Genomic DNA, 72089 nt, shown 5'->3' on the forward strand with positions numbered 1-72089 from the left:
GGAAAAGCTGTGACTCGAATGCAGGTCCTCTGTCAGTTAGGACTGCTTCAGGACTCCCGTAGTGTCTCACATATTCACGGTAGATGTGTAGATGTGTAGATATGTGGTGGCTGTGGTACGTGTGAGGTCTTTAACTGGCACAACGACAACCTACTTGGAGTAGTGGTCCACCATGGTAAGGGTATATGAGTAGCCTGAACGAGTCGGGGCTAACTTCACATGTTCAAGAGCAACTAGTTCGTTTGGTCTCTGAGTATGGATGGGATGTAGTGGTGCTCTAGCATCCTTCTTACCAGTCTTTGTAAGGTTGCAGGCTGGGCATTCACTACACCAACTCTCAATGTCAGCACGCATTCCAATCCAATAGAAGCGTTGGCGTATGGTGGCTTCAGTTTTCTGCACTCCAAAGTGTCCAGATTGAACGTGGTAGGCATCAAGAATGATCTTGGCATCCCGCCTAGGAATGAGAATTTGGTGCAACCTCTCACCTGAAACAGGATCTAAGGTGTTGCGCAGAATCAAGCCTTTCTGGATGAAAAGTCTTTTGCGCTGCCTCCATAGGCGTTTGAGCTCAGTATCTGTATACTGTCTTCTGAGTCTGACAGGTATTCTTCCAGTGATTAGGTAATCATAGATTTCACCTATGATACGAGATTCTTTCTGGAGAGTTTGCCATCTAGATAGTTCTTGAAGTGAGTCAGATTTCTCTTGAGGACCTTCTTCAGGCTGTGTAGCAGCAATGACGTTCTGCGTAGCAAACTTCTGATAGAAGGGAGGCATCTCAACATCTTCCCACATGTCTTCTTCAGGAGGTTCTTCTCCTATAGGCAAACGGGATAACGCATCAGCGTTTACGTTGGTCTTACCACTGCGGTATTTGAGGTTGAAACAATAGTTCGCCAATCTGGAAGCCCATCTCTGTTCGAGGGCACCTAGCCGTGCTGTGTTTAGGTGAGCTAGAGGATTGTTGTCTGTGTAAACGGTAAATGGTGTAGCTGCAAGGTAGTCTTTGAATTTCTCTGTGACGGCCCACACAACAGCAAGCAGCTCTAACTTGAACGAGCTGTAATTGTGATCGTTCTTCTCAGCACCTCTCAAGCTTCGGCTGGCATAAGCGATGACTCTCTCTTTGTTGTCCTGGACTTGTGACAGTACAGCTCCTAGGCCTTGATAGCTGGCATCTGTATAGAGACGGAAAGGATGGCTGTAGTCAGGATAAGCCAGAATTGGAGGAGAAGTCAATAAGGCTTTCAAAGTCTGGAATGCAGTTTCTTGTCTTTCAGACCAATCAATTAGGAGTCTTCTGTTTGAGTTTTCTTTAGGACAACCACATAACAATTCTGTCAGCGGTTCCGCTACCTGTGCAAAGTGAGGTATAAAGCGGCGGTAGTAGCCCGCGAATCCTAGAAAACTTCTGACTTCTTTTACTGTCTTTGGAGTTTCCTAGTCTTTGACAGCAGAGATTTTGTCAGGATCAGGCTGGATACCTTCAGCACTGACTACATGGCCTAAGTAATTGACCTTTGGTTTTAGCAGGTGGCATTTTGAAGGTTTTATCTTCAGGCCGTGTTCAATAAGAACCTGGAACACTTCTGCTAGGTTGTTCAGATGGTCTTCATAAGTGCGAGAATACACAACAACATCATCAAGATACAGCAAAACACTCTGGAAGTTGAGGTGACCAAGACATCTCTCCATGAGTCGCTGGAATGTTGCTGGGGCGTTGCACAACCCAAAAGGCATGCTATTAAACTCATAAAGTCCCATCGGGGTGGTAAAAGCTGTCTTTTCTCTATCCTCAGGAGCCACGGGGACCTGCCAGTAGCCACTGGTTAGGTCGAGAGTTGAGAAGTATGCAGCTGAACCAAGAGCAGTGATGGATTCTTCAATCCGTGGAAGAGGATAGGCATCTTTATGTGTGATGTCGTTCAATCTTCTGTAGTCAACACAGAATCTGATGTTACCATCCTTCTTTCTTACCAAAACGATAGGTGCTGCCCAAGGGCTTTGACTTTCTTGGATGACTCTGGTGTCTTTCATCTCCTTTATCAGCTTCTTTACTTGCTGGTAGTTAGCAGGAGGGATTGGACGGTATCTTTCCTTGATAGGAGGATGATCACCGGTGTTGATTTTATGCTGGATCAAAGAGGTTTTCCCAAAATCAAGTGGATGCTTGCTGAAAGCTTGGCTGTGCCGTTTCGCAACTTTGATGACACCATTGATGTGTTCCCTAGGGGTATTCGCATCCCCAATGTTGAGTTCATTCCACCAGAAGGTAGTAGGTTTGTGAGTACCTCCGGCAGGGACATGAATTGACTTTTGATAAGCAAGTGCTTCATCATCTAGGATGTCTTCTGAATCGAGTTGATACAGTTGAGCAACGGACTTAAACTTGTGCAATTCAATAGGTGCATCACTTAGGTTGACTAGTCGTACTGGTACTTTACCGTCGGAGACGGTGACAATGCTTCTGGCGGCTTTCACCAGCAGCTGTCCTTCAATCTGAATAGGATCAAGAAGAGCTTCGCAATCTTCGTTGTTAATGCCTGAACGAACTCGGCACCAGATGAGAGTCTCACTTTTAGGAGTCAGAGTGACGGGTCTGGCATCCTGGATACGGACACGACAGATTTCACCATTATGGTTAGCAAACTTCTGCTGGGCACAGAGCACTTTGATGGTACGTTGTGCAGCTTGCCGGTAAGAAAGAGTAGCAGTAGGGAGAGAAGCATGCACAGCATCTAGCAATTCAGTGAATACATGACGCATAACATTCATGCCTAATACCACTGGTGTAGCCATTCCCTGAGACTCTGTAACAATTACACCTTGTCGTGGTAATTTACGATCACCAATACGAATGGTGGGTTCCCAGTAACCTAGTTGGGATATAGGCTGACCATTACTTGCAATCAAACGTTCTTAGCTTTGCCCACAGAATTTAGTATGTCAGAGTCCCAATATTTCTCAAAGGTTTGTTGCCCAATAGTTGTTACTTGTGACCCAGTGTCCACTAAAGCTTCTAATGGTACCCCCTCAATCCAAATAGTTATGTACGGGCACTTGGAGACGAATCTGGATGTCCATGGCGATTGTCTCCCGGGGCCTTTGGATTCACCTCCCGAGGGGCGGCCCTTGGCCTCGGTGGTGTCCCGTTTAACTTAAAGCACTGGTATTTGTAATGCCCAACACGCTCACAGTAAGTACAATAAGGACGTTCACGTTGTGAAGACCTGTCAGGAGGAAGCCTATCAGGACTTGGGCGGCTAGAGTGAGGCTCTGCAGGCAATGTTCGAGATAAAGAGGGCTCACATGATGCAGATTGGCCTTTTAATTCCTTGAGGGCTTGGCAAAGAGATTCCACTACCTGGGTAAGAACATCGGTGGTAGAGGGCATAGTGGCAGGAGTAGGAGCCTGTACAGTCTGAGTGGCCTGCATGGGCACAATAGGAGGTAATGGAGATGCAGCGGAGATTCCACCAGCCAGGTCTGGGGAATATGTGGCAGAGTAATAATTAGCACAAGGTGAATCAGTTCCCACTATTCGTAAGGCCAAAGTCTTAAAGTCTAGAAAAGACATGTCTGGATTTTGGGCTGCTAGCATGCGGAGTTGACTCTGTATTAGCCGTGAGTCCACACCTTCTATGAACCTGTCTGTAATGATGCTTTCTGCAGCAGTAGGATCAATTTTGTCAACTTGGCACAGAGCCCTATATGCTGACTGGAGTGCAAGTGCATAGTCTCTGAGGGTCTCACCTAGTCTCTGACGTCTGTCATAGAATTTAAGACGAACCTCAGTTGGTGATTGGACTTCAAATTCTTTTCTCAGACGCGTGAGGACCTGGTCAACGGTGGTCTTTTCTGCCGGTGGCCAGGAACGAACTTCCTCAGCAGCCGGACCTTCAAGTTGTCCTAAGAGAAGCTGTACCTGCTGTGTGGGAGAAAGTGATACAAGTTCAAGAGTACGCAATATCTTTTCTTGAAACCCAGCAAGGGTATGAGGATCCCCTCTGTAACTTGGAAGACTGGAGGGTCCTATAAAGAAAGGCAAGCCTGTCGCTATAACAGGAGTTGAAGCAGAGATGGTAGCTGTCTCCTGAGGTGCAGGAGAACTGTTGGATGATGTTGTATGGTTATCTGCTTCAAGCAGGTCACCCTGAGGCGATGTAGACATTTTTGCAAAAATTAGGATACTGTCTCTTTAAGTAAAATAATAAGGCTTCTGTCCATTTTATGAAATGCAAATCTCAGCAAATACAAAGTCACTTTATAAAATGCACTTATCTGTATCCCAGGAATGGCAGGTAGCAGCAGACAATGGCAGTTGAGGTTCTGGCAGGAGCTGCAGGCTGGATGAAGATCACTTTGATCCTTGAAGAGATAAGGAGTCTTTGCAAAAAGAATTGGGGGCAGGGAAGCTGGAGTCTTGTTACAGTTGGGATGGATTTGGATTCAGTTCTTTAGTAAAGATGGTGACACCCAGTTTTGGCACCTGGGGGAAGTTTGGTGGGTGGAGTTTACTCCTGCTGAATTGCTCAAGTAGCTAGTCAATCCAAAATGGTGGAATATACAGTCACACAGCATGGGATACAACAACACAGTTTCAATAAGGCTTTCACCCCCACTTTGTAGAAAGCACTGGTGATCTAGGTTATGCTGGGAGCAGTAGTTCTACAGAGATAACATACAGTCTTTGAGGCAGGCACAGAGATACAATGCTTTCACCCCCACTTTGCAGAGAGTACTGGTGATTTCGGTTATGCTGGGAGCAGTAGTTCTACAGAGATAACATACAGTCTTTGAGGCAGGCACAGAGATACAATGCTTTCACCCCCACTTTGCAGAGAGTACTGGTGATTGCGGTTAGTCTGGGAGCAGTAGTTCTCCAGAAGCAACATACAGTTTTTTTAGGCAGGCACAGAGGCACAATCCTGTTCGTGACGCCACAAAAAGGAAAGGGTTGCAACACTCAGGAGGGCCAGGGCTGGTATCACAAGTAATATCCGAGGTGGTCGGCTTTCAAGGGGGGTCCCTGGGTCCCGAAAGTGCACAAAATCTCCTTTTTGATGTCCCCGATTACCCGCCCCCACGTGATATCTGACAATGACAACAGACAACCAGGCTTCGGGGGTAATCATTGCTTTTCTTTTTACTAGCAGGACAAAGTAATACAAATGTACATATGGGGGACTTCTTCACATACAATACAGCGATCTTTGTAGGTAGTGTCCAATTAGCAGAGGATGGTGCAGAATGCTTTGGATAGTAGTTGCTTGGCAGTTAACTTGTATATACTTGTAAAGATGGCCTGTATCCAGGGGGTTAGTCCTCAACAAAACTCGGTACATGTATATAGAAGAGGAGATACAATTCGGCAGCGGGAGACCCTCAATTTCTGCCAGACTAGCTATGGGTTTCTTATATATAGATTTGTCCCAAAGACTTACTTGGATAGAGATATACGTGTGAGGTCCCAGATGTACGGATAAAACAAGTCCATCAACTTGAGCGCTTGTAAGATTAGAGCTTCAGAGGAAAACACTCTCTGAGAAGGGCCTTGAGGACAGAGGAGAAGGCATCTCTGCTTGGTGTACCCTGATAGTGGGAAGCCATTATCCGTGCTCCATGTGCTCTGTCTGCTAGCTGTCTCATGTCTTAGACTTGTAGCCCCACACAAAAGAAGTCAGCCAAAAATGTCCCCAACCCCCTCTAGAGAGGGTGGTCACTCAACTCTCCCTCCAGGCCAGTCAAGGGAGCCTGATTGGTCCTGGAGGTCAGCTAATCATAATGGACACTCCCTTTACAGTAACAACTCAAATTACAATGGCAAAGTATAGGCAGGTGTAGTTCACAAAAACATCCACAAGATGGCGCATTAATAGACCCCCTGTGTGCTGGCTCTGGAAGAATAGAAATATATAGAAGGAATGAAGGGGGAGGAAAATATTTACCTTATATGCAAATGTCCATATCATCTCGGTCTGCAAGGACTATAAAAGGGAATTGGACTAGCAGTACCGGGACATTACAATGACATTAATTTAACATAAAGGAACAAAAAGAGAATAAAATAAAAGCGTTGAATAAACCAACGCAAGGGAGAGGGGAAGATATTTCTCTTACCACTAAGGGCTCGTTCACATCTGCTTCCAGTCTCCGTTCTGCAGGTTTCCGTTTCCTGCACAAAACAGAGGCAGGAGACGGAAACCTGCAGGACTCTTTCTCACCCATTCATTTGAATGGGTGAGAAAGCTGTCCGGCCGTGAGCGACGATGAGCGTTTTATGCTCTCCGCCGCAAAACCAGATTTTTTAATCCGGACACAGAGTTGGAGCTGCAGTATTCTGTGTCTGGTTTAAAAAAAACGGTTTTGCGGCAGAGAGCATAAAACGCTCACCACCGCTCACGGCCAGACCCGGTCTGTGGTTTCCGTCTTCTTGCATGCAGAAGACGGAAACCACAGAACGGAGTGCCGAACGTAGGTGTGAACCTAGCGTAAGGCAGAAGGTAACCAGTATCCCAGCAGCTACCACCAATGTACCACTGTGAGTCTGGGTTCACATCTGTGTCTGGTATCCATCCACTTGCAAACCGTTTTAAGATAAAAACGGTTTGGTACAAAAAGGATTCTCAACGGTTACACAGCAGATACCCAAATCATTTTTTAGATGAATTAGTCAATAGGTGTCCTTTCAAAAAAACTGACCGTTTGTGTCAGGGCGAGTTCACACCTGTGCTCGGTCTCCGCTTTTGGGTTTCCATCTTCTGCCTCTCTGCAGCAAAACCGTTTTTTTTAACCGGACATAAAGTTGGACATGCAGGACTTTGTGTCTGGTTAAAAAAAAACGGTTTGGCCGCGGAGAGTCAGAAGGGCGGTCACTTTGCAAACCCTTTCAAGTGAATGGGTTTGAAAACTGACCGCAGAGTTTCCGTCAAGCAGAAGACATGACAATTTGCCTTTCCCGGATTATATCTAATCGTGATCAAATACATGGACAAGTGTTCCAGGTGTAATAGTGTAAAGTATATGCATTGTGAGAGAGTGAAGGGTGTGGTCTGGGAAGACAGGTATGTCCAAGCCAGGCAGCTAAAGGGTGTTTGGTAAAGGCCCACACCAGGGAGGTCAGCTGACTAATCAAGGCCTGATAATAGTCTGAGTGTGAAGACTAGCAGTGTTGGCATCACACTGACAGAGCTGACCTGTCCAGATCAAATCTACAGAGCAGGTACTGTGCCACCCGTTGTTGGTGCCAAGGTGGGAGCCTGGTAGCCAGACTTCTGTTTAGTCAGGGAACAGTTTTCCTATGTTTAGTGAGTTCTCAGCCTAGAAGGCTTTTTTTTGGTTTGTTTTGTGCCTTTGAAAAGGCAGTGTATGAACTGCAAGTGAATAAAGCCTAAACATGTGTGCAACCCAGTGTCTGTGTCCCTGTTTCCTACACTGCTACACGCATCTACCTGAGCGATTCCCCACAGCATCTATATAACAAACAAAATGCAGTATATATATATTCCCTGCTTCTGAATGTTGCACACCGGAGATGCTAGGACCTACAAGGGAAACTGCAAGAAGTGTTTTTTTACAGTACAGTTTAGCAATTTTATGCAATAGCTGGAACACTAAGTTTACATATTTCTTGTTTTCAAGGATTTTTCTGCTTCATTTTAATGAAAATGTTACATATATAAGTCTGAGGTCTTAGATATTCATATAGTACCTTTCATATTGTAAGTATTCATAATTTATGTATTCTGATAGAATTCTTCATATTCACAATATCACAAATAAATACACAGCTTGACTAATCAGTTTAATCTGTTAAGTCCTTGGAGAAATGCTTGTGATGTGCCATAAAACATTTCAGTATGAGATTCAGTAAGCATATATTTGCACAGATGGTGAAATCTAAACATTTATATTTAACATTTTCAGTGAGGGGTGGGCATCAAGCACACAGACCTGTCAGATATTCTTCCATTCCTCAGTCTGTTGATTGTATACAGTAAATACATGGACTGTTTTATAACATATTAAGGCACTTCTGGGCTTGTATTTTAGCATTCCCATTGCAGTGTATATTTTGCACTTTTCTTGGTCGGCTTCAACAGTTTTGTATACGTTGTTGCTGCCTTGTCCTTCAATAACTTAGATATTGCTACTTAAACCTTTCCCGCTCAGGCATTTCTTCATTTTCGTGTTTCACTTCCCACCTTCCAAATGCCATAACTTAGATAAATTATTTTTCCTTTCACTGGGAAATTTTAGGGCTTAATGTTTGCATGACAAATTGTTGTCAGGAGTGGCTCTTCAGCTGCTGCTTCTTTAGGAAGCTTTTTGGTTGTATACTTCCAAGTCGTGAACAGCTGAAAGGTTTTATAAGACCACTCCTTTTTTATACATGTGCCAACTAATTTCATTTGCTCACTAGTTTGGCTTTCACTGTCTAGTATACCTGCTTTACTGCTGACCACTGTCTTGCTCCTTGGATTCCCCTTTTGCCTTTTCATGCTGTTCTGATGTTCTTGACTGGATTTATGACTAGAGATGAGCGAACAGTGTTCTATCGAACTCATGTTCGATCGGATATTAGGCTGTTCGGCATGTTCGAATCGAATCGAACACCGCGTGGTAAAGTGCGCCATTACTCGATTCCCCTCCCACCTTCCCTGGTGCCTTTTTTGCTCCAATAACAGCGCAGGGTAGGTGGGACAGGAACTACGACACCGGTGACGTTGAGAAAAGTAGGCAAAACCCATTGGCTGCCGAAAACATGTGACCTCTAATTTAAAAGAACAGCGCCGCCCAGGTTCGCGTCATTCTGAGCTTGCAATTCACCGAGGACGGAGGTTTCTGTCCAGCTAGCTAGGGCTTAGATTCTGGGTAGGCAGGGACAGGCTAGGATAGGAAGGAGAAGACAACCACAACAGCTCTTGTAAGAGCTAAATTCCAGGGAGAAGCTTGTCAGTGTAACGTGGCACTGACGGGCTCAATCGCCGCAACCCAGCTTTCCCAGGATCCTGAATGGAATACACTGTCAGTGTATTCCCGTATACCCGATATATACCCCCGATACCCGTTCCAACGGTGTGCCCCCCACCTTCACCCCAGAAATACCCTGCAAGTCCCCTAGCAATAGAATTGGGGCTATATACACCCACTATTTTTGCTACTGCCATATAGTGCCATTGTCTGACTGGGAATTCAAAGAATATATTGGGGTTACGTGCACCCACAATTTTTACTACTGGTATACAGTGCCAGTTTCTGACTGGGAATTCAAAGAATATATTGGGGTTATAAATACCCTCATTTCTTGCTACTGCCATATAGTGCCAGTTTCTGACTGGTAATTCAAAGAATATATTGGGGTTATAAATACCCTCATTTCTTGCTACTGGTATATAGTGCCATTGTCTGACTGGGAATTCAAAGAATATATTGGGGTTACGTGCACCCACAATTTTTACTACTGGTATACAGTGCCAGTTTCTGACTGGGAATTCAAAGAATATATTGGGGTTACAAATACCCTCATTTCTTGCTACTGCCATATAGTGCCAGTTTCTGACTGGTAATTCAAAGAATATATTGGGGTTACGTGCACCCACAATTTTTACTACTGGTATACAGTGCCATTGTCTGACTGGGAATTAAAAGAATATATTGGGGTTATAAATACCCTCATTTCTTGCTACTGCCATATAGTGCCAGTTTCTGACTGGGAATTCAAAGAATATATTGGGGTTACGTGCACCCACAATTTTTACTACTGGTATACAGTGCCATTGTCTGACTGGGAATTCAAAGAATATATTGGGGTTATAAATACCCTCATTTCTTGCTACTGGTATATAGTGCCATTGTCTGACTGGGAATTCAAAGAATATATTGGGGTTACGTGCACCCACAATTTTTACTACTGGTATACAGTGCCAGTTTCTGACTGGGAATTCAAAGAATATATTGGGGTTACAAATACCCTCATTTCTTGCTACTGCCATATAGTGCCAGTTTCTGACTGGTAATTCAAAGAATATATTGGGGTTACGTGCACCCACAATTTTTACTACTGGTATACAGTGCCATTGTCTGACTGGGAATTCAAAGAATATATTGGGGTTATAAATACCCTCATTTCTTGCTACTGCCATATAGTGCCAGTTTCTGACTGGGAATTCAAAGAATATATTGGGGTTACGTGCACCCACAATTTTTACTACTGGTATACAGTGCCATTGTCTGACTGGGAATTCAAAGAATATATTGGGGTTATAAATACCCTCATTTCTTGCTACTGGTATATAGTGCCATTGTCTGACTGGGAATTCAAAGAATATATTGGGGTTACGTGCACCCACAATTTTTACTACTGGTATACAGTGCCAGTTTCTGACTGGGAATTCAAAGAATATATTGGGGTTACAAATACCCTCATTTCTTGCTACTGCCATATAGTGCCAGTTTCTGACTGGTAATTCAAAGAATATATTGGGGTTACGTGCACCCACAATTTTTACTACTGGTATACAGTGCCAGTTTCTGACTGGGAATTCAAAGAATATATTGGGGTTACAAATACCCTCATTTCTTGCTACTGCCATATAGTGCCAGTTTCTGACTGGTAATTCAAAGAATATATTGGGGTTATAAATACCCTCATTTCTTGCTACTGGTATATAGTGCCATTGTCTGACTGGGAATTCAAAGAATATATTGGGGTTACGTGCACCCACAATTTTTACTACTGGTATACAGTGCCAGTTTCTGACTGGGAATTCAAAGAATATATTGGGGTTACAAATACCCTCATTTCTTGCTACTGCCATATAGTGCCAGTTTCTGACTGGTAATTCAAAGAATATATTGGGGTTACGTGCACCCACAATTTTTACTACTGGTATACAGTGCCAGTTTCTGACTGGGAATTCAAAGAATATATTGGGGTTACAAATACCCTCATTTCTTGCTACTGCCATATAGTGCCAGTTTCTGACTGGTAATTCAAAGAATATATTTGGGTTATAAATACCCTCATTTCTTGCTACTGGTATATAGTGCCATTGTCTGACTGGGAATTCAAAGAATATATTGGGGTTACGTGCACCCACAATTTTTACTACTGGTATACAGTGCCAGTTTCTGACTGGGAATTCAAAGAATATATTGGGGTTACAAATACCCTCATTTCTTGCTACTGCCATATAGTGCCAGTTTCTGACTGGTAATTCAAAGAATATATTGGGGTTATAAATACCCTCATTTCTTGCTACTGGTATATAGTGCCATTGTCTGACTGGGAATTCAAAGAATATATTGGGGTTACGTGCACCCACAATTTTTGCTACTGGTATATAGTGCCAATTTCTAACTGGGAATTCAAAATGCGCAAGGCTCCCGGAAAGGGACGTGGACGAGGCCGTGGGCGAGGTCGGGGGAATGGTTCTGGGGAGCAAGGTAGCAGTGAAGCCACAGGGCGTCCCGTGCCTACTCCTGTGGGGCAGCAAGCATTGCGCCACTCCACAGTGCCAGGGTTGCTTGCCACATTAACTAAACTGCAGGGTACAAACCTTAGTAGGCCCGAGAACCAGGAACAGGTCTTGCAATGGCTGTCAGAGAACGCTTACAGCACATTGTCCAGCAGCCAGTCAGACTCTGCCTCCTCTCCTCCTATTACCCAACAGTCTTGTCCTCCTTCCTCCCAAAATTCCCAAGCTTCACAGAACAATAACCCCAACTGTCCCTGCTCCCCAGAGCTGTTCTCCGCTCCTTTCATTGTCCCTCAACCTGCCTCTCCACGTCACGATTCCACGAACCTAACAGAGGAGCATCTGTGTCCAGATGCTCAAACACTAGAGTCTCCTCCATCTCCGTTCGATTTGGTGGTGGATGACCAGCAACCCACCCTCATCGACGATGATGTGACGCAGTTGCCGTCAGGGCATCCAGTTGACCGGCGCATTGTGCGGGAGGAGGAGATGAGACAGGAGTTGGAAGAGGAAGTGGTGGATGATGAGGACACTGACCCGACCTGGACAGGGGGGATGTCAAGCGGGGAAAGTAGTGTGGATGTTGAGGCAAGTGCAGCACCAAAAAGGGTAGCTAGAGGCAGAGGCAGAGGTCAGCAGCTTAGGCGAAGCCAGGCCACACCCGGAATCTCCCAAGATGTTCCAGTTCGTACCCAGCCCCGAAAAACTCCCACCTCGAGGGCACGTTTCTCGAAGGTGTGGAGTTTTTTCAAGGAATGCGCCGAGGACAGATATAGTGTTGTCTGCACAATTTGCCTCTCGAAATTGATTAGGGGCTCTGAGAAGAGCAACCTGTCCACCACTTCAATGCGCCGTCATTTGGAATCCAAGCACTGGAATCAGTGGCAGGCAGCAACGGCAGGACAAAGGCCGCCTGCCGTTCACGCCACTGCCACTGCCTCTGCCACTGCCTCTGCCTCTGCCACTGCCACTGCTGACTGTGCTGGCGATGCACTCCAGAGGACGAGCCAGGACACCACTTCATCTGCCTCCGCCACTTTGTTGACTTCTCCCTCATCCTCCCCTGTTCCTGTCTTATCTCCTTCTCCTGCACCATCAAAGGCACCATCAGGTGCTTCTTTACAACAACCCACCATCTCTCAGACATTGGAGCGGTGGCAGAAATACACTGCTAACCACCCACACGCGCAAGCCTTGAACGCCAACATCGCTAAACTGCTGGCCCAGGAGATGTTGGCGTTCCAGCTTGTTGAAACTCCCGCCTTCCTGGACCTGATGGCAACTGCGGCACCTCGCTATGCCGTCCCTAGCCGTCACTACTTCTCCCGGTGTGCCGTCCCCGCCTTGCACCAGCACGTGTCACTCAATATCAGGCGGGCCCTTAGTTCCACGCTTTGCACAAAGGTCCACTTGACCACCGACGCGTGGACAAGTGCATGCGGACAGGGACGCTACATTTCACTGACGGCACACTGGGTGAATGTAGTTGAGGCTGGGACTGCTTCCCAAACTGGCCCGGTGTACCTCGTCTCCCCGCCTAACATTCCTGGCAGGGACACGAGAAGAACACCCCCCTCCTCCTCCTCCTCTACCGCCTCCTCCTCCGCCACCGCCTCCTCCTACGCTGTTAGATTGACCCCAGCTACGAGTTGGAAACGTTGCAGCACTGGCGTTGGTAGACGTCAGCAGGCTGTGCTGAAGCTGATCAGCTTGGGGGACAGACAGCACACTGCCTCCGAGGTGAGGGATGCCCTCCTCGATGAGACGGCAATATGGTTTGAGCCGCTGCACCTGGGCCCAGGCATGGTCGTTTGTGATAACGGCCGGAACCTGGTAGCAGCTCTGGAGCTTGCCGGACTCCAACATGTTCCATGCCTGGCCCACGTCTTCAACCTAGTGGTGCAACGTTTCCTAAAGAGCTACCCCAATGTTCCAGAGCTACTGGTGAAAGTGCGGCGCATGTGCGCCCACTTTCGCAAGTCGACAGTAGCCGCTGCTAGCTTAAAATCTCTCCAGCAACGCCTGCATGTGCCACAACACCGGCTTTTGTGCGACGTCCCCACACGCTGGAACTCAACGTTTCAGATGTTGAATAGAGTGGTTGAGCAGCAGAGACCTTTGATGGAATACCAGCTACAAAACCCTAGGGTGCCACAAAGTCAGCTGCCTCAGTTTCTCATCCATGAGTGGCCATGGATGAGAGACCTTTGTGACATCCTACGGGTGTTTGAGGAGTCCACAAGGAGGGTGAGCTCTGAGGATGCGATGGTGAGCCTTACAATCCCGCTCTTGTGTGTTCTGAGAGAATCCCTGATTGACATCAGGGATAACTCAGATTACACAGAGGAGTCAGGGATAGCATCCGATCCGTCACAGCTGGAGAGTAGGTCCACACATCTGTCCGCTTCATCGCGTTTAATGGAGGAGGAGGAGGAGGAGGAGGAGGAAGAAGAGTTGTCCGATGATGTGATGGTGATACAGGAGGCTTCCGGGCAACTTCGAATCGTCCCATTGTTGCAGCGCGGATGGGTAGACATGGAGGATGAGGAGGAAATGGAGATTGAACTTTCCGGTGGGGCCAGAGGAGTCATGCCAACTAACACTGTGGCAGACATGGCTGAGTTCATGTTGGGGTGCTTTACAACCGACAAGCGTATTGTCAAAATCATGGAGGACAACCAGTACTGGATCTTTGCTATCCTTGACCCCCGGTATAAAAACAACATCTCGTCTTTTATTCCGGTAGAGGGGAGGGCCAATCGCATCAATGCTTGCCACAGGCAATTGGTGCAGAATATGATGGAGATGTTTCCAGCATGTGACGTTGGCGGCAGGGAGGACAGTTCCTCCAGTAGGCGACCAAGTTCTCACCGGTCCACACAAACGAGGGGCACACTGTCTAAGGTCTGGGACACCTTGATGGCACCCCCTCGCCAAAGTGCCGCCACAGAGGGTCCTAGTGTCACCAGGCGTGAGAAGTATAGGCGCATGTTGCGGGAATACCTTTCCGACCACAGCCCTGTCCTCTCCGACCCCTCTGCGCCATACACGTATTGGGTGTCGAAGTTGGACCTGTGGCTTGAACTTGCCCTATATGCCTTGGAGGTGCTGTCCTGTCCTGCCGCCAGCGTCCTATCTGAGAGGGTGTTCAGTGCAGCCGGTGGCATCATCACTGACAAGCGCACCCGTCTGTCAGCTGAGAGTGCCGACCGGCTCACTTTGATAAAAATGAACCACCACTGGATAGAGCCTTCATTTTTGTGCCCACCTGTGTAAAGCACCCCAACATGAAACTCCATGTCTGTACTCAACCTCTCCAATTCCTCCGCATCCTCATACTCATCCACCATAAGCGTTGCACAATTCTGCTAATACTAGGCTCCCTCCAACATGATTTCCCCCAACTCTGCTGGTTAGAGGCTCCCTCCACCCTGATTTCCACCAACTCTGCTGGTTAGAGGCTCCCTCCACCCTGCTTTCCCACAACTCTGCTGGTTAGAGGCTCCCTCCACCATGAATTTGCCCAAACTGGGCTGGTTGGAGGCTCCCTCCACCATGAATTGGTCCAAACTGGGGTTTTTAGAGGCTCCCTCCACCATGAATTTGCCCAAACTGGGCTGTTTAGAGGCTCCCTCCACCATGAATTGGTCCAAATTGGGGTTTTTAGAGGCTCCCTCCACCATGAATTGGTCCAAACTGGGGTTTTTAGAGGCTCCCTCCACCATGAATTGGTCCAAACTGGGCTGGTTAGAGGCTCCCTCCACCATGAATTGGTCCAAACTGGGTTTTTTAGAGGCTCCCTCCACCATGAATTGGTCCAAACTGGGTTTTTTAGAGGCTCCCTCCACCATGAATTGGTCCAAACTGGGGTTTTTAGAGGCTCCCTCCACCATGAATTGGTCCAAACTGGGGTTTTTAGAGGCTCCCTCCACCATGAATTTGCCCAAACTGGGCTGTTTAGAGGCTCCCTCCACCATGAATTGGTCCAAATTGGGGTTTTTAGAGGCTCCCTCCACCATGAATTGGTCCAAACTGGGGTTTTTAGAGGCTCCCTCCACCATGAATTGGTCCAAACTGGGGTTTTTAGAGGCTCCCTCCACCATGAATTGGTCCAAACTGGGGTTTTTAGAGGCTCCCTCCACCATGAATTTGCCCAAACTCTGCTGGTTAGAGGCTCAATCCACCCTGATTTTCAAAACAAATGTTGGTGCCAACCTCAACTTACTACAAGGGCCAAATTCACTGCTGGTGACAAGCTCTCCTCACTGCAAGTGCCAAATACACATGTTTCAAGGTGTTTTCCTACTGTCAGAGAGGTGGTATTGAGTGTGTAAAGTGTGTAGTTGTTAGGCTGTGATGTTGGGGTAATAGAGGGTCTTTGGTGTGTTAGATGCCCCCAGACATGCTTCCCCTGCTGTCCCAGTGTCATTCCAGAGGTGTTGGCATCATTTCCTGTGGTGTCATAGTGGACTTGGTGACCCTCCAGACACGGATTTGAGTTTCCCCCTTAACGAGTATATGTTCCCCATAGACTATAATGGGGTTCGAAACCCGTTCGAACACACGAACAGTGAGCGGCTGTTCGATTCGAATTTTGAACCTCGAACATTTTAGTGTTCGCTCATCTCTATTTATGACCCTTGGTTAGTTTTCTGGATATTGCATTTGTCCCCCATTTTTGCTTTCTATGTTCTATCCTGGTTTTTTGACTCTGCTAGCAAGAATTCTCTGCATCCATTCTACTTTGTAAGGTTTACTGGTCTTTGTGTTGGTTTCTGCAGAAGTTAATTTATTATTAGTATGTTTATCTGGTGACAATTCAGATCCCCAGATCCAGCTCAAGCCCATCTCTCCTTGTGGCGAGCTCTGGTGAAGGTGTCTTAGTGCGCACAAATATGCAAGTTCTAGATAGCTGTCTCTATTGCTCACAGGAATCAGCCAATTTCTTACTGTTGTTTTTATTGTGATATTGCATCTACCCATATCAATTGTACTTCATAATGGTTCCATTTAGTATTAGTATTTAGTATTCTTTGCCATGTACTGGGATAATGGAGAGAAATTCAGAATGGAGCACAATTGGAAACAAACTGTGTTTGTGCTAAGTACATGTTACCTGTATTCTATGAGTCAGTGCAATTCCAATCCATAGAATATTTACCTTTCCACTGTCACAATTGTGTTTATGCCCAAGGAACAGAATATAGAATGCAGCATGCAGCATGCACCTCTAAGGAAATGGGGAAAGAAACTCTCCCTGGTGCTACAACAGCTGACTAGGCCTTCCTAAGGGTGTTGGTCAGCTGTTCCCAAACTAAGCTTGGCCCCGACAACTTCTGGCTAACCAATAGGTAGGGAGAGAGCTAAAAGAAGCTAGGGACTGGGGATACTAAAGGTGGTCACCCCTAGTGAAGAACAGGTGCAGCTGCAAACCGAAACAACTAGGGCAGGACGTGCTGGAAAACAAACACGCAGCACAACATAAACACAGAACAGGAGTATGAGAAGAGGAACAGTGGAATAGTGAGGAAAAGGGAAAACACAGGACAGGGGCAAAATAAACCTGGAACCAAAAAACAAAACCTCACTAATCCCAAGACAGTGTCAGGTAACCAGAAAATGAAGGACAGGGCTTGAGTAGAAGTGTAGAGGGAAAAAACAGACTCTCACACAAGGTAACACTCACACCACTTCCAAATCAGCTCCCACAACTGAGTAACTTCCACAAATACTCCTCCTAACTGAGCCACAAATTCAGGTTGGTCACAACGAAAACTAGCAAAGACTGAAGCCAGCCCTCTGCCTTATACAGACCCCGGAACAATCTAATAGGATGATGAGTATGACAAACACCTTAGACTCAAATCAAAGAAACCTCAAGTGTACACTGAAGGCAGCTATTCAGCACCCAAATCAATAGCCCAGTAGCAAGAAAACCACCAGAGAGCCACAGAACACTGGGTCAAATCCCCAACCAAACTCCACCAGAAAACATAAATGTTATTAAAATACTCAGGTCCCTGACATCAACCCCTCAAAAAAAAAAAAAAAGTTTCTTTGAGTCACCATTTTCTAACACCCATAACCGTTTCATATTTCTGTGCACGGGGATGCATAAAGCATCTTTTTTTTTTGTGGGGCCAGATGGGTCCAAACTTTCTACTTATAACATTTGGGGAATGTCTATTGCTTTCATTGCTTTTTATTCAAATTTTAGTGAGAGTCAAAACAGAAAAAAAAAATCTGTGGTTTGGCTGCTTTAATTTTCTTCCTGCTTGATTTTTTCATCTTTTGGGGAACTGATGTGGGAATTGCCACCTGGTCTCCATTGTATAATACAGTGGAGTGTCCGCAGCTATAGTGGTCTAGGTCTATAATTTCTGGGATTTCACCAGTTTTCAGAAGTCACTATTCCTCTTATAAACAAGCACAAGTTATAGATAATGACTTCCTCTTCCCAAGTTCAATCTTTTTTTCCAGCCTGACAGTCTATTAAACTGTTCATATTTACTATTTCATCTAGACTTTGGAGAATCCCAGAATATAAAGTTTTCTACTTTAAGGAGCTTAAAAAAAATGTACATTCCCCTATAATGTGTAATTAATTGGCACAATTAATTGGCACAATTTTCAATTGTTTTCAATTGTTCAATTGTTTTCCAAAGGTCATACATATTTGATGTTGGGTAGCTGCTCAGGTGGAGAAACTACAATTGCTGAAAAATATTAAACATTGCTCAGTTCCCACTAAAGGCATGTAATCTAATTGTATTCATGAGGGTTCTTTGTCATCCAGCTATTAGTTTTAGAGATGAGCGAGTAGTATTCGATCGAGTAGGTATTCGATCGAATAGTTGAATATTGAGGTCTACTCAAATCGAATTTCGAATTTTCGAATATTTCACTACTCGCTAATCTCTACTATATACATTTTTTTTTTTTTTTTAAATGCCTACATTGTCCTAGTTCCTGTCCCACCTCCTCTGCATAGTTATTGGTGTAAAAAAAAGCGTCAGGCAAGGTGGGAGGGGAATCAAATTTTTACTGCACTTACCGCGTGATATTCGACCGAGTACGAGTATTTTGAATACCGTAGCATTCGATCGAATACCTACTCGATCGAATACTACTCGCTCATTTCTAATCAGGGTCATTTTGATGCCAATGCAATATCCATGAATATCTAGAATAGCCGTTCCATATCAGTCAATTGCATATTGTACATATTCTAGTTTAATTTAGGATTATCACCACAACCTCAATACTGATTTTACTGGCAGGAACACATGTACCAGTTTATTCCTTTACTCCTAAAAATACAGTACTGCTAGGTTAAGCAGGTGTGGAAAAAATTGTGTGTAGTCAGAACGCTTCCAAACATAGAAGTGTTAATAGTTTATTTTTAGTCGACTGATGCTAGATTCACACTACAGCATATCTTGTGGAAGTGGAAAGGGGAAGGAAGTCCTTATGGTCATGCTTCGCAAGTGTGACCGTAGCCTGACAAAAATACAAAGTGAAAGAGAAATCTACATCACATCAATATCTGCTGTGACCATTCTTTGCTTTTAAAACAGCATCAATTCTTCTAGGTACACTTGCACACAGTCTGTGAAGAAACCTGGTGGAGTTTGTTCCAAACCTCTTGGAGAACCAATCACAGATCTTGTGGATGTAGGCTTTCTCAAAGCCTTCTGCTGGGCCTATATCCTCACTTCCAGTGCTCCTGCTGTAAACGCTGGTCACACCAGATATTAATTTGATCTTGGTTTATTTTTGTTCTTCCTCCTAATATGTTTAATTGAAAAAAATATAAGAACTCTTCTATTTTTGAAAGCATTCTTACTTTGCAGCATGTCTTCCACCTCTGCCTAAAACATTTGCACAGAACTGTACAATTTGCAAATATCACACTGTAAATTTATGACAAGTACTTTTAGCATTTTGATTCTTCATTTAGAATACCAAAGCCGATTAGACAACTATTTATCACATATTGTGTCTGCATGCTTGTTTTTTTCAATGATTTACTGTAAAACAAGTTTTCTTCTACAGAGATGTGTGATTAAAGAAGTGAAATTGTAAGTACAAATAAGAATAATCAGTGGGAATTGTATCTTACATCGTAGGAGGTAATAATAGCGCCACATGCGTGCTCTCATTAACAGCGCCTTCTTTCAAATCCATATCAAATGTGGAAAATGTTTTCTCTTGATGCAGAGAGAATGAGAGAAAAATGTTAAATAATTGACAAGCTAGATTGTGTTAATACATTCTACAGGATCCACTGACCTTGCTGCTTGGTATGCTACTGACATATTGACTTCCTCTTATCTCAGGAACAAAGGAAGCCTGCTGTGGAAGGAGTGGAAAGATAGGTATCATATGGAGGAGAAGCAGGTACAGAGGTGAAAGAAGTGAGGGTTTAGCATTAGTATAGAAGTCATGTTGAGGAAAAAAAAGACAGGAAAAGATAGAGAAGCTCAGCAAAGGAGACAACAGGTGGTAGTGAGTTAAGAATACAACTTAAGGCTACTAGATAATGCAAAGCCTGAGTAGCAAGTAGAAAACTACTTGAAGCAATGAAAAGTTTCATGGAAGTGTGAAATCAAACTTAAAATGACCAAAACACTAATTATATAGATGCTGTCACAGAAGCATAGTCCTACTAATGTACCCATAAGGATTTACCATAATAATAGTAAGTAGAAAGAGGAGGATTTACAGACAAAACACTGGAGAAATAAAGGAGAAGCTGGAGTTGGGCTGATGGATTGGTTGAGATATATATATATATATATATATATATATATATATATATATATATATATATATATATATATATATTATATCATCCCTAAATTAAACATCCTCCTTTGTAACAAATCACTAGATGCTAAGCCTGAGTAGTCAAGTGTCAGAAACAGGGCCTTTTTGGTCACCTGATCAGCAGCTAACTTGTGAGTGACAATGACTGGCCAAATTCAAAGACTAAGTTGCTAGCTTTGAAGTTTCATACTACACGAAATGTTTGGTATAAGAATCTCTTTCTTAGTCTGAGCAGTGTACACAAAGAGAGAGAGAGCTTTATTATGCAACAAGGTTTTTATATCCACATACAGGAAGTAAACAAACAGCAAGCTCTGATTGGTTGGTCGAGGTATCCGCCTCCTGTGACATCAGCTCCAGGGCACTACCTCCAGGAAGTGATGTAGCTTCTTGCCGTGTGGTTTCTCTGATGTCATTTCCTGTGGGAGTGACTTCTTCCCATGCAGCTTCCACATGGTCGAGGGCCTACACCTGAGGACACCATAGAGGCCATCTTGTCATGATGTCTGGTACATTGTCAAAAGCCCATAACACACAGGAATGTCTTTGCAGCCTCAATCTTCACACTCCCATGCGTGCATTATAGTATATACATATAGCCTAGTATACAGTTTCGACTTAGCTCTGAACTCCATCCATTAACCCCCAGCCCTCACACATTTAGTGGTTGGGGGTTAATTGAATGGGGGCTCCACAACAGCCTAACTGGTTTTTCCACTTAGAGATGTCCTCCTGAATTATCTATTCATTTACTTGGTCAATAGTGGCTCTCATTGTCTCCAGCCAAAAGGAGACAACAATGGATTACAAGATGCCAGCATGGATATATGATTTTAGTCTCAACCTGGGACAAAAAGGCATATTGTAGCTATATCTATATATTGCTGGCGTCATCTTGTCACATAATATCATATTCAGTTTGAAACATAAATATTTATACTGCATTTAATTTTAAGGATAACAATGTTTTTGTGATCATATATTTACAACCTTCACGCAAGCTACTTTCCCCACTACTTCTCATTCTTCTGTTACTGCCCCCTTCTTCACACAAGCTTTCTGCTAATAAATTGTATTAATGACCCGGATTACTTCTCTCAGTGTGGGCAGGGTCAGATCCAGCCAATGTTTAGCTATATTTTTGCAGACATGGTACAGTATTTTAGACACAACCAAATGTTCGATCTGATCTCCCAAGCATTCCAATACTCCTAATTGTGTACTCTCTGGCAGTTGCACCGGTAAACTCTATAAAGAAGGTCACCAATCCTACACCGTAACCTCAGCAGTTCTTTGCAAGCACACATCACTATTAATACCCATTTTGAACACCACAAATGATATATACAGTGAATATACACTATGGGAAAGAAATAATTGTAATCTAGGATGGACAACATTATTGAACAGTCTGCTTGTCATTGTCATAACGTCCTCCCAATCTGTGGCCAACAGTGGACCCACATCTGTTTCTCACTTAACCTGCACCCCCACCATAGGATCCCCCAAAGCACAGGATAAAAAACTTTTAAGTCAATGAAATCAATCCCCTGGAGGCCTCTACTTTCATTATATGTTCCAATATCCCTAATGAGTCATTTCTCAGGTTCACTGTGAATGCTTTCACTTGCAGCACATGTTGGAGGTGCATATATTGATAAAATACTTTTTTTTTTTTTTTTAGTTCAAATTTAACCCTAAACTATTGAACAGCCTTCAAACTATCTTACAATTAGAACAAGTACAAAACCCTTTTTAGTCTCCACTTATGCATATACTCCAGTTGAGAAAGTTCCCACAAATAAGGATTTTTTCACAGCAGGGTATCGGGTACAATCTTGATCTTCAGTATGCGCTTACACTCCCACCACACTATTGCGCACACATTTATGCAAGTGGACCCATCTGTCGCCAGGAACCCCAGTGACCTGGACATGCTGAGCATCTTGACATCTTGAAACTTGGTGTGCTGATGTTACAGCTGGTGGCCCAATTACAGGCCTCAACCATGACCCCTGGGCTGATGATGTCACAGAAGAGCGCCAGACCACACCATACCTCACCATGAGAGCGCCGGATCCTGTGAGGAAGCCCAAGGAGGTAACAGAGCATGACTATGACACTTTTATTTATTTTTTTACACCTCCTTGGGCCTCTCCTTATTATTATTTGAGCTCTGACGAGACCCCAGAATATAATAATGTCACTTTTCACTTTGTCATAACTTTCGCTGTGTTTGTCTTAGAAATTCTGTTGCTTATCCTGGAAAACCTATTTCAGGGCAGCGACACACATAGCAGTAACTATGCAGTGCTAATGCAGATGAACACTTAACATCCATGTACTTTTACTACGAATCATATGTTTTTCAAATAATTTTTAACGTCTGTGTGTTTTATGCAGGTAAACAACAGATGGAAGCAAACCAATAGCAGATAAATCGTATCTGAGATTAATGACATACAACCAACTTACATTCATTTCATATATAACATCCAATAAATTAATAAATTAAATTTATTAAAAAAATACATCCAAAGTCTATTTTTTGAAAACTATTTCTGCTCATAAATGTTACAATGATTTAATGAAATAACAAAGTAGACATAGATTTATACTGCTTCATATGAGAAAAGTAGATTACACATTTTTAGAGTCCGTTTTTCACTTTATGGTTCATTTTCACTCCCATTATTTTATTCTCCAGGTATCACCATTATAGCTGGTCCTATAAAGCTTCTAAGAGTATTTTTATGTGACAGTCACACTGCAGTAACACCTTGCAATTCATTGATGTTTTGATTTACTAGATAAGCCTTTCCTGCTTGCCAAACAGGCTGCTTTTCTGTGGCCAATAAATTCTGGTGATTACTCTCTATTTGCTGTCTTATACTAGGTGACATTTTAATATTGTCTTTTCATCCATTAAATCTCACCCATCATTTCAGAAGCCTAAACAACTATTTGAGCTGGAAAAAAAAGTCGTACTGTGAATTCCCTGTTAATGGTGAGTTTCTCCTGGTCACTGCTTTTCATCATATTTTAATGGTGGATAGGTTTGTTGTGACGTTCAATAATCAAAAGTATGTTTCAGACAGTCTCCCAGGAATACTCCAATTCTGGTTTGTATCACTCCCCCACCTTCTGTTGCAGAAGTTCCGCCAAGAATTGAGTGAACACGGAGACAGTGCTAGAGCTGGGATATTTTTCACTGTCTTTCCATCAAATTTTAACTGGGTCCCCTGAGTAAAAAGATACAAATGCCACAAAATGAAGCAGATGGACATTCCTTCAAAATATGTTTTGATTCTTTCTCTTTTATTTTTTAATGTCTGCAGTTTTTTACAGCTATAAAAATAGTCATTTTGTGATTCCTCTGCTTCACTTCACAGCCATTCAGCTTTGTCCTTTTAATATGGTTGGTGATAAGATTCCATTTATCTAATCCTGGCAACCATTCCCCTCATCCTTTCTGCAAGCCCATCTTTGGTATGCAAGGACATACATCATGGCATTATAAGTAATTATTCACACATGGGTGGGATGATAGGTAGACAATTGGTAAACTGAAAGAGATGCCTCCTGAGGCGTTAAATATCAAGGACTAATGGTTTGATAATTTCATGAAAATAATAGGGTCAGTTTATTAGTGTCACGTGGGTTCTGATTCTAAACCTTGTTTTATTGTCTTATTTTCCTTGCTCAGACATCCAAAAAGAAACATCTCTTGAAATCAGAGGCGATTATTGCTTTGCATTTTATTTTAAGAGCTTCTTATATAGATGTAGCATTCATTAAGGCACAATGCTTCATTAAATCTACAATTAAATAAATATAAGAAATGCATAATACATAGTTAATACAACTAGTGCCCCTCCTTTTATTTATTCTGGTATCACTTCTCTCATCTCCAGCCCCCTTTTCACCACCTCTTTTGGTCTTTCACAATGTTCTTCTTCCGCCACACATGTAGATGGCAACACGATAGATCTTGTCTTCCATCATCTCCTTACAGTTTCTAATTTACCTAACTCTTCTCTGCCACTCTGTGATCATAATCTTTTGTCTCTCACCATCAGTGCCCTCTCCCCTTCATAAGATACACCTACCCATCACACATATAGGAATTTGCGTACTAATGACACCCAGCACCTCTCAGATACTCTACAGTCCTCTCTATCCCCCATCTCCTCAATCTCCTGTCCCTATCTGGCCACCAGTCACTATAATGAAACCCTTAAAAATGTATTGGATGAGGTGGCCCCCCCTTCCACTCGTAAAGTCCCACATAGGAGGCAGCAACCCTGGCACATGCCACATATATGTTTTCTTCAGCGGTGCTCTAGGTGTGCCGAACGTCTGTGGAGAAAATCATGTTCACCTACAGATTTCCTCCACTTCAAAATTATGCTTAAAACATATAGATCTGCCCTTTACCTCACTAAACAAGACTATTTCACGGCTCTCATCTCTTCTCTCTCCAGCAACCCTAAGAGGCTTTTTTAAACTTTTCACTCCTTACTCACACCCAAGGTGCAGACGCCATTCACAGAACTTAGTGCTGATGACTTGGCCACTTATTTCCATGATAAAATTGATAAGATCCGTCAGGAAATTACTGCCCAAGCCCCAGGTGGCATTGATTCCCACACATAACATAGTAATGATCCCCTCACCAACCGAACTTCAGACTGTCCATTCTCATCTTTTGAACCTGTTACAGAAGAGGAAGTCTCTCAGCTACTTTCTTCATCTCGCCCTACGACCTGCAGTAGTGATCCCTTCCCCTCACACCTTCTCCAATCTCTGTCGCCTGCTGTCACGACTTACCTTACTAAAATATTTAACCTCTCTCTCTCTTCTGGAATTTTCCCATCCTCCTTCAACCATGCTGTTATAACCCCGCTATTGAAGAAACCCTCCCTGGACCCATCCTGTGCTGCTAACTATCGACCTGTCTCTAACCTCCCCTTCATCTTTAAAATCTTGGATTGCCTGGTCTATTCTCATTTAATCCACTATCTCTCTGCTAACTCTCTGCTTGACCCCTTGCAATCTGGTTTCCACGCTCTGCACTCTACTGAAACGGCCATCACAAAAGTCTCCAATGATCTCCTAATGGCTAAATCCAATGGTGACTTCTTTCTTCTTATTCTTCTGGACCTCTCTGCAGCTTTTGACACTGTTGACCATCAACTCCTCCTCACTATGCTCCGCTCAGTTGGCCTCAGGGACACTGAGCTCTCCTGGTTCTTCTCTTATCTCTCAGACCGCATGTTCAGTGTATCATTTGCAGGCTCTGTTTCTTCCCCTCTTTCTCTTGCTGTTGGGGTTCCTCAGGGCTCGTTCCTAGGCCCCCTGCTCTTCTCTCTCTACACAGCCCCAATTGGACAAACCACCAAATTTGGCTTTTGGTACCATCTTTATGCTGATGACACTCAATTATACACATCTTCCCGTGACACCCCTGCACTAATACAGAACACCAATGACTGTCTTTCTGCTGTCTCAAATATCATGTCCTCACTCTATCTGAAACTAAATCTCTCTAAGACTGAACTACTGCTGTTTCTACCATCTAATAGATCTGTCCCTGATATATCCATTGCAGTCTCAGGCCTTACTATAACTCCTAAGCAGCATGCCCGCTATCTCGGGGTCATGTTTGATGCAGACCTTTCCTTCACTCCCCATATTGAATCACTTGCACACTCATGTCACCTCCACCTCAAAAACATCTCCAGAATATGCCCTTTCCTTACCAGAGATACATTAAAGACACTTATTGTCTCTCTGATTCATTCTTGCCTTGACTACTGTAACTCCTTACTAATCGGTCTTCCCCTTACTAAACTCTCCCCTCTACAATCTATTCTGAATGCAGCGGCCAGGCTCATCTATCAGTCTAGACGCTACAGCGATGCCTGTGGTCTGTGCCAGTCGCTACATTGGCTGCCTATTCATTATAGAATAAAATATAAAGTTATCACTCTCATCCACAAGGCTCTCCATAATGCCGCACCTCCCTACATTTCCTCCCTCATCCCTGTCTACTGCCCAACCTGTGTTCTCTGTTCACTCAATGACCTAACACTTACATCCTCTATTATTAGAACTTCCCATGCTCATATACAAGACTTCTCCCGCAGTGTCGGACTGGGGAGTCTAGGGCCCACCAGTGGAATTATTTCTAGGGGCCCACCATCAGGATCCCTGCAAACCAGCGATACCAAGACAGTTGACCAGTTGAAGGTAATAACATATCAGGAGCCATGCTGCTCACCCGCCATACAATGTGCAACACTGCACTACCTAAACCTATTGCTACATACTGTATGGAAAGTGAACAGCGTGGCTCCTAGAAATGTTACCATTACCTATAGCCGCGCTGTCCTGGAACAGCTGATCTGCAGAGGTCCTGGCTGTTGTGTCATCACAGATGTAATATTGATGGTCTATCCCAAGGACAGACCATCAATATTACAAAGATGGATAAACCCTTTAAAGATTTGTCCAGGAATTGGAGTGACCCATGTGCTGGGAGGGAGGTGTAAAATAAAAAATAAAATAAAAAGCACCTTCACCTGTTCCTGTTGCTCAATTGTCCGCTGCCAGTGTCCATTCAGTCTCGCGCCGGTGCCTCCATGCTGGGAGTCCTGCACCTCATGGGACGACTGAAACCAATTACGTCTCATTTCCGGAATCCTGTATCTAACAGACACAGGCGGGGACAACGGAGTGATGGGGACAAAAGCTCAATGAAAAACACTGGAAAAAAATATATTGGGATTCACTGCAATTTTTTCCCACAATGTTTTTTTAGCTGCATCTCGTTGTTGCGCCTAATCCTTAAAGAAGACCTATCACGATCTGGGGCACATGGGGTTTAATACACCGCTAGAAAGCCAACAGTGCGCTGAATTCAGCGCACTATTGGCTTTCACGTTCTGTGCCGGTACCATAGATCTTCATCGTCAGAAGTGCATTATGACAGTCAGTCAGGAACGCCCTTCCTCACGGTAGCGTCTATAGCGCTGTACTGTGAGAGGGGTCGTTGCTTACCAGCCAGTGATGACGCTGAGCGCCTATAGCGCTCTCACAGTACAGCGCTATAGGCGCTGCTGTGAGGAAGGGTGTTCCGGACTGACTGTCAGAAACGCCTTTCTGACAGTGAAGAGCTACGGACTGATAGCTCCTCACCGGGAGCACAGAATGGGAAAGCTGAAAGTGCGCTGAAATCATCGCACTGTCAGCTCTCTAGCGGTGTATTAAACCGCACCTGCCCCAGGAGGTGAGAGCTCCTCTTTACCATCTCAACATACTGCACACCACACTATAAGGATAAGGCCTAACACAGCGTCCCACAGCAAAAAAACACTGCGGGAAAACCCCCGGCGCCGACACATCAGTTTTTCCTGCAGCGCTTTTTGCAGAAACTTCACAGAGGTTTCCGTTTCCGCGCTCGTTTTGTACACGACACAGGACTGGGAGCAGAAAGCTTCATCCACTTTTAGTTGCCTGGCAGATTCACTGCAGCTCAGCTCCCACTGACTTCAATAAGTGCGGAGATGCAGAGAAGGTGCCGGCTGATATACAGTGGACAGAGCTTTCTGCTTCTGGCCCCGTATTGTGTACAGGACTGGTACCAGAAGTGGCTCCATACAGCTGATCGGTTTGAGGCCTGGGTGTGGGCCCCCTACAGATCAGGCATTTATAGCCTATTCTGACGATAAACCATAGAAAATTATGCCAGGACAACCCCTTTAATTTTCCCCCCATATGCCCCACACTTTAAAGAGGTCGTCCAGCATAATTTATTTTTTTTGGTTTATAATTAGTCCTGGGAGGTGAAAAACAAATTACACATAAAAAAAAACCCAGCACTCATCTGTTCCCAGTGCTCCGGTCCTGCAATTCTGCTGGTAGTTACATGCCGGACTGGACCGCACTGGGAGACACTGAGACAGGCAGACTTCCCCCTGCACACTCCGATCGGCAGTGTGCTTAAAAAAATAGAAAGTGTTTTTAAGGGCTCGTTCACATCTGCGCCCGGGGTCTCCGCCCTGCAGGCATTTTTCAAACCCATTCAAATGAATGGGTTTGAAAAGTGTGCGTCCGTAAGCGCCCGTGAGCATTTTGTGCTCACCGCGGCGAAACGTTTTTTTTTTTTTTAACCAGACACAAAGTCGGACATGCAGGACTTTGTGTCTGGTTTAAAAAAAAAAAAAAACGGTTTTGCCGCAGAGAGCATAAAACACTCACCGGCGCTCACGGCCAGACTCGAACCGATAGGTTTCTGTCTTCTACATGCAGAAGATGGAAACCTCAGAATGGAGACCAAACGCTGGTGTGAACCCAGCGTTAACTGTGTTTTGCTCAGTAGGGCCTAATCCTTAGTGGTCCCTGCACACAGTATTATGCCCCATAGTGGTCCCTGCACACAGTATTATGCCCCATAGTGGTCCCTGCACACAGTATTATGCGCCATAGTAGCTCCTGCACACAGTATTATGTCCCTCAGTGGCCTCTGTACACAGTATTATCCCCCATAGTGGCCCCTGCACACAGTATAATGTCCCATAGTGGCCCCTGCACACAGTATAATGTCCCATAGTGGCCCCTGCACAAAGGTATTATGCTCCATAGTGGCCCCTGCACACAGTATTATGCATCACAGTGGACTTCCCGAAAAGGGAAGATGTGAATCGGGCCTAATACATATAACATACATTTACACACATACATTCATATACATACACACACACACACACACACACCAATCTACAAATATACAGGACTCACACAGTATATCAGACACTTTACACAAATATACACACATTAAATATACATATTTTACCCCAAAAATGTACTTATCCCACAGAATGGCCCCTGCACATAGTATTATCCCCCATAGTGGCCCCTGCACACAGTATTATGCCCCATAGTGGCCCCTGCACACAGTATTATGTCCCATAGTGGCCCCTCCACACAGTATTATACCCCACAGTGGCCCCTGCACACAGTATTATACCCCACAGTGGCCTCTGCACACAGTATTATCCCCCATAGTGGCCCCTCCACACAGTATTATGCCCCATAGTGGCCCCTGCACACAGTATTATGTCCCATAGTGGCCCCTGCACACAGTATTATACCCCACAGTGGCCCCTGCACACAGTAGTATTCCCCATAGTGGCCCCTGCACACTGTATTATCCCCCATAGTGTCCCCTGCACACAGTAGTATTCCCCATAGAGGCCCCTGCACACTGTATTATCACCCATAGTGACCCCTGCACACAGTATTATGTCCCATAGTGGCCCCTGCACACAGTATTATCCCCCATAGTGTCCCCTGCACACAGTAGTATTCCCCATAGTGGCCCCTCCACACAGTATTATGCCCCATAGTGGCCCCTGCACACAGTATTATCCCCATTAGTGTCCCCTGCATACAGTATTATGTACCATAGTGGCCCCTGCACACAGTATTATACCCCGTAGTGGCCTCTGCACACAGTATTATCCCCCATAGTGTCCCCTGCACACAGTAGTATTCCCCATAGTGGCCCCTCCACACAGTATTATGCCCCATAGTGGCCCCTGCACACAGTATTATCCCCATTACTGTCCCCTGCATACAGTATTATGTACCATAGTGGCCCCTGCACACAGTATTATACCCCGTAGTGGCCTCTGCACACAGTATTATACCCCACAGTGGCCCCTGCACACAGTATTATCCCGGCCCAGAGTGGCCCCTGCACACAATATTATGCGCCATAGTGGCCCCTGCACACTGTATTATTCCCCATAGTGGACTTCCCGAAAAGGGAAGATGTGAACTAGGCCTAATACATATAACATACATTTACACACACACACACACACACACACACACACACACACACACACACACACACACACACACACACACACACCTATCTACAAATATACAGGACTCACACAGTATATCAGACACTTTACACAAATATACACACATTAAATATACATATTTTACCCAAAAAATGTACTTACATTTGGCTGTGTCCTGTCTGTCCTGTCTGGCTGTGGTGAAAGCTCTTCGTTTACAGCAGCCAGCAGACTTCCCCCTGCACACTCCGATCTGTGTGGGGGAGGGGCAGCACAGCTCCTGCTAGTGACGGCAGTGTGCAGTGCAGGGAGCAGAGACACCCACTCCCAGCGATTGATACAGGGGCCCATTTTGGCACGGTCAGGATCCCGATTGGGCCCCTGAAGATCCCGATCGGGCCCCTGACAAGTGCATTTAGATAAAACTAATAGTCAGGCTCGGGGGCCTGACTATTAGTTCCCCGGGTCCCCGGCAGGCCAGTCCGACCCTGCCTATGCTTTTTATTAAATAAAACGAGCAGCAATTTATAGTTGGGGCCTGGGGCCCACCGGGGGATTCCCCGGTGCTCCGGCGGGCCAGTCCAACCCTGTTCTCCCGAGTTGCACCACTTCTCTGGAATGCTCTACCCCGGACAATCAGATTAACTCCCAATTTCTACAGCTCCAAGTGTAAATTAAAGACATCTTTTCAGACAGGACTATCCCAATTCCTAATGTAAACCCTTCCTAATGTAAACCCTGTACCATCATTAGAATCCCCCAAATTTAACCCTCCTCTGTTCCAGCTCCCACATTACCCCACATGATATGATGCCATTTCAGGCTAACTCTATGTGTCCAAGCACCATCCACATGTTAAAGGACACAACTGGTGACCGCTCAAAGTTTTATGTTTGTGTAATGACAGTAACCTCTATTACAAAATTGTCTGACCTCTGCATAAGCAATGTGCCCCTGCTACCTCTTGTGTCACCCCCTCTACCTCATAGATTGTAAGCTCTTGCGAGCAGGGCTCTCAGTCCCATTGTGCAAAATGACTTTCTTTGTTATGTATCTTTCTGTCTGTATTTGAACCCTACTAATTGTACAGTGCTGCGGAATATGTTGGCGCTATATAGATAAAATTTATTATTATTATTATTATTATTATTATTTCATTACTTTAAATGACTACCAACATTTAAGACTACACTATGCACACTGCGCTCTGCACATACTGTAGTATTTAGTGTATAAGTATGAAAACTTAAAGGGATGCCTAGAAGTAGAAATAAGGATCTGCTTTTTCTTTTCAAATGGTGACACTCTTCTCCATGGGCTGTATGTGCTACTGCAGCACAGCATTATTGACTTGAATGAAGCTGAACTGCCATACTAGATGCAAACCATAAACAGAAGTAATCCAAGTAAAAGAAATCCAGCGGCAATGGAGCATGTTGAATAAAAAACTTCTCCTTTATTTGTAGAAAACTTAAATAAAAGTCAGCAATACACACGAGTCACAGGTAAAAGGGAGGGGAAGCGTCAGACTGACGCGTTTCGGATTTATTAATCCTTCCTCATAGTCTGTACGCTACTGAGGAAAGAAGGTCCTTATATATCTACAACCACCTGCATACGATGGACTGATTATGCAAACTATTAACAGGTGAACACCTAAGGTCCAAACTTTCCTCAGTGACATCACTGGCAAGTTAAAAACAAACAACACAGTTACTAAATTGAGGCAGACAATAAATACATTGCATTTTGTTACTATGGAAGTAAAGAGCTATCATACATGTCAAACTACAAAAGACTTCTTCACAATACAAAAAATATATGTTGTGTGCGCCGTACCTAACTCCACTGTCAAAACATTAAAACTTACTGCATTAGTAAACTACAAGGGTAATTGTGAACTTCCCTATGTATAAAATTTAATAATGATACATGACAGAAATAGAAATGGTCGCATATTGAGAACATAACCACCTATTAAACATTTATAATAAATCCATGAATAAATTGTCCATTCATAATTCTGACATCCATTTGTAAAATGTCACTGTATAAATTGATCACATGATGTCAGAAAAGACTCTTGATAGACGAGATTCACATTCTCTCTGCCCTCAACAAAGATGGAGGAAGTTATGACGGAATTCTCTACTGCGCATGCTCAGGGAGAAAGCCGATCACTTGACTCGGATTTGGGCCGATCATTGGACGTAAGATGATTAACTGTTTATGAAGCAAACGGCAAAGATTCTCCCTTTAGAGCTGCGAGCTGCATATATGAATGAACCAGCGACATCAACCCATTCAGTATGAACGTTGAACACGAACATGAATGCAATCTTTATGGAACTACAAAAAGTAAGTAAAAACACAAAAATTAGAGAAAATGACACATAAGAAATAAATATCCTTGTGAGATGTCACTATAAAGAAGGCTCTTACAAGAAAATGATCAATTGATATATAGTTTTAAATATAGTTATTTACAGAATATGATTATGAATAGTATAATGATCTATATCGTGATTCTCCTGAAGCAAAAGGGATTGCATAGGACACTCTACATGGTACACATATGATACATCGTTTCTTTGATTTAGGCCTACTGGGAACCGAGTGTCTATATTAAAGATCCAAAACACTTTGTGTAATCTTAACTGATGTTCCCAGTTGCCTCCTCTGATGGGCTTGGTCACTACTTCTATGCCCTTAAAGGTGAAGCTAGTGATGTTACCATCATGTACATCATTTACCTTTCTGTTTATCCACCATAAGACTGGGAGATATCTGACGGCCGTAAATGACGGCTGTAAATGACGGCCTTCTTTTCCTATAGAACTCTATGTAAACGTTTTATGACGGCCGTAAAAGACACACAAATTACACACAAATGACGCCTGGCGTTACTCTGTGTGAATGCAGCCTTAGTGTTTGAGAAAAAATGCACCAAAATTCTGGCCATTTTGTGGTGCATGTGTTGCATTTTTTTTTTGTGCTCCATCCCTTTTGCCATGCCCAAGGGATACCATGCTAGTGTGTCAGATACTGTCTAAGGCTGGGACCCCACCTGGCAATAAAAGCTGCTGTCAAAGCAAATTGGATGGGATTTTAGTGAATCGCATCCCCACTTTTTACGGTAAAATCTGTGCAGCAATACACACTGCGATCTCCAAAACCATTGTGTTTTTGGAAACCCAGTATATCTCAATTATTCCAAAAAACGCTGATGGTATATATATACAGTATATTTTTTTAAAAAAATGTAGATTGTAAGCCCCATATAGGGATCACAATGTAATATTTTTTTTCCCCTATCAGTATGTCTTTGTAGAATGGGAGGAAATCCATGTAAACACAGGGGGAACATACAAACTCCTGGCAGATGTTGTTCCTGGCAGCATTCAAACCCAGGACTCCAGCACTGTAAGGCTGCAGTGCTAACCATTGAGTCACCGTGTTGCCGCGGTTTTCCTATCGGTATAATTGAAGCAGAAAGTATACAGAGGAAATCTGTGCTGTGCAAAGCGCTGTGGGAAGAGCCACAATGTGTTACCACTGTGGTTTTTCATCACTTTTTTGCTGTGGGACACCGTGTGGGGTCTTAGTCTAAACTGTATAAAATACTTAGTAAATCAGGTGTAAAACATGTAGACTTTTTTTTTTTTTTTTAAATTACTCCAGAATCCTGATGCACTTATTTTTCTTCCCCATAGTACTGTACAACAGTTATCATAGATTCCAATGGTACTTTTTTTTTTAAAATTGTGATTCAATACGCTAAGGCTGGGTTCACGCCACTGTTGTACTCCATTATGAAGGTGTCCGTTTAAAACCCCCCAAAATGGATACCTATCGTAATGGACATTATCGGACACTAACTGATGTTAATGTGTCAGTTTTTTTTACCTGATTCATCATTAGTGTCAGTTACTGTCAGTTTTATTTTTTTTTCTCCTTTCTGAGCATGTGCAGAAAAAAAGGACACAAAATAATGGACAGTAACTGATGGCTCTAAGTTACTGTCCGTTATAAGTCCGTTGCCCATAGACTTCAATGTTAAAATAATAACAGACACTTGCCGTCCATTTTTTCTAATGGACACAAAAGTCCTGCATGTAGGATTTTTTGTCCACTGGAAAAAAACGATTTCTGACAGATTGTGTGTAAACGGACACAATATAAAATCCCATTGAAATGAATGGAAATTTTAACAGATTTTTGATGGTTCAGCTAGTGTCCGTTGCTAAAATCTTGTAATGGACAATAGCTACGGACACCGCTGATAGTCATCAATGGTAGTGTGTACGCCCCCTAATTCAACATTTTGTAAATATGTAAATTAGTCCCAAAGTGCTACGTAGGGCATTCCCTCACAGAGTAAGGACACATGAATCTGAGGGAATGCCTTAAGCAGCACTCGATGGTCACATCTATAAAAGGATAAATCTCAGTATTGGAGTATCAGATCACAAAAAAGGCACAATAGGAAACAGCGATAACCGCCATACAATACAATGTGTTTAGTTTAAAATGGTTGTTCCTGATGACAGATTTCATTCAAGTCTATTATGTTAAATTTATTCAATCCAGAATCTATAGTTCATGTCATTGATGATTCGAGGGATGACACACCGGGGTTCTCTTCTCACTATGTGACAGTATTATCTTGGCTCTGTTAGGATTACTATTTGCATATTACACAGCACTTTTATATAGCTAATTAATAAAATTATGAAAAGGTCTCCTGATATAAAATTTAACGATACAATTCCATTTTGTGACAGGACTTTATCATTTAAGAAACAGGAGGTGATTCCTGAGCTATGCAGATTAGTGACTAGTCTTAAAGGACCGTACAAATGAGCAGCGTGACATTACATCTAACAATCTGTTTTCTATGAATGACACACAAACTTATTTCAGTTTATGGCACAAGCCAAGCACTTTTTCCTTCAGCTAATGCAATTCACTAGAAATATTTTATGTGGTTTGTTAAAATAATTTCTAGGTCAGTGTTAATATTTGCATTGCTTGCCATAAAGAAAGGAAATTTCTAATATGTTAACATTTTGACTCCAATAAAAATTACAAGGACAATAGAGTTAATTTTCTATGTTTCATCATCTTTAGTTCCTTTCGACATGTCACATCTTCTCATATTTAGAATGGGCTGAGGGACCAGTGAAATTCAATTACCTCCTGTCAGTGTTATTTACATTGATTTATACATTATTCACTTTGACAAGTTCATTGTGCAGCATTAATATGCCCTAATAGCTTTATTGTTTATTAATACACAGCCCAATTCCAAGGCATAGAAGTAATGTCAGGCTCTAATTCAGATTTCTGCTATATGCAGATGTCTATAACAAAAACTATGTCATGCTCTGAAGTATCTGCCTCATGAAAGGAGTGGTGTCGACTTTTAATTAATTGAGCACAAAGTCATGTCTATCAGTTTCACAGAGTTGAAAAAATGTAGCTCATTGCTTGGATGTATGGCGATTTGTCTAATATAAAATATATATCTGTGATGAATATTAAAAGGGATATCCAGTATTAAAAAAACAGGGCTGCTATGTTTCAGAAAGAGCTCCACTTCCTTTTCTCAGGAAGTGACATCACATCTATTGGTCACATGACTAATAGACTGGGCTGCAGCATGCCATATAACCAACGGATGTGGTGCCATTACTTGAGAAGAGAAAGTGGAGCTATTCAGAAATAGAGCTGCCAAGCTTTTTTAATCCTGGAATTTAATTTAATTAGAATTAATATAAAATACATTTAATACTTTACACATCACATAGGCACAATTTTTTTCTGCTATCGGAGCTAAGAGGAAGGATACTGGATGTGGATTGCTGAAACAAAAAACTTAACAAAAATCAGTGCAAAATAAGTAATGTGGTTTATACAGTAGCTCTCAGGAGTAGAAATGAGTGAACAGTGAAATGTTTGAAGTTCGATTCGGGTACTCGCTCAATACTCGACTGTTCGATCGAACATCGAACCCCATTATAGTCTATGGGAAATAAATACTCGTTTAGGGGGAAACCACTATTCAACTCAGGAGGGTCACCAAGTCCACTATGACACCCCAAGAAATGATGCCAACAGCCTGGAATGCAACTGGGACAGCAGGGGAAGTATGTCTGGGGGTATCTAACATGCCCAAGTCACTGTATTACGTCGGGATCCCTGTCAGCTTTCGATATGCGCGAGCTGACTTTTTCCCATAGGAATGCATTGACCAGCGTTGAATGGCCGAATGCCATACAGACTACAGCATTCGGCCAATCAACGCTGGTGCTGTCGGAGGCTCATCTGTGAGGAGGTGGAGTCTAAGATCGGATCAGAATGGAGACTGCTGTGGACCGATCTTAGACTCCGCCTCCTCCGGCAGAACCAGCTTTGATTGGCCGAATGCTGTACTCTGTATGGCATTCGGCCAATCAACGCTCGTCAATGCATTCCTATGCCGACATGTAGCAGTGCTGGCCATGAGCTCAGCTTGACTACTCTGGAGATGCAGCCGAGCCGAGCGCATGGCCAGCACTGCTACAGCGGAGAACCTCTGCTACATCGAAGAACCGCTGAACCCTGCTGCACACTCAGCACTGCTGCATACTTAATTGCCATGAGGAAGGGACGATAAGGAGTCCCGAAAAGCTGTTTCTATGCTGTATCATCTGCAATTGCCCTCGGGTATCCTGTAATGGTTTTTACTATGGAGCAATAAAAGTTAAATTTTACTTTTTCGCCTGGTGGATACTGGATTTTTTTACTCGTATACCTACATGGTCATTGTTGGCTTGAGTCCACCTTCATCCGAGCAGCCCAGGAGAAAGCCTGAAGATAGAAGGGTGAGCTGGATTTTCTATTTATTGTGTGGAATAAATACTTATACTCGCCTTTTCTAGGCTTTTGATGCATCCTCTCTGGGGCTCTTCCGGCCTCTGATTGAGTGTGACTTCACTGGCCTGAAAAGTCCAGTAGAAGATGCTGGGATGCGTCAGCTTCTGAATATAACTAGAGGCAGTCATTCTTTTCATGGCTTCTCTGTCTGGGCCATCATACAGTATATATTATTTTAAAAGTCCCATTTAGTCTTTCTACTTTCTCACTACATTGTAGTTGATATTGTGTGTAGCAAGACTGTTGTATTCCTAGATCCTGGAGTATTTGTTATATTTCCCCAGTGAAATTAGTCCCCCAGTCACTGTCTATGACACTTTGTCCCTTTCTAGAACCCGATATCTGCCCATTACCCCTTTGCTACATATTTTGTGGTAGCTTTGGACATTCACCAAGCTTCAGGCCATTCTAAAAATGAGGACCTACTCATAGGTACATATCTTGGGCAATTGCAGAAAATCTATTCACAATCGCTGGAATGGTCTGCAATGCAATGGTCTTGGGGGGCATTTCTGTGGTGCCTTAATGGTTTGTCCTGGGTTATGTTTTCCTCAAATGCTATATCTTTGAAAGAATCTGGCTGCTGCTTCCCCAAATCCAAGTACCACCTAGTATTGGTTTATCATGTTCACCATAATTTCTCTGGAGCAGTGTGGTCCATGTGCCAACTGAGTCATCATGGAATATAAAGCTCACGGAAGATAATTCACCCACATACTAAACTACATTCACTTTTGCTGCTCCCCTCTTTTCCCACTCTCTTTGCTCCTCTTTGGTACCTTGCTTCTGCATTGTGTTCAGTAGAGGTACATCTGTACAGGAGTAGGCACCCTGTTGTGACACATAGGGATAGGTACTCTTGGAGGGCAGTTTGTTTAACATCCTTGTTTGCCCTGGTGTTACCAAGTCCTTCAGGAGTCTTTTCTCTTGTATGAGCCTGCACTTTTATCACTGCTACTTTTTTTGGCAGTTGTAGTACTATAAAGAGACTTCTAATCAATTCTACATGCTATATTGGCTTATCTGCTACTTCAATGAAGTCTTGACTTATTCAAATTTGTCCAAAATCATGAGCTTCTTCAAAAGCGTACCAAGAATTGGTGTAAAAGTTTGCAGTTTTCCCTTTAACCAGTGTACATGCTGCAGCAAATGTCATTAGCTCTGCCTCCTGTGCTAAAGAGGTAGGTGGGAGTATTTCTTGTATGATGGCTTCTTCCAGGGTGCTTACTTCATATCTTGTTCTTGGACTGACCTCATGCTAGTATCTAGAAGCATCTATGTAAATCTCAAAATCAGCATTAGTTGAGTACCATGAGTAATATTGTCTCATTTCCAATTCAATTAGCTCCATACAATTTTGTCAGGAAAGTTTTGTGTTTGTATATTTTTACCTATAAAGTGTTCATCATTGCTGCTCTCACTGTCTATTTGTTCTCCAGTGTTTCCCTCTCTTTTGAATACAGAGGTGCAATGAAGCTGGGTTTAAAACTGTGCATCTCTTAGCTGTAACATTGGAAGCACAGAGTAAAATCCTTTTTATCTGGTCAACCTCATAGCTGAAAGATGTTTAGTGCTAGCTTAGTTGTTATATCTGTCACAGAGTGATACTTGAATAGTAAGATGGTGTCCTAGCAATATGTCTATGTACTTTTTCTTCAGTAGGACAGCGGCCGCTACTGCTCTGATGCAGTAAGGGCTAGTTCACACGTGGGCAAAGGGGAGGTTTTTGACAGCGGAATTCGCTTCAAAAACCTCTCCTTTAACATGGTGGTCTATGTAGACCACTAGCTTTTTTTTTCCTCCTAGCGTTTTCCGCCTGAAGAAGCAACATGACTTTTCTTCAGGCGGAAAACGCCTGAAGAATTGCATAGAAGTGAATGGGAGGCGAAAACCGCGCGGTAAAAAACTGCGCGGTTTTTTGCACACAAAACCGCGCGGTTTTTTGCAAAAAACCGCGCGGTTTTCGCCTGCAGTTTCTATAGCACATATAGGAAAAAAACCCTAGCGAAAACCGCTAGCGAAAACCGCGTCAAAAACCTCGTCAAAAACCGCGTGGAATGCAAAAAACAGCGTCAAAAAAACTCCTCGAGGTTTTTTACCTCACACAAATAAGCTAGGCGGTTTTCACGTGTGAACTGACCCTAAGGAGATCCCTCAATAACTGAAAAGGAATAATATCCCAATGGTCTTTGTCTGGTTCCTTGGTTATGTGTCAATATTTTATGAGCATATCGCTCTATCTCATGTCAGAACAAAGTAAATGGTTTGTCATATTTAGGTAGTGCTAAAGCAGGTGCTGTCACTATATCATGCTTTAACTGAGTAATGCACTGTAATTGGTTTTCAGTCAATGTCACTTTTCCATTTTTGCACCCTCCTGTTAGCATGTTATAGAGTGGTTGAAATTTCTCTGAAACATTAGTTATCCACTCTCTACAATATCCCACAAGACCCAGAAGTGGCCATGCTTGTTTCATATTTAATGAGTGGGGATGCATCTTAGACCACTCTTTCTGATGTCAAATGTCAGGTTCCCTGACTGATGCAATGTCCAAAAAGGTCGCTTTGAGTTAAGCAAGGCTTACTTCTTGATTTGGCTAGAAAGCACAGTCTCAAAATACTTTCAGTTTTGCAAACTTTTTCAGATGTCACACAGAGCAATAAGTCATCCTCATATTGAAAGAACTGAACGTCATGAAACTGCAATCTTCATCCTTCTACCATTTGTATTTTCACCCCTTGAGGTAATCTTATCCAGCCATTCTTTAAATCATTTTAGTAAAAACTAAAATCTATAGCTTTCTATTTATTGGTCCTTCTATTACCTGTAAACTTCAATTGTGATCCTAGCTTCTAATGCTCCCAGTAAATCTGGTTAACAAGGCATGACTCAGATATCACAAATTCATAAATATAATGTCCTGTTCTCTGATCATTAATTCTACTGGTTTACTTTCTTTAAAAGTAGTTGGTTGTCTAGGCCTGTCCATGACGCAGTGGTATTTCCTGCTTACTTTGGATACTTCTTGTGCTCAGGCTGCTCTGGTGTCTATAAAGAGTTTGGATGATATTTTAAATTGGGTGTCTTCTCTTCTAGACTCATCATTTCAATATTGGACCATAGTTTATACTACCTGGTAAAGATGGGCAAATCAATTTGTCCTGAACATTCCAAATTGTTTGGTTTTAAAGAAACAGAAATGGTGATTCACTTCAGATGAAAAATCAAAATGCCCGTGCTATGAGAAAACGGCACACCATTGTGATTGACCAGTAAAGGCTTCTGGGAAAGTCGGGCATGATGTTCAGGTGCTTCCTATAGAGGGCAGCATAACAGTCTGTTATAACTGTCTCCCTATTTACATCTTGGGAGACAGATTTTCATATTCCTCCCATGATCCCTTACAGTGGAGCGACTATGGCTGTATAAGTCTCCACACACCTAATAGGTGGTCTCTCCTTATGGAGTGACATTATCCCTATAATCAGGAAATACAGAGCAGACAATGTGTGCAGTGACACATATCAATGACAGCCTCTTAACAGCAAAGTGCTGCTGATTTTGCCTGCACTAATCTTAAACAAAACTTACTCCATTACATACAAATGATTTGTTATTGTTCACCCAATATACAGTATAGCCTGTGCTAATCTTAAAAAAATATCTCTGTTACATACAAGAGGTTTCTTGTTCACCCAATATACAGTATAGCCTGTGCTAATCTTACAAAAGGGAAAGATAGGATAGGTGACAGACAAAAGTAGAGGAAGGAGGAAACACTTGTGCAAGTACTACTACTAGCAATAAGAATGTGTGTGGCAAGAACAACACTGCTTCTGGCTTTGATAGCGCTGCCAGTAGCTGAAGGATTGTTGTACTTCCTGAGAAAGAAGATGAAGTTTTTGATTATTTAGCTGGCTCATCTCAGTCACAAAAGAATATCGCGTCTGAGCGTTATGTAATCTTGAGTCAGGCTTCTGTGTGTTCCTCCTCCTACATAACACGTATTTTACAGTGGACCTTTCTGGATTGTCAACTGTGTCTTCTTCACATTCCTCACTGACACAGATTACTGGTCAGACCTTTATCCTCTTTATCCAGCAATGTGCACAAGCAGAGGAGGAAGACATGATTACTGTTAATGGTGGAGGTAGTAGTGGCAGATGGTTTGGTACTACCACTTCTGGTAGTCATTTGGTAGGGGAACTAGGAGAACTTCTGCAGGTGGAAATTCTGAGGGAAATTTCTGAGAGAAAAAATTGGGTAAGATTATGGCATTGCAGATGATGATTCTCTTGTGGATAGGACCTTGCAACTGGGTCAGAGTGACAAGGAGACATCAGATTATGAAACTGAACAAATGGTGATGGGGAGGTGAAAAAAAAATAAAAATAAAAAATTCATACTCATCTCTGTGGGCCTTCTTGCTGCTTCCGGCACTCTCCTAGTGATGTCTGACGTCACAGAAGAGCGCCATCAGCCCAGGCTCACCTCTAGGGCCTGTGATTGGGCCTCAGTATCGCTTAGCATGTCCATGTGACCGCTGGTTGGCCAATCACAGTGTGTGTTCTAATGCCCCTATCTGTTCATTGACTCTCAGGCAACCCTGAATCTATTGCCAGAAATCTAAAGTCTTGTAGGCTCCGGAGCAATATTTTGTCTGGGCCCCCTACCTTATCCCTACAGCAAACTCTTGATAATGATAGTTATGGGAGCTAAGGAGTTTAATCATTCTTAGTGTGGTTAGGGTAATCTGTGGGTCTCCTTGGCTTATGGACCAGATGGAAGCTTCAATCTCAATACTGATGCCAGTGCAGGTTCCTGGGCCCGAATGTGACTGCACCCTCTGCACCCCCTCAAGTTACGCAGTTTCCCTCTGCGGACTTTCAGTGAAAAGCTCTGTGGGAAAAACTGTAATGTTTTTTGCTGTGGTTTTTTCCACAGCGCTTTTTTTTGCTGTGGCCCACTATGCGCAGCCTTAGCGTAAAGTGGTGTCTCTAAGCTGCCATAGGCATTGCTTTGGAATATTGCTATTGTGCTGTCTGCAAACTGGCCTACTCTGAGATACAGGCTCATAGCTATTGTCCTATTTAAATAAACAAATAACTGTTTTATTATAACCAACAAAGTTATGAAAAAATAAAGCTCTACGCTATAGAAATCGCAGTCCAGCACCTGCCTTAGCAAATCTTCTAAATAAATAAATGATATACCAACTGTGTGGCTTTGCATTTGAAAAAAATGCATTCATATTACCAGTGTAGAGTTTACAGAGCCATTAGCCTCTACAGCAGTGAGGTGTACAGCCGCTACACAGCATAACAAGTATTTCGCTTTACTAGAAATGAAAACGGCTCTGGGAGCAAACAAATTAAGTTTATTATGTATGCGTAATGTGAAGACAGGGCTAGAAAACATCCTGGAAGAGCTTATAGAAGAGGGGAGAGAATAGGTAGAGTGTGCTGACAATAATTGCAAGGGAAGATTATGCAGCGCCGGCTGCTCGACAGTACCTTCGTCCTGCAGTCAGCGTTCATCAAAAGGTCTCTTCTGAATGGGATATGAAAAGCATTTGTCTGTTCCAAGGCACTCAGCCACTCTGGTTTACATTTTTGAAGGATAATTTTAAATGAACACAAAACTATTAAAACAGTTTTGCACTTGTACCATGTCAGCTCAAATTTTCCAAATGAGTCATTTGGCCACACAAGACTTAAAAGTTTCTAAAAAAAAAATTTAACTGGTACAAAAAATAAAAAGGAGATACGCAGATGAATAAAGCAAAAGTGATCTAGTTTATTTTAATAATATATTGGAACAAATACATAAACATCATTTTTTACTTCTTCTTTTGAGCTTTTTTCTAGAACATGTTCTGTTGCAGAGACGGGATTGTCTGGAATCATTGTGACATATGGTATAGTTCATCAAACACATGAGATTATACTGTATGCATTATTATAACTACATATTTATCATATTCAGCAATGGAAATGTATCCCACTTCTTTATGAATCTGTATTTTACTGTGTGAATAGACAGTGAACATATAAAATGCCAGCCAAAATGGTGAAAATAAAGTTCAGTGCTGTTCATAGTTAAGGTGGTCATATACCAATAGCGCATGGCCAGGTGTTTGCAATATAATGTACAGAAGCTAAAGGCTAAACAATAACCTTTTTCTCCCAGTCCCCTGCTCATTGTGCTAGTGTTTAAAGAGCCTGGGAGTTGAGAGAAGAAAAAAAGCCAGGCAAGATCCATATTTAGGCTAAGGCCCCATATGGCGTCCTGCAGCAAAAAAGTGCTGCAGTAAAAGTCATGGCAGCAACACATTGCAGTTCTTCCCGCAGCACTTTAGACAGAAAGTTCATAGAGGTTTTCTCTGTGGAGTTTGTTTCAATTATAACTATGGGGAAACTGACATGATGCGATTTCCTAAACCACACTGCTTTTGGAAATTGCGCCATGTCCACAGCCCAGTTTGTACCACAAAGTGGGCATGAGATTCATTGGAATCCTATCCACTGACATCCCATGTCCTGACTCTAAAAAACAGTGATTTTTTTTTTTCCCCACGGTTTTCCAGTGTGGTCAAATAAAGGCATTTATGCCACATGGTGCCCTGGTCTTTAAAACACTGTTGTCGGTGGTGACATCAAAGGGAGTGTAGTAAAAACATACCAATTTCCAAGATTGGTTGCACATCTTCTCCTTACACTAGTGAGAGGGAGTCCACCTAATTCATCCAAGTACTGCTATGCCACAATTGTCCAAATTGTATGCACCAATTTCAGTGGTTTTATTGATAAGTTATATTTTATTCTCTTCAACTTATGTAGACTCGAAATAGGAAATAGAAAGAGCAATGTGAAGTATACACATTCAAGAATTAAGACTAATGGAACTTTGGTTTCTCACCCAAAATTAGACTAATGAGCTTGCATAGGTTTCAGAGAAGGCACAAGGATCCAAGAGGATGTGTTGAATTTATGGTGAGGCCTATGTCAGAACAGAGAATATCAAAACTGGGGGAGAGAATTGTTTATGGATTTAAAGGTTATGACCTTTAAAAGTTATTCTGCATTTTACAGGTAGCCAGTGCAGTGAGCAAAGGATAGGGGCTATGGGAGCATGCCAGGCTTTTTTGACTATTAACCTTGCAGAATTTTGGATTAGCTGAAGCCGATGGTTATGGAGGTACAAACCAATGTGGAGAATTCTTATGATGGAATATAGTGATTCATTTTTGCAATGTTCCTCCGGGCTTGTTCCTTGTAATTTCTAGTTCCTGTGACAGGTGGATTTTTATCATTTATGGATGATTGATGGTTCCTAAGATGTAGGTTCAGTGAGATTTCATCCTATTAAAAGTGCTGAACCGTGTTTTTTCCTCTGTTTCACCTCTGCTAAAAATTTGAATAAAAAGTGATCAAAGCAATAGACATTCCCTAAAATGAAATAACCAAGAAGAACATCTGGCCACGCAAAGAAAAGAAGAAGATGCTCTATGCATCCCTGTACACAAAAATTTGAAAAAGTTATGGGTGCTAGAATATGGCGGCTTTAAAAAAACAAACATGTTTTTGTAAAGTGTTGGATTTTTGTTAAAGCCTAGAGATGAGCGAACACTAAAATGTCCGAGGTTCGAAATCCAATTCGAACAGCCGCACACTGTTTGACTGTTTGAACGGATTACGAACCCCATTATAGTCTATGGGGGGAAATGCTAATTTCAGGGGTACGCAAAAATCGATAACATTATACTTACCAAGTCCACGAGTGACAGTCGGGCTGGATTCTTCTTGAAGTCTTCTCCCGGCGCAGTGCCCCCGCGGCGTCTTCCGGCTGGAGTTCACTCTGCCTAGGCATCGGGGCCTAGGCAGAGCCAACTGCGCATGCGTGGTCAGCTCTGCCCGGCCCGATGCCTGAGCAGAGCCGACTGCGTATGCGCGGGATTGCCCGCGCATGCGCAGTCGGCTCTGCCTAGGCCGGATGCCTAGGCAGAGTGAATTCCAGCTGGAAGATGCCGTGGGGACGCTGCACGGAGAAGACTTCTAAAGGTAAGAGAAGAACCAGTGTTGATTGGCAGAATGTATAGCATTCTGCCAATCAACGCTGGTTTTGCATCGAACCTTAAACTTCGAACAGCTAGTAGTGTTCGATCGAGTACGAACACTACTTGCTCATCTCTATTAAAGGCTTAAAATCTAAATGAAACTATAGAAATCAGGTATCCCTGGAGTCGTCCCAAAATGTAGAATACAGGTGACATGTCATGTTGACTACACAGTGAAAGCCGTGTCCATAAGAAAGTTGCATAAATGGACTTTTTCTCCAATTACATTTCATTTTGAATTTTTTTCTACCTTTCCAGTACATTGTACTGAATAATAAATGGTACCATTATTAAGAACAAATTGTCTTGCAAACATTAAGGCATTATATGGCTCTGTAAAAATAAAAAATAAAGTTTTGGGATTTGGAAGGCTGGGAGTCAGTTCTGTTTTAGTTCTTATCAGCTTAAAATGAGTTGAATGAGAATAGTCGAATAACGTAATGATCTGATCAAGTGACTGGATTTACTGTTTGAGAAATTGAGAATCTCAAATTTCCAGTCCATTGTGGAATGTCGAGTATGATCCTTTCTGTGAGTGGTTGAGTGAACTGATTGAGAGAAGCTTAGTTAGTCCATAGTAGTAAGTAGCTCTTTCTCAAATTGTGAAGGGCAGCCATCTATTTAGGTAATAAAATCTCCAAATTTGATCCACCTTTGATAGTTCTAGGATTAAGATAACGACTCTGATAATTCCTTGAGAAATGCTGCTGTATCACTTGAGGGTCCATAGAAAATTGCATCATTAGTAGAGATGAGCGAACAGTAAAATATTCGATATTCGTTTCGAATAACCCCTCAATATTGGACTATTCGAACGAATATCAAATCCCATTATAGTCTATGAGGAAAAAAGCTTCGTTTCAGGGGAAACCACTATTCGACTCAGGAGAGTCACCAAGCCCACTATGACACCTCAGGAAATGATGACAAAACCCTGGAATGCAACTGAGACAGCAGGGGAAGCATGCCTGGGGGCATCTAACAAGCCCAAGTACCTGTATTATGCCACTAATAATGCGGGAGCTGACTTTTTCCCATAGGAATGCATTGACCAGCGTTGATTGGCCGAATGCCATACAATGTACAGCATTCAGCCAATCAATGCTGGTTCTGCCAGAGGTTCATCTGTGAGGAGGCGGAGTATAAGATCGGTCCACAGCAGTCTCCATTGTGGTCCGATCTCAGGTATAGCAGAGTTGACACAGCTCTTCTACATCTCAGGTGTAGCAGAACTGTGCGCTTAACACTGCTACATCTGAGATCGGACCACAATGGAGACTGCTGTGGACCGATCTTAGACTCCACCTCCTCACAGACGAGCCTCCAGCAGAACCAGCGTTGATTGGCCGAATGCTGTACACTGTTTTGCATTCGGCCGATCAACACTGGTCAATGCAATAGCTCTGCTATACCTGAGATGTAGCAGTGCTGTGCGCTCAATGCTGCTACATCTGAGATGTAGCAGCGCTGTGTCAACTCTGCTATACAGCAGTGCTGTGCGCTCAATGCTGCTACTTCTGAGCTGTAGCAGTGCTGTGTCAACTCTGCTACATCTGAGATCGGGCCACAATGGAGACTGCTGTGGGCCGATCTTAGACTCTGCCTCCTCCGGCAGAACCAGCATTGATTGGCCAAATGCTGTACACTGTATGGCATTCGGCCAATCAACGCTGGTCAATGCATTCCTATGAGAAAAAGTCAGCTCCCGCATAACGCAAGCTGAGAAGGGATCCTGACTAGCATATAATGGGCTGCCATGAGATAGAGCTCCAAAGCTAACTAGAGCTCCTACCTAACCCTGCCTGTACATCTATCCCTGTCTCACAGTCACATAATTCACAGTCTCATATGAACCTAATCTGAAATCCACCATTCGTATAAAGTGGAGGTCACCTGATTTAGCCAGCCAATTACTTTTTCCAATTTTTTTTCCGATGCCTACGTTGTCATAGTTCCTGTCCCACCTCTCCTGCACAGTTATTGGTGCAAAAAAAGCGCCAAGGGAAGGTTGGAGGGGATACGAATTTTTAGAGCATTTGCCGCGTGGTATTTGATTGGAATCGAATATCTCGAACAGCCTGATATTCGATCGAATACCAATTCGATCGAACGCCGTTCGCTCATCTCTAATCATTAGATGATTGACGGTTAACACAACGAATCATGTATTGTAAAATGTCTTAATGTAAACCTAAATGAAATCCAACTGAAACTTAGATTTTCTCATTTGAATGTGTACACTAATAGAAAAATAGGGTTTAGTAAAAATATAGCTATCATCATTGTTATTTTCCTATGAGTATGCATCTACTAGATCCCATATGTTAGGCCATTTTTATAAGGACAGTTTTGGACAGTTTTTTGCATCAGTACTTGTAAGCCAAAACCAGGAGTAAAACATGTGCAAGAAAAAGTATATTGGGAAGATATGTACCTTTAGTTTGGACTTATAGTATAAATACTGATGTACACAAGTCCAATAAATATATTAGTACAGGATTACAAAAAAGTTCCACTCATAAATTTAGGCTGAGAGATTACAGTTTAGAGCAAGCTTTACTATTTTCTCTTTCCCACCTCCTTCATCATCTGGTGATCTGCACTAGTGTGAGCACAATCCACTCTAAATATCACCGTATTGAAGTCCAAATTAATAAAGTTGTCTTTTCCTTTTCATAAGCCAGGCTCAGAGAAACTCACTCCACAAATAGCTTGTGTGTGTAAAGTGTGTTCTGTTTTAATGGTAACTATAGAGCAGTATATAACACATGGCATAGACAAAACAGGTTGGATTTGCATAATTAGCATAACATGATTGGTGGAGAAGTTGTAACAATAGTCCTGATGCATGTCTATTGGATAAGAAACTGGAGAGAGGTCACACCTCCCTAAGGGCTGAGGGGGGTGTGAGTTGTAAAAGACCACATGGACTCAAAATCTAAAATGGAGTCTGTGAGTGTAAGGATTGGAGTCAGGGTCAGGCAGTGCAAAGTGACACAGCTGGGAAAGCAACACTGTGCAACTAATGACAAAAGGGGTTTCAGGCCCTGCAGCTATAACTATGCTGTAATATCTGAGATGAGGCAGACCAATGCACTTCCTAATTGAAGTGCGCCTACCACGGCTCCTAACCTTCTATCCGGCGGCTAGGATAAGGGGAGAGGAGGCCCTGAAAGTCCTAGGGACTGGAGTCACGGGGTCACACCTAAACAGAAAGCACAGTGTAAATGCAATGCAAAACAAAAGACTAAACAGCATGGAACCAGGGAGGACCACAAGTCCCAGCAAGACACAGAAGAGAAGGCGAGGTCAGACGAGCAAAAGGTCAAGCCAGGAGATATAATAAAAGTTACCAAATCAAAAGACAAGGGATAGTCAAAAATACAAGCCGGTCTAAAAACCAAGAAACATATGGAATACAAACAGACAGGGAATCAGACTGAGCAGGGGGACCAGGAACCACAAAGTGAATGGCTGGCAAGGATCCATGCCTGGGTGGGGTTTAAATAGCAGCAGAGAACACACCTGATGGCTAACGGCATGGAGACTGAAGGCAAGGAAAAGATTAACCCTTAATGACCTAAGCACACCCAATAGAACTCCTAACACGTCTCCCAGGGAGATGCCGCGCAGCAAGGAGACCGTGGCGACTCCGTATCCTGACAGTGAGCTCATGGTATGGTGACCGCCATGGTGGCCGCATGGTATCACAAAATGGCAGCCGTCAGAACATGTCTCAAATACAAAATGGAGGTTACACAAGCTGACATCCTCCACACTAGATATTTTAATATGGTTCCTAACAAATCCTTAAGCCGGTTGCAGACAACCGTGGCTGTGCTTAGTGTGCTATCCGTGTACTTCAAACAAACAAACATCCAGTGCTCTCTTAGTGACTTCTTGCACTTCATTCCAGATGGTCGTTGGTATATTCCATTGACGTTACCAAACCAGACTTGGCTTCCAGAGGCTTACTTCTGCTTATGACCCAATCATTTAAATATCTGGGTATTACTATTGCTCCCTTCCCTTCACAAGTTGCTGCCATTAATAACTCTCCTCTCCTGGGTGAGCGTTAAATTACAATATGCCATAAGCTTCCTCTTTCAGTGGTTGGTCAAGTACATTTGGTTAAAATATTGGTTCTCCTCAAACTTTTTTACGCTTTCCATCACTCTTGGGTATTTGTACCTAATTCTTTCTTTATTGCCCTAGACTCCACATCAGTCATCATCCCTTGGGCCAGTACTAGATAAAGCTTAGTTTTGCTCTCCTGAGAAGGCCTAAAGAAAGAAGGGGCTTGAATTTCCCTAATTTCATTTATTGGCCTAATTTCCATTATTGGGCTCTTGGTTTGATCCCACTGACTACTCTGGTGATGAACTTAGGCACCTGAGTTGACGGTAAACTTGGAAGATGGTCTGAAAGTCGTTGATGTACCATTCAACTCTGTTGCATCTACTGACTAGACAGGTGTGGTGTCGTATCAAAAAATCGTATAGTATTAATGGTCCCCCAACTTGTTGGCTTATATGACTCTACCCATTACTGGCTGAACTATGCAGTTTTCCTCGAAAGGAATTCTGGTCCTCTGTAGGTGTCACCCAGTTGGCTCATCTGATTGATGGGGATAGTAGGAGAACTTTTGAGCAGCTGCAGGAAAATCCATGACTTCCACTGCTATTTGCCACTAACACATACCCTTCACAGCTCATTTCTTGCCTTCCCCAGTCTTAACTTACATCCTCACACACTGAGGTCTCTACTGCTCTAGATGTACCTTTGAGAACACTAACTTCTGAAACATGACCTGGTCCTACCCTCTTATTTCCATTTTTTGGTCTGAGGTGGTCCACTGCCTATACTAATTACTTGAGTTGCTCATCTCCCCAGATATGTCTGTCTGGCAAGAACTTCTGGTACCTTCAACATTGACTCTTCAATGCGGGAGTCTCTCATTTATGGTCAGGAAGGCGGTCTTTCTCCACTGGATGGTGGATCCCTAAGATGCCTGTTCCCTAAGATTGCCAACCCATCCTATATATACCATTATATGACTTATGTAAGAGGCATACTTACAGTATATGTTTTACACAATTTCACCCAACATAATACGCAACTGTATTTGATTGGATTGCTCTGATGTACATCCTGTTTCATTACAGGGTTTTTTTGTTGCTGCCTATGTTAACTGTTTTATATGCAATGATTCCTTATTGTATTGTTTATTTAAATATATAAATAAACAGAATTTAAAAAGTCATTAAGATAATCATTGCTTCTTTTAGCATGTATCATCATTTTGAACCAGCTGTTTAATATACATACTGATATAGAAGAGTTAACCTGAACTTCTGCAGTTGGTTAAACTGCTGCAGAGTGATATCTTACAGAAGACAACAAAAAACAATGAAAAAGTCATTGGAAAAACAATTTTCAATGACTTTTCTTTATGGTTTTTTTGTTGTCTTTGGTGATAAGATACCACACTACCACAGTTTATCCATCTGCAGAAGTTCGGGTAAACTCTGCTACATCTCTATATTGGCTCGAAAATGCATTTCAGATATAACTATAACAGAATGGTGATAATGCAAAAAAATATGTTCCTGTGAGTGTCTAATAGAATACTACATTCCAATAAGCATAGTATCTGCATAATTTATTCCCATATGTTGTTCCAAAATGTATACTCATGTTCACTACATAGGAGTACTCGATGCTGAGCTTGTCTGAGATTTAATCTACAGCAACCTCATTATGCACATCTTCAAGAAAGGTCAAGGTTAAAAAGACCAAGCAGAGCGGAACATTTTTATTATAACTACGGGATGTGCAATGTAGCAAAAGACATACTATAGCATTTTTCAGGACGGTTATTTAACTGTGGGATCAATGTATTGTCTTTATTATATGTACGTATGTATTGTTTTATTGTATAGAGCTTTATTTGTTTGCTTGTTTTCTCTGCAACATTTTTCATTGAATTTTTAATGGGTTTCTCTGCATTTTTTTTCTTCTCCTATTAAATATATAGGGAAAACGTTTGAAATGATCACGCATATGTTTTTGAAAACGTCGCTTTTCCGTAGCTCTTTTCTGCAATGTGTGAAATAGGTTAATGAAATCTTGTTTACTTTGCCGCTACTGTAAAATGCAGCGTTCCTTTCCACTTTTTTTGCTGCAACTTGGGGCTTTAGCCTCATATAATTTTTACTCCTATGATAACATCCAATTTTCTTAGGGTTATTAATACATTTTTGTTATATTCTATTCTAAACAATGAAGTTGGTCAGTTCTCTTAGTGCTAAGACTGAGTGGTGATTTTTCAATAGGCAATTATTCAATACATTGAAGCAAGTTTGCTAATACTGTCTAAGGGTGCATTCACACTGAGTAAACGCTAGCTTATTCTGAACGTAAAACACGTTCAGAATAAGCGGCGTCTAAAGCAGCTCCATTCATTTCTATGGGAGCGGGGATACGAGCGCTCCCCATAGAAATGAATGGGCTGCTTCTTTCACTCCGTGCAGTCCCATTGAAGTGAATGGGGAGTGCCGGCGTATACGGCAAGCTCTGCTCATGCCGGAGCGTACACGCCGGCACTCCCCATTCACTTCAATGGGACTGCACGGAGTGAAAGAAGCAGCCCATTCATTTCTATGGGGAGCGCTCGTATCCCCGCTCCCATAGAAATGAATGGAGCTGCTTTAGACGCCGCTTATTCTGAACGTGTTTTACGTTCAGAATAAGCTAGCGTTTACTCAGTGTGAATTCACCCTAAGTGTAAGGCTGTATTCACACAGAGTAACGCCAGGTGTTTTTTGTGTGCTTTTTGCACATAGCGCCGCGTTTACGCCGCGTAGCGCCGCGTTAACGCTGCGTATACGCCGCGTTAACGCCGGGCAACGCCACTGCTAAATAGCGTGGCGTTAACGTGGCGTATACGCGGCGCTATGTGCAAAAAACACACAAAAAACGCCTGGCGTTACTCTGTGTGAATACAGCCTAAGGCCCCACTTTGCAGGATGCATCTAAAAAAAAAGTGCTGAAAAAACACATTGTGTTTTGTTTTCCTGCACTGTTTTTCTTTGCATTTTTGCTGCATTATTTTCTGCATTTTTTTCATTAAGCAATTGCAATCCGTTTCTGTAATGTATGGATGGGATTAGCTAGAATCTCATTCACTTTGTTAGTATTGTAAAACAAAATGCTGCGTGTCCGCAATGTTGGATGTTAGCCTAAAAGTAAGACGCTGCAAACTTTGACTAGGCAGTATTAAACTGCACAAAATTTATGACAGAGTCACATGATAAATCTGACACATATTATTTACCTATTAGTCGGCTTAGTTTCTGTCAAAAACTGCAGTTTCTGTCCTACACTCATTTTCTTGCTTCTTCATCTCACTGTGAAAATAGAACCTTTGAGGTACAATAGAGACAAAAGCCATTACTTATCTATCATCCTTACTTTGTCAAAATATTTTGGCACTATGCATATATCTGCCTAAAAGTACAGCCAGGAAAATGAGAACCTGATGGGAAATTGAAGCCACCTAGATTATATTTCCTGCTTGTTTGAAAAATATTAATAAGGTTCTTTGAAATTTCTTGTATCCGTTTTTGTGATTACTTCCAGTGGAAACACTACTTTCCATCTCTGCACCCCCCCATCCCAATTACCTATCACACTCTAAATTGTCTACTGTTATGTATACTGAACTTACTTCAGCCTCTTCTCTGCTTCTGATCAGATGCCTTCTTGATTTTTCGTTTTAACCTTTATCTTCAGCTATGCTTTGACAGCAGTTCCACTGATTCACACTACCGTCAGTGTCCGACATGTCGGGTTTTTCTGTCCGCTTGAGAAGTCGGACATCTTTACATGCGGACAGGGAAGGAAGGGCACGGAGTGCAAAAGAACGCACCCGATGCCCATTTAAATAAATGACAGGTGTCACGGACACAGCTAGTGTCCGCTCCTAATGTCCGTGCCAGATTTTGAGTGGACACTAGGAGCGGACACTACCTGTCAGACACCGACGGTAGTGTGAACGCCCCCTTAGCACATTATCAGCTAGAGTCTGGACCATCTTTGCCTGCAGGGAAGACCGTGTGATTAACCCCCCTTTTATATTCTTCTAGATAAGCTAAGAGTCTAATTGTCATTATAACTGTCAAACAGAATCTCTCAGTAGTATTTAGTATAGGAGTTTCTAATCTCCCTTGTGAAAAACCTTCGTCATCATAAAGGAACAGCTGGTAAAATGTCCCTATATTATTTGAAATACAGCCCTGTATTTATTATAATTGCCATATGTATATACACGGGATTAGATAAAGTCTACTTTTCATACTAATCATAAGATATGTCATCAATATCACATTGATGGTCCTCCAATATCAGGTCCATTTCCCATCTACTATTCTCAGCAGCAGCTAAATGAAGAACAGTCTGAACTAGATAAGGCTAGGTTCCCATTTGTACTGGAGACTCTGCTGAAGAATTTGTAGTAACGTCCTCCTGAAATCGGTGAACAAAAAAAAAAAAGTCTTAGACAACTTTTTTGTTTGCTGGCTTTGGTTTTTCAAACAACGAACATCAAACAGAATCCCATATTATAGTCATTGGGGTCTGGCACTCCAAAAGTAATTGTAATTGTAGCTGTCTGCTTGTCTCCTCACGGACCAGAACAACAGACAGATCATCTCGGTTTCTTTGTAGAGGCCAGACCAGGTTACTGCAGACTAGCTCCCATTCACTTGTAAAGAAACAGCAGCAATAAATCAGCACTGCCATCACACACAGAATACATAGCTATGTTTGTAGTGTTGAACCTCTGTGATCTGATATTGATGAATTTTAAGGATAGATCATCAATATAATTTTCCAGAAAACCCCTTTAGGCTAAAACCTCATGTAGCAGGCCGCAGTGAAAAAGCTCTGCTGGAAATAATGCAAACGGAAACACATTGCGGTTTTTCCCGGAGCACAATTCACAGAAAGTCCTCAAAAGCTTCCTCTGCAGACTTTCTGCTTCCATTAAGGTCCATTCATGTGGAGGAAAATGGTGAGGAATTTGGTGTGGAATTTCAGCACTAAAAAAAAGTCTCCCATTGACTTCAATGGGTTCGTTTTTCTGCTAGGAACCCATTGAAGTCAAAAGGTAGACAAGACAAACGACAACAATGGGAGGTCAGCTATCCAGGGTTCGGTAACAGTCGAGCAATGCAGTGCCAAATCGAAGAATAGTCAGTAGGGAGAGCCAAAGGTCAAGGATTAGAATGCAAGCAAAAATAGGGACAGTAAAGAGCAAGTATGCAAGGCAACAGCAAGCACTGGTGTGAATGAGAGCCAAGGTTAAATAGGGAGGAAGAACCCGCCCATGGAGTTGACAGGAAGACAGCTGTCAATCACAGGGCAAGACCAGATTAATCATTGGAGGAGCAGAGACAAACAAGGGCAGAAGACGGGTGTGGTGCAACTACAATCTCAGAACTAGAGCCGTGTTCACACAGTGTGACCAAAAAGCCATGAACCAAACTGCACACGCCTCCTGCGCCGCAACATGCGAGCAGAGGGTGGTACAGAGACCCGAACAGGCAGAGATGTTACAGAGGCTTTTTTTCAGCGCTGAAATTCCACACCAAATTCCTCACCATTTTCCTCCGTGTGACCTTATACCTATAGGGAAACCACAAGCGCTTCCATAGGTATAATTGACATGCTGCGATTCCCAAAACCACAACGGTTTCGGAAATCACATCGCTTCCACTGAGCGTATTTTTTGCAATGTGTAGATGCAGTGACTGTAAAAGAACTGTGCTTTTTGCCACAGCGTTTCCTCTGCAGCCAAACCGCAGCGTTTACGCCATGTGGGGCCCCTGATCTTGGGTTGTGTCCATATGTTGTGGAAAAATTGTGTTTTTCTGTTGTAGATTTTGCTGTGGTTTTTGGGCTAAAGCTAGGTGGTGATTCCTCAAAAACTGTAACAAACACTGCAATAAAAAGCATGAAATTTCAGATATGAGCATTGATTCAAATTGCATAGGGAAATTAACTAAATCCTAAAATAACATGTTACAAAGCAAAAAAATATTTTAACTACTTCTAGACCATCCATTGGGTTTTCACATCCGGAAGGTGGCTGCCTTGTTCTGCAAGGACGTACTGGTATGTCCAAGCAAAACTTAGCAGCTGCACGAAATCGTACCGGTGCTGAAACTGGGAGCCGGCTATAAATTCAGCCGGAGCTCCCAGAGAGAAGGCATGGATGGTTTATTACCTTCCCTGCCTTTTCGTTCGCTGTGTATACAACGCTCAATGAGTGCTGTATTACCCCTCTATGGGTGCCGCCATGAGGTGGCCACTCTCTGACCCAGCGGTCACGTGAGCCACCGGGATCAACGTTTCACAAAACCCAGATCAGCTCTAGTAGTCTTAAAACAGCATGCAAGAGGCTGTATTCCTTCTGCAACTGGGGCTAAATATACCAGCCCCAGTTGCAGGGAAAAATCAGTCTCCAATACAAAAAAAAAAAAGTGACAGTTGTCCTCAAAGGTCTCTTATGACCTTATGGGGGCACAATGTAAAAAAAAAAAAAAAAAGTAAGTAAAATAATTTAAAATAATAATAATAATACGCCAATAAAACCGCTATTAAAGGCTATAACCTTACCCCATCGATACCATATATAAATAAAAATTACCATAATAGAGAGGAAAACCTATTTTATAAAGATTTTTAGTAGCACCTTGTGTTATTAAATAAAAAAAGAAGAGAAAAGGGAAAAACAGACACTATTTCCCTCCCATTTTGTTTATATTTTCCAGGATATAAATTTTTTTAAAACACATGCAAAAATAAAAACCACATAAAAATAAAGCCCTATGTGTCACCAAAAATAGACGCAGGAATTAGTTGAATAACGCATATGATAAAAGTGTTGCAGCCCTCGAAAACGCACATACAACAAAAACCTAAAATGTGTCTGGTCCTGGACCCCAATTTGGCCCGGTACTGAAGGAGTTAAGCATTTTTAGCATTCACAGGAAGTGACAATTCAGTCTGCCATTATTCTCATTCATGTTACTGTCTGAATTTTTTAACAAACCAAAACAATAAAAAAAAGCATCGGCTACATTAAGTGAGTGGTGTTTAATGGAGATGAAGTGGTGTGGAACACTTACTTGTTCAGGTCACTGAAACTTTGAGATGTCATTGAAATGAAGCGGCCCACTTTATATGTACAACAGGTGGTCATCTAAAGATTAATTAATGTGCCAAGCTCTGGAGACTCTATGGGGCTGCTAATTTATCTCAATGCATTTACCTATATCATCCAAGGACAATGGTCGTCTGAAGATCACAGATTCTGAGTTAGAAAACAAAAATAAAAAATGAAGCTCTTCCTTTTATTTCCTTGCGTTCACAGTCAATCATTTCCTAGCATCATTACACTACAGTATGTGTATTTACCTTTTATCATAAATCCTTCCACTTTTAGCATATCACGACCAAGCAGTTGTTATAGCCGTACTTCAGTAGTTTATTACATTTCTTCATTGCATTTTATTAGCATGATATATTCATGTAAATATTGTACACATTTCCATTTAAATACATTTAGATGGATTTATGCATTCATATTGATATTCTATAGCACAATCCTTCCATGTCTATATTCCCTTAATATTTGATGTGCTATTAATATACTTTATACATGCATTTTGTACCCCAGCTCAGCATTTAAGTTCATACAAATACATTTTAATTCAGAAATGTATGCAAAGAAGTTGGCTGTGACATGTTCATACTTTCTGATTCACTATGATAAGTGAATTAGGCAGATGTGTCTACTTCCAATGATGAAATGTGATCTGTTTTAATCACTGGTATCCACTTTCACCCTGTCCAGCATCTCAGCTGCAAGTGCATAATGACAAGTTATTACACAGATAGAATCATTTTAAGTTTTTCGACAGTGGAAGCCTTCCCAGAATCCATTACAGCTTGATTAAATTACCCAGATTTCGGCGTGTGAAGGTTTTGTACAGCAGCATGTAATCCGCAAGAGTAACTAATCATATCATATTGATTTAGATGCTGCTAGAATGGGAAATCTAATTGTAATACTATGAAAGCTTCTCGGGGAATCTGCACTAATGATTGCATTTGTAATCCCATTTGCAGGTGAAAGTTCTGAAATGAATCCGTGATATGAATGTCAAAATTCACCTTGCAGGGGAATGTCTGCGTGCTGAAGCCAGGTAACAAATGGATAAGCCTCTGTACCATGTAGGTGACTTAATGTGCCTGGAGCTTTCCATTTGGCTTAAGCACTATTATTCTGCAGACTAATATGGGAGTTTATTAGGTATTTGTGGCAAACCAGAGAATATCATTGATATGACCTTCAGGTAAAGGCAAGTCTTAGCATTTGCTAAAGGCTACATCAGCTGCACTTTGATGTGTGCTTTGAAAATAAAAGGAAAAGTATAGGGTTTAGAGATGAGCGAACAGTGTTCTATCGAACTCATGTTCGATCGGATATTAGGCTGTTCGGCATGTTCGAATCGAATCGAACACCGCGTGGTAAAGTGCGCCATTACTCGATTCCCCTCCCACCTTCCCTGGCGCCTTTTTTGCTCCAATAACAGCGCTGGGTAGGTGGGACAGGAACTACGACACCGGTGACGTTGAAAAAAGTAGGCAAAACCCATTGGCTGCCGAAAACATGTGACCTCTAATTTAAAAGAACAGCGACGCCCAGCTTCGCGTCATTCTGAGCTTGCAATTCACCGAGGACGGAGGTTTCCGTCCAGCTAGCTAGGGCTTAGATTCTGGGTAGGCAGGGACAGGCTAGGATAGGAAGGAGAAGACAACCAACAGCTCTTGTAAGAGCTAAATTCCAGGGAGAAGCTTGTCAGTGTAACGTGGCACTGACGGGCTCAATCGCCGCAACCCAGCTTTCCCAGGATCCTGAATGGAATACACTGTCAGTGTATTCCCGTATACCCGATATATACCCCGATACCCGTTCCAACGGTGTGCCCCCCCACCTTCACCCCAGAAATACCCTGCAAGTCCCCTAGCAATAGAATTGGGGCTATATACACCCACAATTTTTACTACTGGTATACAGTGCCATTGTCTGACTGGGAATTCAAAGAATATATTGGGAATACAAATACCCTCATTTCTTGCTACTGCCATATAGTGCCAGTTTCTGACTGGTAATTCAAAGAATATATTGGGGTTACGTGCACCCACAATTTTTACTACTGGTATACAGTGCCATTGTCTGACTGGGAATTCAAAGAATATATTGGGAATACAAATACCCTCATTTCTTGCTACTGCCATATAGTGCCAGTGTCTGACTGGGAATTCAAAGAATATATTGGGGTTACGTGCACCCACAATTTTTACTACTGGTATACAGTGCCATTGTCTGACTGGGAATTCAAAGAGTATATTGGGAATACAAATACCCTCATTTCTTGCTACTGCCATATAGTGCCAGTTTCTGACTGGGAATTCAAAGAATATATTGGGGTTACGTGCACCCACAATTTTTACTACTGGTATACAGTGCCATTGTCTGACTGGGAATTCAAAGAATATATTGGGGTTATAAATACCCTCATTTCTTGCTACTGCCATATAGTGCCAGTTTCTGACTGGTAATTCAAAGAATATATTGGGGTTACGTGCACCCACAATTTTTACTACTGGTATACAGTGCCATTGTCTGACTGGGAATTCAAAGAGTATATTGGGAATACAAATACCCTCATTTCTTGCTACTGCCATATAGTGCCAGTGTCTGACTGGGAATTCAAAGAATATATTGGGGTTACGTGCACCCACAATTTTTACTACTGGTATACAGTGCCATTGTCTGACTGGGAATTCAAAGAGTATATTGGGAATACAAATACCCTCATTTCTTGCTACTGCCATATAGTGCCAGTTTCTGACTGGGAATTCAAAGAATATATTGGGGTTACGTGCACCCACAATTTTTACTACTGGTATACAGTGCCATTGTCTGACTGGGAATTCAAAGAGTATATTGGGAATACAAATACCCTCATTTCTTGCTACTGCCATATAGTGCCAGTTTCTGACTGGGAATTCAAAGAATATATTGGGGTTACGTGCACCCACAATTTTTACTACTGGTATACAGTGCCATTGTCTGACTGGGAATTCAAAGAATATATTGGGGTTATAAATACCCTCATTTCTTGCTACTGCCATATAGTGCCAGTTTCTGACTGGGAATTCAAAGAATATATTGGGGTTACGTGCACCCACAATTTTTACTACTGGTATACAGTGCCATTGTCTGACTGGGAATTCAAAGAATATATTGGGGTTATAAATACCCTCATTTCTTGCTACTGCCATATAGTGCCAGTTTCTGACTGGTAATTCAAAGAATATATTGGGGTTACGTGCACCCACAATTTTTACTACTGGTATACAGTGCCATTGTCTGACTGGGAATTCAAAGAATATATTGGGAATACAAATACCCTCATTTCTTGCTACTGCCATATAGTGCCAGTGTCTGACTGGGAATTCAAAGAATATATTGGGGTTACGTGCACCCACAATTTTTACTACTGGTATACAGTGCCATTGTCTGACTGGGAATTCAAAGAGTATATTGGGAATACAAATACCCTCATTTCTTGCTACTGCCATATAGTGCCAGTTTCTGACTGGGAATTCAAAGAATATATTGGGGTTACGTGCACCCACAATTTTTACTACTGGTATACAGTGCCATTGTCTGACTGGGAATTCAAAGAATATATTGGGGTTATAAATACCCTCATTTCTTGCTACTGCCATATAGTGCCAGTTTCTGACTGGTAATTCAAAGAATATATTGGGGTTACGTGCACCCACAATTTTTACTACTGGTATACAGTGCCATTGTCTGACTGGGAATTCAAAGAATATATTGGGGTTATAAATACCCTCATTTCTTGCTACTGCCATATAGTGCCAGTTTCTGACTGGTAATTCAAAGAATATATTGGGGTTACGTGCACCCACAATTTTTACTACTGGTATACAGTGCCATTGTCTGACTGGGAATTCAAAGAGTATATTGGGAATACAAATACCCTCATTTCTTGCTACTGCCATATAGTGCCAGTGTCTGACTGGGAATTCAAAGAATATATTGGGGTTACGTGCACCCACAATTTTTACTACTGGTATACAGTGCCATTGTCTGACTGGGAATTCAAAGAGTATATTGGGAATACAAATACCCTCATTTCTTGCTACTGCCATATAGTGCCAGTTTCTGACTGGGAATTCAAAGAATATATTGGGGTTACGTGCACCCACAATTTTTACTACTGGTATACAGTGCCATTGTCTGACTGGGAATTCAAAGAGTATATTGGGAATACAAATACCCTCATTTCTTGCTACTGCCATATAGTGCCAGTTTCTGACTGGGAATTCAAAGAATATATTGGGGTTACGTGCACCCACAATTTTTACTACTGGTATACAGTGCCATTGTCTGACTGGGAATTCAAAGAATATATTGGGGTTATAAATACCCTCATTTCTTGCTACTGCCATATAGTGCCAGTTTCTGACTGGGAATTCAAAGAATATATTGGGGTTACGTGCACCCACAATTTTTACTACTGGTATACAGTGCCATTGTCTGACTGGGAATTCAAAGAATATATTGGGGTTATAAATACCCTCATTTCTTGCTACTGCCATATAGTGCCAGTTTCTGACTGGTAATTCAAAGAATATATTGGGGTTACGTGCACCCACAATTTTTACTACTGGTATACAGTGCCATTGTCTGACTGGGAATTCAAAGAATATATTGGGAATACAAATACCCTCATTTCTTGCTACTGCCATATAGTGCCAGTGTCTGACTGGGAATTCAAAGAATATATTGGGGTTACGTGCACCCACAATTTTTACTACTGGTATACAGTGCCATTGTCTGACTGGGAATTCAAAGAGTATATTGGGAATACAAATACCCTCATTTCTTGCTACTGCCATATAGTGCCAGTTTCTGACTGGGAATTCAAAGAATATATTGGGGTTACGTGCACCCACAATTTTTACTACTGGTATACAGTGCCATTGTCTGACTGGGAATTCAAAGAATATATTGGGGTTATAAATACCCTCATTTCTTGCTACTGCCATATAGTGCCAGTTTCTGACTGGTAATTCAAAGAATATATTGGGGTTACGTGCACCCACAATTTTTACTACTGGTATACAGTGCCATTGTCTGACTGGGAATTCAAAGAATATATTGGGGTTATAAATACCCTCATTTCTTGCTACTGCCATATAGTGCCAGTTTCTGACTGGTAATTCAAAGAATATATTGGGGTTACGTGCACCCACAATTTTTACTACTGGTATACAGTGCCATTGTCTGACTGGGAATTCAAAGAGTATATTGGGAATACAAATACCCTCATTTCTTGCTACTGCCATATAGTGCCAGTGTCTGACTGGGAATTCAAAGAATATATTGGGGTTACGTGCACCCACAATTTTTACTACTGGTATACAGTGCCATTGTCTGACTGGGAATTCAAAGAGTATATTGGGAATACAAATACCCTCATTTCTTGCTACTGCCATATAGTGCCAGTTTCTGACTGGGAATTCAAAGAATATATTGGGGTTACGTGCACCCACAATTTTTACTACTGGTATACAGTGCCATTGTCTGACTGGGAATTCAAAGAGTATATTGGGAATACAAATACCCTCATTTCTTGCTACTGCCATATAGTGCCAGTTTCTGACTGGGAATTCAAAGAATATATTGGGGTTACGTGCACCCACAATTTTTACTACTGGTATACAGTGCCATTGTCTGACTGGGAATTCAAAGAATATATTGGGGTTATAAATACCCTCATTTCTTGCTACTGCCATATAGTGCCAGTTTCTGACTGGGAATTCAAAGAATATATTGGGGTTACGTGCACCCACAATTTTTACTACTGGTATACAGTGCCATTGTCTGACTGGGAATTCAAAGAATATATTGGGGTTATAAATACCCTCATTTCTTGCTACTGCCATATAGTGCCAGTTTCTGACTGGTAATTCAAAGAATATATTGGGGTTACGTGCACCCACAATTTTTACTACTGGTATACAGTGCCATTGTCTGACTGGGAATTCAAAGAATATATTGGGAATACAAATACCCTCATTTCTTGCTACTGCCATATAGTGCCAGTGTCTGACTGGGAATTCAAAGAATATATTGGGGTTACGTGCACCCACAATTTTTACTACTGGTATACAGTGCCATTGTCTGACTGGGAATTCAAAGAGTATATTGGGAATACAAATACCCTCATTTCTTGCTACTGCCATATAGTGCCAGTTTCTGACTGGGAATTCAAAGAATATATTGGGGTTACGTGCACCCACAATTTTTACTACTGGTATACAGTGCCATTGTCTGACTGGGAATTCAAAGAATATATTGGGGTTATAAATACCCTCATTTCTTGCTACTGCCATATAGTGCCAGTTTCTGACTGGTAATTCAAAGAATATATTGGGGTTACGTGCACCCACAATTTTTACTACTGGTATACAGTGCCATTGTCTGACTGGGAATTCAAAGAGTATATTGGGAATACAAATACCCTCATTTCTTGCTACTGCCATATAGTGCCAGTGTCTGACTGGGAATTCAAAGAATATATTGGGGTTACGTGCACCCACAATTTTTACTACTGGTATACAGTGCCATTGTCTGACTGGGAATTCAAAGAGTATATTGGGAATACAAATACCCTCATTTCTTGCTACTGCCATATAGTGCCAGTTTCTGACTGGGAATTCAAAGAATATATTGGGGTTACGTGCACCCACAATTTTTACTACTGGTATACAGTGCCATTGTCTGACTGGGAATTCAAAGAGTATATTGGGAATACAAATACCCTCATTTCTTGCTACTGCCATATAGTGCCAGTTTCTGACTGGGAATTCAAAGAATATATTGGGGTTACGTGCACCCACAATTTTTACTACTGGTATACAGTGCCATTGTCTGACTGGGAATTCAAAGAATATATTGGGGTTATAAATACCCTCATTTCTTGCTACTGCCATATAGTGCCAGTTTCTGACTGGTAATTCAAAGAATATATTGGGGTTACGTGCACCCACAATTTTTACTACTGGTATACAGTGCCATTGTCTGACTGGGAATTCAAAGAATATATTGGGAATACAAATACCCTCATTTCTTGCTACTGCCATATAGTGCCAGTGTCTGACTGGGAATTCAAAGAATATATTGGGGTTACGTGCACCCACAATTTTTACTACTGGTATACAGTGCCATTGTCTGACTGGGAATTCAAAGAGTATATTGGGAATACAAATACCCTCATTTCTTGCTACTGCCATATAGTGCCAGTTTCTGACTGGGAATTCAAAGAATATATTGGGGTTACGTGCACCCACAATTTTTACTACTGGTATACAGTGCCATTGTCTGACTGGGAATTCAAAGAATATATTGGGGTTATAAATACCCTCATTTCTTGCTACTGCCATATAGTGCCAGTTTCTGACTGGTAATTCAAAGAATATATTGGGGTTACGTGCACCCACAATTTTTACTACTGGTATACAGTGCCATTGTCTGACTGGGAATTCAAAGAGTATATTGGGAATACAAATACCCTCATTTCTTGCTACTGCCATATAGTGCCAGTTTCTGACTGGGAATTCAAAGAATATATTGGGGTTACGTGCACCCACAATTTTTACTACTGGTATACAGTGCCAATTTCTAACTAGGAATTCAAAATGCGCAAGGCTCCCGGAAAGGGACGTGGACGAGGCCGTGGGCGAGGTCGGGGGAATGGTTCTGGGGAGCAAGGTAGCAGTGAAGCCACAGGGCGTCCCGTGCCTACTCCTGTGGGGCAGCAAGCATTGCGCCACTCCACAGTGCCAGGGTTGCTTGCCACATTAACTAAACTGCAGGGTACAAACCTTAGTAGGCCCGAGAACCAGGAACAGGTCTTGCAATGGCTGTCAGAGAACGCTTACAGCACATTGTCCAGCAGCCAGTCAGACTCTGCCTCCTCTCCTCCTATTACCCAACAGTCTTGTCTTCCTTCCTCCCAAAATTCCGAAGCTTTACAGAACAATAACCCAAACTGTCCCTGCTCCCCAGAGCTGTTCTCCGCTCCTTTCATTGTCCCTCAACCTGCCTCTCCACGTCACGATTCCACGAACCTAACAGAGGAGCATCTGTATCCAGATGCTCAAACACTAGAGTCTCCTCCATCTCCGTTCGATTTGGTGGTGGATGACCAGCAACCCACCCTCATCGACGATGATGTGACGCAGTTGCCGTCAGGGCATCCAGTTGACCGGCGCATTGTGCGGGAGGAGGAGATGAGACAGGAGTTGGAAGAGGAAGTGGTGGATGATGAGGACACTGACCCGACCTGGACAGGGGGGATGTCAAGCGGGGAAAGTAGTGTGGATGTTGAGGCAGGTGCAGCACCAAAAAGGGTAGCTAGAGGCAGAGGCAGAGGTCAGCAGCTTAGGCGAAGCCAGGCCACACCCGGAATCTCCCAAGATGTTCCAGTTCGTACCCAGCCCCGAAAAACTCCCACCTCGAGGGCACGTTTCTCGAAGGTGTGGAGTTTTTTCAAGGAATGCGCCGAGGACAGATATAGTGTTGTCTGCACAATTTGCCTCTCGAAATTGATTAGGGGCTCTGAGAAGAGCAACCTGTCCACCACTTCAATGCGCCGTCATTTGGAATCCAAGCACTGGAATCAGTGGCAGGCAGCAACGGCAGGACAAAGGCCGACTGCCGTTCACGCCACTGCCACTGCCTCTGCCTCTGCCTCTGCCACTGCCACTGCTGACTGTGCTGGCGATGCACTCCAGAGGACGAGCCAGGACACCACTTCATCTGCCTCCGCCACTTTGTTGACTTCTACCTCATCCTCCCCTGGTCCTGTCTTATCTCCTTCTCCTGCACCATCAAAGGCACCATCAGGCGTTTCTTTACAACAACCCACCATCTCTCAGACATTGGAGCGGCGGCAGAAATACACTGCTAACCACCCACACGCGCAAGCCTTGAACGCCAACATCGCTAAACTGCTGGCCCAGGAGATGTTGGCGTTCCGGCTTGTTGAAACTCCCGCCTTCCTGGACCTGATGGCAACTGCGGCACCTCGCTATGCCGTCCCTAGCCGTCACTACTTCTCCCGGTGTGCCGTCCCCGCCTTGCACCAGCACGTGTCACTCAACATCAGGCGGGCCCTTAGTTCCGCGCTTTGCACAAAGGTCCACTTGACCACCGACGCGTGGACAAGTGCATGCGGACAGGGACGCTACATTTCACTGACGGCACACTGGGTGAATGTAGTTGAGGCTGGGACTGCTTCCCAAACTGGCCCGGTGTACCTCGTCTCCCCGCCTAACATTCCTGGCAGGGACACGAGAAGAACACCCCCCTCCTCCTCCTCCTCTACCGCCTCCTCCTCCGCCACCGCCTCCTCCTCCGCCACCGCCTCCTCCTCCGCTGTTAGATTGACCCCAGCTACGAGTTGGAAACGTTGCAGCACTGGCGTTGGTAGACGTCAGCAGGCTGTGCTGAAGCTGATCAGCTTGGGGGACAGACAGCACACTGCCTCCGAGGTGAGGGATGCCCTCCTCGATGAGACGGCAATATGGTTTGAGCCGCTGCACCTGGGCCCAGGCATGGTCGTTTGTGATAACGGCCGGAACCTGGTAGCAGCTCTGGAGCTTGCCGGACTCCAACATGTTCCATGCCTGGCCCACGTCTTCAACCTAGTGGTGCAACGTTTCCTAAAGAGCTACCCCAATGTTCCAGAGCTACTGGTGAAAGTGCGGCGCATGTGCGCCCACTTTCGCAAGTCGACAGTAGCCGCTGCTAGCTTAAAATCTCTCCAGCAACGCCTGCATGTGCCACAACACCGGCTTTTGTGCGACGTCCCCACACGCTGGAACTCAACGTTTCAGATGTTGAATAGAGTGGTTGAGCAGCAGAGACCTTTGATGGAATACCAGCTACAAAACCCTAGGGTGCCACAAAGTCAGCTGCCTCAGTTTCACATCCATGAGTGGCCATGGATGAGAGACCTTTGTGACATCCTACGGGTCTTTGAGGAGTCCACAAGGAGGGTGAGCTCTGAGGATGCGATGGTGAGCCTTACAATCCCGCTCTTGTGTGTTCTGAGAGAATCCCTGATTGACATCAGGGATAACTCAGATCACACAGAGGAGTTAGGGATAGCATCCGATCCGTCACAGCTGGAGAGTAGGTCCACACATCTGTCCGCTTCACTGCGTTTAATGGAGGAGGAGGAGGAGGAGGAGGAGGAAGAAGAGTTGTCCGATGATGTGATGGTGATACAGGAGGCTTCCGGGCAACTTCGAATCGTCCCATTGTTGCAGCGCGGATGGGTAGACATGGAGGATGAGGAGGAAATGGAGATTGAACTTTCCGGTGGGGCCAGAGGAGTCATGCCAACTAACACTGTGGCAGACATGGCTGAGTTCATGTTGGGGTGCTTTACAACCGACAAGCGTATTGTCAAAATCATGGAGGACAACCAGTACTGGATCTTTGCTATCCTTGACCCCCGGTATAAAAACAACATCTCGTCTTTTATTCCGGTAGAGGGGAGGGCCAATCGCATCAATGCTTGCCACAGGCAATTGGTGCAGAATATGATGGAGATGTTTCCAGCATGTGACGTTGGCGGCAGGGAGGGCAGTTCCTCCAGTAGGCAACCAAGTTCTCACCGGTCCACACAAACGAGGGGCACACTGTCTAAGGTCTGGGACACCTTGATGGCACCCCCTCGCCAAAGTGCCGCCACGGAGGGTCCTAGTGTCACCAGGCGTGAGAAGTATAGGCGCATGTTGCGGGAATACCTTTCCGACCACAGCCCTGTCCTCTCCGACCCCTCTGCGCCCTACACGTATTGGGTGTCGAAGTTGGACCTGTGGCTTGAACTTGCCCTATATGCCTTGGAGGTGCTGTCCTGTCCTGCCGCCAGCGTCCTATCTGAGAGGGTGTTCAGTGCAGCCGGTGGCATCATCACTGACAAGCGCACCCGTCTGTCAGCTGAGAGTGCCGACCGGCTCACTTTGATAAAAATGAACCACCACTGGGTAGAGCCGTCATTTTTGTGCCCACCTGTGTAAAGCACCCCAACATGAAACTCCATGTCTGTACTCAACCTCTCCAATTCCTCCGCATCCTCATACTCATCCACCATAAGCGTTGCACAATTCTGCTAATACTAGGCTCCCTCCACCCTGATTTCCCCCAACTCTGCTGGTTAGAGGCTCCCTCCACCATGAATTTGCCCAAACTGGGCTGTTTAGAGGCTCCCTCCACCATGAATTGGTCCAAACTGGGGTGGTTAGAGGCTCCCTCCACCATGAATTGGTCCAAACTGGGGTGGTTAGAGGCTCCCTCCACCATTAATTGGTCCAAACTGGGCTGGTTAGAGGCTCCCTCCACAATTAATTGGTCCAAACTGGGCTAATTAGAGGCTCCCTCCACCATGAATTGGTCCAAACTGGGTTTTTTAGAGGCTCCCTCCACCATTAATTGGTCCAAACTGGGCTGGTTAGAGGCTCCCTCCACAATTAATTGGTCCAAACTGGGCTAATTAGAGGCTCCCTCCACCATGAATTGGTCCAAACTGGGTTTTTTAGAGGCTCCCTCCACCATGAATTTGCCCAAACTGGGCTGTTTAGAGGCTCCCTCCACCATGAATTGGTCCAAACTGGGCTGGTTAGAGGCTCCCTCCACCATGAATTTCCCAAAACTTGGCTGTTTAGAGGCTCCCTCCACCATGAATTTGCCCAAACTGGGCTGTTTAGAGGCTCCCTCCACCATTAATTGGTCCAAACTGGGCTGGTTAGAGGCTCCCTCCACCATGAATTTGCCCAAACTGGGGTGGTTAGAGGCTCCCTCCACCATTAATTGGTCCAAACTGGGCTGGTTAGAGGCTCCCTCCACCATGAATTTCCCAAAACTTGGCTGTTTAGAGGCTCCCTCCACCATTAATTGGTCCAAACTGGGCTGGTTAGAGGCTCCCTCCACCATGAATTTGCCCAAACTGGGCTGTTTAGAGGCTCCCTCCACCATTAATTGGTCCAAACTGGGCTGGTTAGAGGCTCCCTCCACCATGAATTTGCCCAAACTGGGCTGTTTAGAGGCTCCCTCCACCATGAATTGGTCCAAACTGGGGTGGTTAGAGGCTCCCTCCACCATGAATTGGTCCAAACTGGGGTGGTTAGAGGCTCCCTCCACCATTAATTGGTCCAAACTGGGCTGGTTAGAGGCTCCCTCCACAATTAATTGGTCCAAACTGGGCTAATTAGAGGCTCCCTCCACCATGAATTGGTCCAAACTGGGTTTTTTAGAGGCTCCCTCCACCATTAATTGGTCCAAACTGGGCTGGTTAGAGGCTCCCTCCACAATTAATTGGTCCAAACTGGGCTAATTAGAGGCTCCCTCCACCATGAATTGGTCCAAACTGGGTTTTTTAGAGGCTCCCTCCACCATGAATTTGCCCAAACTGGGCTGTTTAGAGGCTCCCTCCACCATGAATTGGTCCAAACTGGGCTGGTTAGAGGCTCCCTCCACCATGAATTTCCCAAAACTTGGCTGTTTAGAGGCTCCCTCCACCATTAATTGGTCCAAACTGGGCTGGTTAGAGGCTCCCTCCACCATTAATTGGTCCAAACTGGGCTGGTTAGAGGCTCCCTCCACCATGAATTGGTCCAAACTGGGCTGGTTAGAGGCTCCCTCCACCATGAATTTCCCAAAACTTGGCTGTTTAGAGGCTCCCTCCACCATTAATTGGTCCAAACTGGGCTGGTTAGAGGCTCCCTCCACCATGAATTTGCCCAAACTGGGCTGTTTAGAGGCTCCCTCCACCATGAATTTGCCCAAACTGGGCTGTTTAGAGGCTCCCTCCACCATGAATTGGTCCAAACTGGGCTGGTTAGAGGCTCCCTCCACCATGAATTTCCCAAAACTTGGCTGTTTAGAGGCTCCCTCCACCATTAATTGGTCCAAACTGGGCTGGTTAGAGGCTCCCTCCACCATGAATTTGCCCAAACTGGGGTGGTTAGAGGCTCCCTCCACCATTAATTGGTCCAAACTGGGCTGGTTAGAGGCTCCCTCCACAATTAATTGGTCCAAACTGGGCTAATTAGAGGCTCCCTCCACCATGAATTGGTCCAAACTGGGTTTTTTAGAGGCTCCCTCCACCATGAATTTCCCAAAACTTGGCTGTTTAGAGGCTCCCTCCACCATTAATTGGTCCAAACTGGGCTGGTTAGAGGCTCCCTCCACCATGAATTTCCCAAAACTTGGCTGTTTAGAGGCTCCCTCCACCATTAATTGGTCCAAACTGGGCTGGTTAGAGGCTCCCTCCACCATGAATTTGCCCAAACTGGGCTGTTTAGAGGCTCCCTCCACCATGAATTGGTCCAAACTGGGCTGGTTAGAGGCTCCCTCCACCATGAATTTCCCAAAACTTGGCTGTTTAGAGGCTCCCTCCACCATTAATTGGTCCAAACTGGGCTGGTTAGAGGCTCCCTCCACCATGAATTGGTCCAAACTGGGGTGGTTAGAGGCTCCCTCCACCATTAATTGGTCCAAACTGGGCTGGTTAGAGGCTCCCTCCACCATGAATTGGTCCAAACTGGGCTGGTTAGAGGCTCCCTCCACCATGAATTTCCCAAAACTTGGCTGTTTAGAGGCTCCCTCCACCATTAATTGGTCCAAACTGGGCTGGTTAGAGGCTCCCTCCACCATGAATTGGTCCAAACTGGGGTTTTTAGAGGCTCCCTCCACCATGAATTGGTCCAAACTGGGGTTTTTAGAGTCTCCCTCCACCATGAATTGGTCCAAACTGGGGTTTTTAGAGTCTCCCTCCACCATGAATTGGTCCAAACTGGGGTTTTTAGAGGCTCCCTCCACCATGAATTTGCCCAAACTCTGCTGGTTAGAGGCTCAATCCACCCTGATTTTCAAAACAAATGTTGGTGCCAACCTCAACTTACTACAAGGGCCAAATTCACTGCTGGTGACAAGCTCTCCTCACTGCAAGTGCCAAATACACATGTTTCAAGGTGTTTTCCTACTGTCAGAGAGGTGGTATTGAGTGTGTAAAGTGTGTAGTTGTTAGGCTGTGATGTTGGGGTAATAGAGGGTCTTTGGTGTGTTAGATGCCCCCAGACATGCTTCCCCTGCTGTCCCAGTGTCATTCCAGAGGTGTTGGCATCATTTCCTGGGGTGTCATAGTGGACTTGGTGACCCTCCAGACACGGATTTGGGTTTCCCCCTTAACGAGTATCTGTTCCCCATAGACTATAATGGGGTTCGAAACCCGTTCGAACACACGAACATTGAGCGGCTGTTCGAATCGAATTTCGAACCTCGAACATTTTAGTGTTCGCTCATCTCTAATAGGGTTGCATTCTCCAATAGTCTTTTTTTTCCGTGCAAGATAACAAATATATTAAAGCTATGCATTCATGGCCTAAAACATATTATTTTTATCGTTTGCTCACTGCCGCTGTTTAGACCTTTGCCTGTTATCCAAAAGGCAATATTATTCAATAGTTCCAGCCTATTGGCAAGAAAATAATCTGCACTTTTTCATGTATTTAAAATTCACCGACGTAATGTATGCAAATAAGAGCGGTCAGGTTTTGCTACTGCGTTTTATTTTATTATGTTTTATTTCTTTGCTCTCTCCACTATTATGCCATTTTTCTGATGTTATTTTAATCAGACTTGTATTTTTAAGATAAGTTTGTGTTTTAGAACTTCAGAACATTTCAAACAGCATGAAGTTGCCTCTTTGTAGGATTGTGCGTCTTTGTTATAGCTTTGCTGGTTCTCATTCACATAAATAAACAATGCAAATAACAAAGATTTTTCATTTTTACAAGATCCTAGAAAAATATATCACCATTTGTGACTTGTGGATAGCGCTCTTGTCAGTGACAGTGATTTATTAGTGTATGGAATCTTAGAAACTAATAGAAAAGGGGAAGGGTAGGGATATAGTGAGGAGTGGGCTGTTGGTTAAAGCTATGTCACAAAATATTCATCAATATCTAAAGGCAAATTTATATGACCCAAGTGGCAAATAAAAGGGTTGGGACCTGATAGGCCAGAATATTTTTCCCTTCATTGTACTTATCTTTGATCTGTTTCTTTGGGTTATTGTTTGGCCTGTTACGTAGACATCCCATGTGTTGTTTTAACTGTACAGAAGCATTCACTGTTTTGTTGTAAAGTGCTATGCACGACATGTTATGTTGTTATAGCTCCGTAAATGTCATATACCCTGGTGCAGGAGGTGGGTGAAAAAGGCAGACATGTAAATGGTGTAAGAAGACATGTTTATGTAAAATACTGTAGTCTGGATTACCAAGGTGTAGGCTGCAGTATTTGGCCCCACATAGCACGCTACAGCCAAACAGCGCTGCAGAAACACATTGCGCTTTCAGAGGTTTTCATAGAAAGTCTTTAGTGTGACTCACTCAGGACCCTCTGCTACTTTCTGTGTGGTGATGTTTGGAGGTGCCCTTGGTGTTAGGAGCAAATGAAGGAACAGGAGACAGGGTGGTGGTTGAAACAGGCAGTGATTGCTGCTCAGTTTACATGGCAAGATTCATCCAGTTACAAAGTGACAAGCAGGAACATTCATTTACCTTAGCATATTCCACACATATGGCATTTTATATCCATAAACAGGAGTGGCTATTGCTCT

The sequence above is a fragment of the Leptodactylus fuscus genome, chromosome 5 (assembly GCF_031893055.1).
Source record: "Leptodactylus fuscus isolate aLepFus1 chromosome 5, aLepFus1.hap2, whole genome shotgun sequence".
NCBI classification, from domain to species: Eukaryota; Metazoa; Chordata; class Amphibia; order Anura; family Leptodactylidae; genus Leptodactylus; species Leptodactylus fuscus.